Source organism: Myotis daubentonii, chromosome 1 (assembly GCF_963259705.1).
Source record: "Myotis daubentonii chromosome 1, mMyoDau2.1, whole genome shotgun sequence".
NCBI lineage: Eukaryota > Metazoa > Chordata > Mammalia > Chiroptera > Vespertilionidae > Myotis > Myotis daubentonii.
This window is the reverse complement of record NC_081840.1, coordinates 93,870,551-93,931,498: the sequence shown is the minus strand read 5'-3', so window position 1 is coordinate 93,931,498 and position 60,948 is coordinate 93,870,551. Positions and strand designations below refer to the sequence as shown.

The window sequence follows — 60,948 nt, the reverse complement described above, 5'->3', positions numbered from 1 at the left end:
CCTGCTGGGCCTAAGGACGGAAGAATTGATTTAAGTATCTGGTACATTAACTCGGTAAACATTCTCAGATATTCTGCTTCACAATCTCTACTTAAGAGAACTCAACTGTATTCACTAAACCATCCCAAACCCTATACTTGAAGCCCTGATATGTCCCTCTGGCTTCAATCACAAATCTAAAGGCACTTGCTGAAATCTCCAGAGCATCCCCACCACCTAAATGTATCATCTCTTCCCCTGTCCAAAACAAGGGGAAGAGATGATAGATTCCTTTAGACTTCTAGTCCATTTCTACAATTCCGCCAGTTTCTCCTGGGTATTGCCAACATGGCCACTGTCCTCTCCTTTTCCTGCCAAAAGTAACTTTCCTTTGGTCAGTTACTAAAGCAGACAGGTTTTCCTTCATAATGTTTCCTATTTGTCCCTTCCCTTCAACTCTTATAGCCTGGGACTATGGCAATTTTCTAATGTGCTTCTCTGCCTTCAGTTTCTGGTCCATTCAGTTCCTGAGTACCTACCTGTCTTTGTAGCTCAATCTCCCTCAGCAAAGTCTATAAAGTAGTAATGCCCTAGCCACTGCTGCGAAGTGGATAGTGCCTGGTCCCAGGCACTGCAGGGTCGCAGGTTTGATTCCTGGTCAAGGGCATGGTGACTGGGTTGCAGGTCCCATCCCTGCCCCAGTTGGGGTGCCTGTGGGAGGCAACCAATCTCTCTCTCTCTCTCTCTCTCTCTCTCTCTCTCTCTCTCCCTCCCTCCCTCCCTCTCTCTCTCCTTCCTCCCTCCATCCCTCCTCCTATCCTTCCACTCTCTAAAAAGCAATGGAAAAAAATATCCTCAGGTGAGGATTAACAAAAAAACAAAACAAAGAAAGTAGTAAGAATATTGTACGTGTATTTTCAAGGTTTTCTCAATCCTCACAATGCCCTATAAAATAGCTATTACTATCCACTTTGCAGGTGAGTAAGTTGAGGCTCTGAGAGGTTAAGTAATTTACCCAAGGTTGCACAGTTAGTATGTGGCAGTTACAAATCTAAGTCTTAATTAACTAGAGTCTAAGCACGTAGCCACTCTTTTCTCCTCCCCCACCTGCTCAAACACGGTCTTTTTATAAAAATGAAAATAAACTTGACCAGGAGTTCATCATCCCCATAATTCGTTTTACCTACTTATTTTAATGTTTCTCGCTCGTCTCCTTTGTTGCCTCCTCTTCCACAAGATTGGTACTCATTAGTAGTCGCCTTATGTTAATTACGCATACATCTTATCTACCAAATTAGACTGTAAATTCCTAGAATATGGATCACGTCTTTGCTCAACACTTTCTATACCTGAGGCAACAGAAAGAGCAAATGAGGCTCAGGATTGGATGACATAGGCCCGGAGAGGGTTAGGAACTGAGTTTTGACCTCATGTAAAAATACCATCTGAGAATACTTACACTCCGTGGCGCTGGAGGACACCAAAACACTTTATTTTACCTAAAGGTGCCCAGGACTTCACGGAAGTTCCCTTGCCCCCAACAAAGAGGACACAGGTCACGTGAACCAATCAGGCTGCTCTACGTACGAAGCGTTCCTCCACCTGACGCAGCCAATCAGCTCACCTCTAGCCGGCGTGCGTCTAACGTCAGAGACCGGGTGGGGTCTAGTTGGAATTTTGGCGGGCCTGGCTGCAGAAGGGGAAGGCACGGACCGGTGAGAAGCCCGGCCTGGGCGTGTGAGTGGCTCTCGAGCGGCGGGGTAGACGTCCCGCCACGCGCGTCTGTGGTAGAGGTGAGAGCTCCGGGAGCGAGAGCGCGGCGGCGGCGGCGGCGGCGGCGGCGGCCGCGGGAGGGCGCGACCGGGAGGTCCGGGGGTGAGCAGTGGCGGAGCACGTCGGAGATGCTGTTTACTTTCGTTAAGGGAGCAGTGTTTTCTTTCTTTAAAGTAACCTTTAGAACGCTTGCCAGGTGCCTGCCGTTTGGACTTCCCTTATTTGTTCATTTTTAAAAGTCACAATAATAAGTGTTTAGTATGTGCCGTGTACGGGGCTCCAAACACTCATTACTTACGCCCCGTGACGCCTGCAGTCCAAAGAGGATAAAGCAAATACACGGTAGTGCAGTACAGCCATGGGAAGGGTGAGTTGAGAGGGAGGCGGGAAGGCTTAGAAAAATGGGTGTTTCCGCGGCGGGGGAGAGCTTCCCGAAGGGCCCGCGGCCTGGTACGCGCTTGTGTTCACGAAGGCGAATGCCGGCCAGTCTTGCGGGAACATGTTTGCGGGGTGGGTAGAGCGGGCGGAGTGGACCCGCAGAAAAGAGGAAGTAGAAGTAGAGAGTACCCATTGCCTCGTTGGCTTTGTAACATTTTTGCTAAGGGCCATGGAAGGTCATTAAAGAATTTCTATTAAAGGAATACCACTATTGGATTTCTGTTTCTAAAAGATTTCTAAGGAAAGAAAAGGTTACTGTGGCTGTTGTACCAAAACTAGATTACAGAAGGCCAAAGAGACCAATACAGTAGTCGGGGCAAAAGATTGATAGTGGCTTGGACTAGGCTTTTGGCAGTAAAATGGGGGAGGAGTGGAAGTTTTGAGCAATATTGTGAGGATAAGAACCATAGCACTTGTCAGATGGCCCTAGATATGAGGGTGAGGAAAAGGCATGGGTTTGGGTGGAAAGGGTGGTCGGCTATAGAAATGAACAAGATAGTTTCCGCTTTCTAAACTCCGGAGGAGCTTACTACCCAGCAGATTCCCCAATAGACAGCACAGTAATACTGTTTACAGTTTGTTTCATCCATGTAATCTAGTATCATACTCCTCTGTACCTCACCTGAGTTTCTACAACCATAGTTCGCAAAAAACGAAAAAGGGAACTGCTTCCACACTAGGAGGAAGATGGTGTTGGCGGTAGGGGTGAGTGAGAATGGTCTAGGATTGCAGTCCCTAGGAATTGTAGGATTCTGGACTTTTTGGATGTGCAGTGTGTGCAAGAGAGAACCAAGGGTGACTTCTCTAATGATGGTTTCACAGAGCCAAGATCCTGCATTACTGCCATCTCCTGGGCACCTGGTCCTCCTTGGACGTTCACTGTCGCCAGTGTTCCCTAGACAACATGGATGGTAAGTCCTGGCAGTTCTCTCAATTTTCTTTTGTTTTTAGAAAATTATCCTTTGTGGATTTGTTGTTTATTCTACTTGCAAAATAGTGAAAATAGCTGCCCCACCCTCAGGTGTTTAAGTGGGTCACTTCAGTCACTGAATGTTACTTGTTTTAATCAGGTGGGATTTATTTATTTTAAAATATACTTTTATTGATTTCAGAGAGGAAGGGAGAGAGAGAGAGAGAGATACATCAATGATGAGAGAGAATCATTGATCTGCTGCCTCCTGCACGCCCCCTACTGGGGATTTAGGCCACAACCAGAGCATGTGCCCTTGACCAGAATCGAACCTGGTACCCTTCAGTCTGCAGGCGGATGCTCTATCCACTGAGCCAAACCAGCTAGGTCTAATCAGGTGGGATTTATTCTGGCATTACTGGTTGTCTTTCATAATAATGATGATAGCTGGCATGTACTTACAATGTGCCAAGTGCTGCTCTAAGATCCTTAATTATATTAACTAACATAATCCTCATAGCAACTGTGTTTTGGAAACAGAAAGACCAGTGTCAGAGCAGGGATTTGAACCCAGGCAGTCTCAGAGTTCACATTTAATATTGAAGTTTGTTGAGCCCAGGCTGGGTTGCTCAGTTGGTTAGAGTGTCAATCTCATACATTAAGGTTACAGGTTTGATTCCCTCCCCTTGCCCCGCCCCCCCCCCCCCCCCCCGCAGAGGCACATGCAAAAATCAATCAATGAATGCATAAATAAGTAGAACAACAAATTAATGTATTTTTCTTCTCTCCCTTTCTCTCCCTCCCTCGTTCTCCCCTCTCCCTCTCCCAATCTACCTCCTTCCCTCCTTCTCTTCCCCACTCTGTCTCTAAAAATCTATAAGTAAAAGAAATCTGTTGAAGTGGATTTAGTCTAGCTCTGTCTTAAATTATTATAGTCCTTTCTAGTTTTGTTCATTTTGCAGGAATGTGTGCATATATTTACTTAAGAAATGTTGTTCTAATTAACAGAGCTTAGCCAGGGAGCAGCACAAAACTGATTGTGCTGGCTGTGAAGAGAGGATCCTGTATAATAAAAGGCTAATATGCAAATTGTCCCCTCAACCGGGAGTGCGACCAAGGGACAGGGCCGGCCAGCCAACCACCCGAAGCCCCTCCCCCCGGCCAGCCCAGCCCAATCACCCCGATTGGGGCAGGCGGGCCAGACCCCACCCGTGTACGAATTCATGCACCAGGCCTCTAGTAACATAAAATGCATTCTTTTTCTAGTTGTATAATTGAGCTCACTGTCTGAAACTGTATTTTTTTAATCCAAGTTTATTATACATTGTCCTTTTTTAAAAAAAAAAAAGTACAATTCAGTGTTGTTGAAATTCATTACACTGTGATATTATGTGAAATTGATTGCACATTAGTATAATGATAGTTTCTTGTTTCCTAAAATCATCACAAATTACCTTTATGTAATACAGAGTGTAATTTTTTTGCTATGAGAAGGTTGGGAAAATAAGTGGTGAATGGGTATGTGTTCTCTAAGAAGTCATTGTAGCTAATAAAATCCCATTTGGTTGGCATGGCCTTACAATTTGATCCAGTATAAATTAAATCAAAATGTTTCCTGGTGCTAGAGTTTCCTGAACAACATTCCTGCTTACATTCTAGTAGAGATAACAAGATAACAAACAAGTAAGTAGAAAAATATCTGGTAGTTGATAGGATTGGAGACACTGGAATGAGTTTGTATGCTGAGAGAAATGCTCCAGAAAGTGGAAAAATTGGTGATGTCGGAGAGAGAGAGTTTTGAGGAAGCTGGGAGTAATGGGTTCAGGTTAATAAATGGAAGAACTGGCCATAAATAGGACTAGACACTTCATCCATTTTCATAGGAGGAAAAGCAGAGAATATATGTTCAGGTTTAGTAGTGAAAGATGATGGAATCTGATTGCTTCCTTTGTTTGTTTTTTTAAGTGTGAGACAAGATCAGCTAAGAGTAAAGATGGAGGATAGACATCAGAGGTTTGAGAAGTGGCTGAAGTGGTTAGAAAATAGTAAAGCAGTTATTAGGGAAATGTGGGGATTTTTAAGCACTACTGAATGCTTATTTGTTCTTGGCAGTATATATTTAAAGTTTAACCAATCAGTATGGTGATCTTTTTCTAGGAAAGTTCACCAGTTGGTGTGCAGGCATGGAAGTAGCAGTCTGTTGGGTTTAATCAAGGTCAACATTCATAAAATTTTAGAAATTGTATAAAGATTGAAGTTTAGAAAATATTCACAATGATATATATCCTATCTAATAAAAGAGAAACATGGTAATTAGTGTACAACCGCTACCCTTCCCATTGGCTAATCAGCGAGATATGCAAATTAACTGCCAGCCAAGATGGCTGCCGGCAGCTGGAAGCGAACATGAGTCTTGCTTGCTTCAGTGACGGAGGACTCCAACGTTCCCCGCCTGCCTTGCCGGCCTCTGAGCTTGCAGTTTGAAACATTGTAACAAATATAGAAGCTAAACAAAACCCCAGACACCTGCTTTCATCCGGCTGGGATCTCAGAGCTGGAGTTATACATTGTTTCGATTATAGAACCGAAACAAACCAGATACCTGCTTTCAGCAGCAGAGGCCTCAGAGCTGGAGCCAGAGCTAAAGCTGGCCCAGAATAAAAAAAAAAAGAGAGAGAAAAAAAGGAGCAGTTGGGAGCTTCAGTCACCCGCCAGCCTAAAAACAGCCCTCAGCCCCTCACCCAGACTGGCCAGGCACCCCAGTGGGGACCCCCACCCTGAAGGGTGTGTGACCAGCTGCAAACAGCCATCAGCCCCCACCCAGGTTGGCCAGGCATCCCAGTGGGGACCCCCACCCTGATCCATGACACCCTTCAGGGCAAACCAGCCAGCCCCACCCAAGCACCAGGCCTCTATCCTATATAGTTAAAGGGTAATATGCCTCCCAGCACCGGGATCAGCAGGGCCACGAGGCCTCCAGCACCGGGATCAGCGTGACAGGGGGCAGCGCCCAAACCCCCTGATCGACCTGCGGCTCTGTGTGTGACTGGGGGCGGGGCCACAACCTCCCCATCGGCCCTGCCCTGAGTGTGAGAGTGGTGGCGCCCCAACCCCCTGATTGGCCCTGCTCTGTGGGTGATAGAGGGCGGTGCCCCAAACCCCTGATCCGCCCTGCTCTGTGTGTGACGGGGCGGTGCCCCAACTCCCCTATCGGCCCTACTCTGTGAGTGACGGGGGAGCTCCCCAACCCTCAGATGGGCCCTGCTCTGTGCGTGACAGGGGGCAGCGCCCCAACCCCCTGATCGGCTCTGCTCTGTGTGTGACAGGGGGTGGCGCCGCAACCTCCCTATCGACCCTGCCTTGAGTGTGTTCAGTGGTTAGAGCATTGGCCCGGCACACCCCAGGTTAGATTCCCAGCCAAGACCACATATGGTGGTTGCAAGTTTGACCCCAGCAGGAGGCAACCAATCTATGGGTCTCTCTCACATCGATGTTTCTCTCTCTTTTCTCTCCCTTCCTCTCTCCATCCATCTCTCCTTTCCACTTTCTCTAAAAAGAAAAAAAAAAAATACCGTTGGGTGAGGATTAACAAAATAAAATAAAAAAGATGGAGGGGAAGTGGGAGGAATCCCAAGGGAAGTTAGAAAATGACAGCAACCAGAAGGGCTTCTTGATGAAAAAAAATCTGATGTCATATTGTGTGGTTTTGAAGAAAGGTTAATAGTTCCAGAGTGACAGTGATAAGCAAGAAGACATCAGGGCCCTTGAGTTGATTACCAAATATTTATTACACTAGAGGCCCAGTGCACAACATTCATGCACGGGGGCCGTCCCTAGGCTTGGCAGGTGATAGAAGCACGAGCATCTTGTGTCGAAGGGCAGGTCCCAGCTGACCTCTGGGCCCTGGGCAGCACCTGGGCCCCCAGGCCCCCGCGTGCGCTCTCTTCCACCTGAGTCACGGCGCTCAAGTCCCCACGCAGAGATGTGGTGAGTACGGCCAGACACCGGGGGCCGAGGCACAGCATGAGCCTCTAGGCCGCCCAGCAGTGCCGCATGGAAGCCTGGTGGGCAGCGCACTCTCTCCCAGCTGGCCTCGCAGACTGGCTCCTGCACAAACCCACAGGGAGCCCGACCGGCCCCTGTGGACCCGGCAGCTGTGGCCCTGCTCACCCGGAAGAGGCCATGCGGGTGCGGGGCGGGCTCCTCGCGGGTACCTGGTGTCTGGGCACAGGGGGTTCCCTGGCACGTGAGCCCTGGCGTCCCAGGGGAGGGTAGCAGGGGAGTGACAGTGAGCTCAGTGGACACCCCACATTCTCACTGCACCTCTGTCCCGTCACCCCTGCCCCCAGGTAGCTAGTGAGAGGTCACAGGCTCCCCCCCACCCCCCACCACCTGGGCACCACAGGAGGTTGGCTGCTGCCACCCACCCCCAGTTCCCCATCCCAGCTCTGGGCCCAGCCCCGATCAGGTGATCAGGGCCTGCCGGCCACTGGTCACCATCTGTGTGCAATTGGGCCACCTCTTACACTGCCTTCGCCTAGCGCTGCCCACTCACCTGCTCCACCATCCAGCCGTGGTACTGCTCTCATCAGGGCCCATCGGGGCCAGCAGTGCCTCCACTGCCGCCCACTGCCAACGCCCCATCGCCAACGCCCACCATGTTCCGCGCCACCCCCTGGTGGTCAGCGCATGTCATAGCGAGCAGTTGAACTCCCAGCTGAATTCTCGGTCAAGGGGACAATTTGCATATTGGGCTTTTATTAGATAGGATGCCTAGTGTGTGCTGGAGACTGTTCTAGCATTTGGAATATGAGGTGTGTGCAGTTAAACAAATTCCACTCAAGGGGCAGCTTGATTTCTAACAGCCACTGAGTTTCTAGAGAAACTTGCTGGTAGTAGATTCTGAGTCCCAGATAGCAGATCCCAGAGGTTTGTGAGTAAGAAGGCAGGAAGATGGGTCAACATAACATCAGGAAAACAGATGATTTTTGGTGGTGACTGAGGTAACCTGGGATAGTGGCATCATGGATTAGTCTGACTTCTCTCATGGAAGAAGGTGAGTTCAAGGCCAAGAGTATGGAGCCACAAGGTAACATATTTCACTCGTGACTCCCAGTGGTGTGGATCAAGGCCTCTTCTTGGGGGGCGCTCTCTACAGCAGCTAGGAGCAAGAGAGAGGCTCCCTTGCCAGGATGTGACCATCTCACCTGGAGCACAGGGAACCCGATTGCCTCTTCTCTCTTGCTGCACCCTGTACTCCTAGAGTCTGCGGACTAAGCATTCAAAACTAATTGTTTTACAACCTCTGACTTTAAGCTTCAGATCCTTTCATTAGATTCTAGGCCTTCAATTTGGCTGTTGGTTCTTTCCCATCCGGTATGGGAGTATAGAGCAGTAGAAAGGATACTGATTTCCTGATCTAGAGCTCCATCCTAGCCCAGGCTCCTGTGCTGACCTATTTCACCACAGGCCCCTGAGCAGGCCCCTGCCCTGTCTGGACTTCAGCTCCTGTCTTTCCAGTGAGGGAGTGAAATAGCCTTAATGTTTTTGCTTCAAATGCTTCTGATTTCTTAAAGGAATAATGCCTGAATAGGGAGGGAAATGAGCAAAGAAAATAGACAAATCAAAAAAAGAAGAAATCCACTGGCCAGTTACCATAAGCAAGAATTTACCTCAACTAGTAATCCTAGAAATGCAAATCAAAACAATAAGCTATCTGCCTTTTAAAATCATCCAGCAGATTGGCAAAATATCTTAGGTGATCTATCAGATTTAGTGAGGGGGTAGGGAGAAATGGTACTTGAGTACAATGCTAGTGAGAGTACAACCACTTGGAGAACGATTTGGCAGTATCAAGTAAATTTGGAAAATGTGCATTCCCAACAATCCAGGACTTTCACATTTGATATGTATTTCCAAGGAACTTTCACACATGTACAAGGTGTATGCATGATTATAGCATACTTTGTAGTGTGAAAATATTGGAAATAGCTCATATGTTCTTTATTGGAAAGTGAATTAGTAAAATGTGACACATTCTTATCGTAGACTACTGAACAGCAATTGAAAGGAATAAGTATATGTTTTGATTTGGATCAGTCTTACATGCAATCTTTCTGTAACCTGAAGGAAAACAGGATACAGGGTAATACATATAGTATGAAATAATTTATATAGATGTTTGTAAGACAACCAAATACTGTGTATTACTTACAAGTACCTATATATTTGTTAAAAGTTTGAAAAATTGACTAGAATGATATACCAAAATTATGATAGTGGTTGTAGTGGGGCCTGGAGGTAGTGATATGGAGTTGGGATAAGATTTGGCTTGAATTTTTGTTTTGTTTTGTTTCGTTTTAAGCCAGCCGTGGGCAAACTATGGCCCGCGGGCCGGATTGGCTGTTCTATCCGGCCCGCGGAGCCGAAAGAGCGAAGGGTTCTCTTGCTCTCCCCTCCGCTCCTTCACCAGCAGCAGTGTTAACATGTATTAGTTCACACAAACACTCCATCCATGCTTTTGTTCCGGCCCTCCGGTCCAGTTTAAGAACCCATTGTGGCCCTCGAGTCAAAAAGTTTGCCCACCCCTGTTTTAAGCTTTAAAAAATTTAATGTAAAGGCCAAAAGAAAACCTGACAAAATGTTAGTGGTGGCTAATTCTGGCTGATGGAATATGAGCATTTTTAAAGATAGATAGATAGATAGATAGATAGATAGATAGATAGATAGATAGATATATTGATTTCAGAGAGGAAGGGAGAGGGAAAAAGATAGAAACATCAGTGGGCGTCGAGCCTGCAATTTAAAGATGATAGATAGATAGATAGATAGATAGATAGATAGATAGATAGATAGATAGATATATTGATTTCAGAGAGGAAGGGAGAGGGAAAAAGATAGAAACATCAGTGGGCGTCGAGCCTGCAAACGCATCATGTGCCCTGACTGGGAATCAAACTGGCCTCCTGGTTCATAGGTCGACACTGAGCCACACTGGCTGAGCAGGATATGAGTACATTTTATGTAATTGTATGTACCTGTCTGTATTTTTAAAAAATTGCTCAAACAATTAAAAACTGGAGAAATAGCCTGCCAGTGTGGTTCAGTGGGTGAGCATCAACCTATGAACCAGGAAATCACAGCTCAGTTCCCGGTCAGTGCACATGCCCGGGTTGCGGGCTTGATCCCTGGTGGGGGACATGCAGGAGGCAGGCGATCAATGATTCTCATCATTGATGTTTCTATCTCTTCCTCTCCCTTCCTCTCTGAAATCAATAAAAAATATATTTTAAAAAGTATTTTTTTAAAAAACTAGGGGAATAGATATATCTAGGGCCTAAATATATGTTTAGTGTGTTTTTCAGTTAACTCCCTTGTGGGTGAAGTTGGTATGCAGGAAGTTGTCTCATTAGCTGATGTAGTGTAGGGAAAAAGATCTAGCCTAGTGATTGGCCCAGTGTGATTACTAAGCAGTTATTGGCCCCTTCTTCCTTAGCCCAGAGCCCTCCGAGAAGCACTTGGGAAGAGAGAAGGTGGAGATAAGACCAGTGATTATACCAGGAAAATTGATTAAATATATAGTCATTTTAATTGTGTTATGAATGTTGAATGTTTTAATTAACTATGCTTTCATTAGCAGTTCTTCTCAGGTAGGCTTATTTTCTCTCCTTTTTCTTCTTTTTCCCCTAGTAGGTGAAGATGAATTGTCCCTGCTGACTTCACTACTGGAAGAGAATGAGTCAGCCTTGGATTGTCATTCGGAAGAGAGACACCCTTCCATCCAGGATGATGGTAAACCTGATACATTTGATGAGCTCTTCGATGCTGATGGTGACGGTGAATCTTACACAGAGGAGGCTGATGATGGGGAAGTGGAAAAGACTCAAGACCAAAAGGAAAATTTGGCTACTCTCTTTGGAGATACGGAGGACTTATCAGATGAAGAAGTTCCTGCATTACAATCAACTAAAAACAGAGCCCTCCCTGCTCCTGCTCCCAATCAAGGGAAAACTAATCAAGAGTTACAAGGTGCCCTAACTACTTGCTTTCTCTAGACTAGAAGAAGACCACCAGTCTGACAGTTTTCATTAAGATAACTGTTGAGTCAAGAGTGGAGATAAATGATTTGTAAAAAAAAATTGTCTGAGTTAGTCTATCAAACATTTAAGGCCAGCATTTCAGCATACAAAGCAATAGCCAGCCAGCAACGTATATATGTATCAGGGACAGCCAACTATAGTTGGTCCTTCACAGGGTGACTCTAACGCTTTTCATGCTTATTACAAAAAAAATTACTTTGGAAGTTATATGCAAATGGAGCCAGACAAGACTATAAAAGCTATTGCACATTCTATTTGAATAGGAGACCATTTCTGAACAGAATCTTTGAGGAGTGTACTTTTCTTATTACTGGCATCTTCTCTTATATTTTTAAATTATAATAAAATTCTGTGGTTGGCAGTTTCTTCTGATACAGGACCAAGCATTTGTTGTATCATGATATTATGTGAAATTAATGTTTTGATTCCTAAAAACTTAACTATAGATAGGTATCTATGATATCTGTCAGTAGTACAAATTCATAACTGGCTTTGGTATTAGAGGCTTGATTACTGGAAATAAGTTTATTTCTCTAAAGGGACCCCTTCGAAGTGTAAAAGTTAATTGAGTTCTTAGTATGTGATTATATTGTGGGTCTTGAGGTTTGGGGGGAAGATGGGTGGACACCAAATATAATTCCAGCACTTTTGTCATGTATAATATTTCTTCTGGTTTGCTTCTTAAGTCAATATTTTTTCCCCTAGATGAGTTAAGGAAGTTGCAAGAGCAAATGAAGTCCTTACAAGAACAGCTAAAAATGGCGACAATTAAACAGCCTGCAAGTCCAGCTTGTCCACATAAATCTGGTAATCAGACTGTAATTCTAGTAATAGTATGCATTTCTCATATTAAGAAATTATAACATTTCTGCATCCAATCCTGGTAAAACTGCTCCTGAGCCCCTTTCTAAACTCATTACTAATTTCTTTTACTTTTAATCAAGCAGAGAAGTCTCCACGCGCCCCTCTTAGAGAGAAGAAAGTTCAGAGAATTCAGGAGTCAACATGCTTTTCGGCAGAGCTTGATGTCCCTACTCTACCAAAAACCAAGCGAGTGGCTCGGACACCGAAAGTTTCACCTGCAGGTGTAGTATTCAAGGCCTCCTGGCTTCTCACTACTCTGATTCTGTTGAAAATATATTTTGGCACTATCGTGTGTGTGTGTGTGTGTGTGTGTGTGTGTGTGTGTGTGTGTGTTTCGTCTGCCCCCTGAGAAAAGTTTCTTGAGAATGGGAACCATATACTCTATTATGTACTCTTTCTCTGCATCTCAAAATGCTTAGAAAATTTTTAGGTAGAGAGTAGGTATGTCCTAAACATTTCATGGGTTGAATTTTTTTTTTTTAACTCTGTTTTAAAAAAAACTACATAACACCAAGTCTTGTAGTTGACTTGAACTATAGTAAAAACTAACCACTGGATCTCATTCTAACAATCTAGAGATTCAATCTTTTGACTTGTCAGAATGAGGCACAGATTCTCTTATAAAGTAATCAGGTTTTATTTGAAGTTAGGTTGTATTAAATTAGAAGGTCCATTCTTTAGAAAAATTTTCTTTGCCAGTAGTCTGGAATAGTATTCAAATAAAAGCCTATTTCAGCACACACATATATACATACACAATAAAATGAAAGAGATTTATAAGCTCTTTGTATTGATTTTGTTGCACTGCCTCAGTTTGCCCAAAGTGATCATTCTTTTGAAGACAAAATGGTCTGTAGCTAACATAGCTGAGAGTAAGCAGTATTTTTTTGACCACGGGAGATTAAAAAGGCCCTTTTGAATAGCACTGATATATGGGACAATAGTAGAGAATAGTTGCAGCCTCTGAGTGTTCATATTTATTTGACAACAAATTTTTACTTTACATATCTATTTATGAGTAGTGTCCATCCCTTTAGGACCTTTGGCATTACTAAGGTATTTCATTAGGTAACTTCCAGAATTCAGTTTTGAGGGGTGGGACATGGTTTCTAGAGATCCTAAAGTTCAGGGTTGCCCTGGCCCCTAGTTTGGGAGCAGTGATCCAGAGGGTAAACAAAAATCTGGTTGAAGAGAAAGTGATATTTTATTAAGGAAAATACTCAAACTTTCTGACCTTCAGGAGCACTATCAAATACTTCTAAAATAGGAAAAATAATCATGTCAGTAGAATACCTTGATCCTCCCCAAATCCCCTTACCCCACAAATGAAATTGAATGGGTTAAAATGAAATGAAACAAACAAGAAAAGAAGCTAACTTTGGATTTTCTTCAGGTGGGATTTGATCTGTGCACAAATATCCACTAATTATGGAATTCTGAAGGAGAGCTCTTGCTCCCTCATAAAATCTACCACAGTGAATACTCAATAAATGTCTTTGCAGAAGAATGGTGTTTTGGGTTTGTTTGTTTGTTTGTTTGTTTTAAATATATATGTGTATATATATTTTTTTTTTCTTCTTTTTTTTTTCTTTTAATTTCAGAGAGGGAGAGAGATAGAAACATCAATGATGAAAGATAATAATTGTTTGGCTGCCTCCTGCACAATCCCTACCGGGGATCAAGTCCGCAACCTGGGCATGTGTCCTGACCAGGAATCAAACCGTGATCTCCTGGTTCATAGGTTGATTCTTAACCATTGGCCAGGCAAGGAACGGTGTTTTAAATTGGCACTATCTAATATAGCAGTCACTAGCCACATGCCACTATTTAAATTTAAGTTAGACATTCATTTCCTTAGAAACAATAGTCAGTTATAAGTAATCAGTGGCTGCCGTATTAGACAGCACCAGTATCAAACATTTTCATCATTACAGAGATTTGAGGGTAGTACAGAAAGGATCTTGTGGGCTTCCTTTGTTTTCTCAATATTTGATTATTGTATGGTGGATAAAAAAAGAACAATTCTCTTAAAAATGTAGTTATCAGTGTGGATTTCTTTTCACTTAATTTTTATGTTAATTTTCTAGAGCCCAAAAGCTCACCTTCAAAGATGATATGTGCACCCTCCCAACCACTCCGAATGACGCCTGGGAACAAACCTAGTTGGATGACTAGAGATAAGGGTGTGGAGGCCGCCAGAAGTTCTGGGGACATAGCTCAGCCAGTCTCTGTGGAAGCCTTCTCTGGCCTGAGGCTCAGGTCAGTAACTGACAGCTCCTCACTGATCACATGCCCCGCCAGATGCCTCGTCCTTCTGTCTGAGGGCTGAGCCTTTTAGAAATAGTATATTTGTACAGCAGATCCACATAACACCAATAACTCTGGAACTTGACAAAACTTGGCATTGAGCACTGGTTGTGATTCAGTACATTTGCATATGAAGTATTTAAGGAAGACGTTTGCTTGGATGGATAGATAGGTAAATAGATAGATGTGAAATTATATTTAATCAGAAACTGACAGAAAGAAACAGTGATAGAAACTGTTTTAAAATACATAAAGATACATACAGTTTAACCAGGATAATAGTATCTTGTAATTGATGTTAAGAAAAATAGCTGTGCTCCTTTTTTTTTAATAACCTTTAAGGTAAATTTATATTCTTTGCATCTGTTATGTGGAAAAACTAAGATACTCAATGAAAATAGGATTAAATCCCAGGATCAGTTCAGTGGAAAGTGTAGATTTTTAAAAATCCTCTGTGCTCTATGCCACTATTCCATTGCATCTCCATCATTACTTCTCTTAAAGCCCAGGGTGGAGCGGTAATCTTTACTCTGAGACCAGATTGCTCTTAGTTCAGTCCTGATTAGCCAAGTGCACCCCCTCTAGAACACTTAAACCTTGTCGATCTAAATTAAAACTACCAAGCTCTTGAATTGTATATTATTGAGCTGGGGAAAAACAAGCTGCCATTCTGCAGTATGGTACTGTATATAGAGTAATACAGTGGACGTGTATTGTGAAAACTCAGTATACTCCAAATCAATAAAAGTCAATGTTTTAATTATGGTTGAGAGAGAGGCTGAGGGATGGAATACAGTAAAGCTCCTTAAGTAGCTTTAGCTTCTTTTTCAAGGTAAACATGACCTTCTTGAGATGATACTGCCTGCCCCAGCAAGCTCCCAGGTGACACTCCTGGTGGATAATGAAAGATGCTGCTGATGCAAGTGTAATGCATGTGGGAATTGAATGGAGGTAGACAAAGTTGAAATTACTCAGCCAGAGCTTCTCAGTGGCCTACAAATTTAAGGGAGTGCAGAATTGTTTGAATCCCTGTAATTGTAATACGTAATTGTATTTGAATTGTAATTGTAATTGAACCTCAGAGCCTAAAAATACTCTGAAGAATAGTAATCTGATGGTAGCATATTAACGCACACAAATCAAGCAAAGAAAAGGATTTCTCCTGAATATTATTCATTATTCAGACTTAGCTCTAGACAGTGATGGCGAACCTTTTGAGCTCGGCCTGTCAGCATTTTGAAAAACCCGAACTTAACTCTGGTGCTGTGTCACATACAGAAATTTTTTGATATTTGCAACCATAGTAAAACAAAGACTTATATTTTTGATATTTATTTTGTATATTTAAATGCCATTTAAAGAAAAATCAACCAAAAAAATGAGTTCGCGTGTCACCTCTGACATGCATGTCACAGGTTCGCCATCACTGCTCTAGGACTTTCTATTCTAGAAGACTACTGAAAGAGACAAAGGCACATTTATTTGTGTTTTTTCTCTTGTCCTTGAATATATAATGTAATCAAACATGGAACAGATACTAATATTTACTAGAGAGACAATTTGCAAATTCACCAAGTTTTAGCCAGTCATTAGAAACAAGAATATATTAATTGAAGCTAGAGTTAACACTTTTATTAGAGGCCCGGTGCAGGGATATCAGACTACTGGTTTCGGCCCGATCCCCACAGGCTAGGCCGAGGGACCCCACCAGTGCACCGCGCCACTAGTATGTATATAAGATCTTTGGTTAATTTCTTCCCACCTCCCTCCTCCCTGCTTCCCTCTGAGATTCATCAGTCTGTTCCATGTTTCAATGCCTGTGCGTTAAGCGTCTGCCCCCTGGTGATCAGTGAGTGTCACAGCTATGGGTCAAAAGGCATATGTGTGTGTGTGTATATATATGGGGGGGGGGGGCGGCGGGGGAGGCAGACAGACTAGGAGCCCAGTGCACGAATTCGTGCACCTTGAGAGGAACTGTGGGCCGTGAGGCTGTGGTGGGCACAGGAGCAGGTCTCGGCCCATCCCCTGTGTCCCCCGCCCAGCCCCTCCCACCATGGCCCCAGGTTCCCTATCTGCTGGCAGCCCCGCTCCCGCTGTCACCACTCCCATGTGCTGACAGCGCCGGCCCCTGCTCGCACCCGCTGACAGCATGGAGCGATTGGGGCTGGCGCTAGCAGCAGGTGCAAGCAGGGCCAGCACTGGCAGTGGGTGCAAGTGGCAGCTCCAGAGCCATCAGTGGGTGCGAGTGCCAGGCTGGACCGCGGCACAAGGGAGCAAAGAATTTTCAGTAACCACAAGAGGCTCGCCCCAATGATAGCAACTGGTGCCCCTGCTCACCTGTTCACCATCCCACTGCGGCCGCCACCCACCATGTTCCGCACGCACCCCCTATAGTGGTCAGCGCACGTCATAGTGACCAGTTGTTCTGCTGTTTAGTCTGTTTGCACATTAGGGTTATAGATGGTCTACTAATTGCTGATTTCTTGATGCAGACGGCCTCGAGTGTCCTCCACAGAAATGAACAAGAAAATGACAGGTCGAAAACTGATCAGACTGTCTCAGCTCAAGGAAAAGATGGCAAGTGAAAAGCTAGAAGAAGTAGACTGGGTAACATTTGGGGTTATACTGAAGAAAGTCACTCCGCAGAGCTGTAACAGTGTGAGCCATTTTATTTATTTATTTATTAATAGTATTACATATGTCCCCCATTTTCCCCCTTTTTGCTCCCCTCCATCCTGCCTGCGTTGCGCTGCACTATTGTCTGTATCCTGGGTTTTGCATATATGCATACATGTTTTTTGGGTTAATCTTTTTTCATCTCCCTGACCCCCCTCCCCTCATACCTGTCATTCCATTCCATGCATCCATACCTCTGGACCTATTTTGTTTATCAGTTTATTTTATTCATTAGATTCCACATAAGTGAGATCATGTGGTATTTGTCTTTCTCTGACTGGCTTATTTCGCTTAGCATAACACTCTCCAGGTCCATCCATGCTGTTGCATAGGGTAAGAGACCCTTATTTTTACAGCTGCATAGTATTCCATTGTGTAAAGATGTCATAACGTTTTTATCTACTCATCTTTTGATGAGCACTTGGGCTATTTTCAGATCTTAGGTATTGTAAATAACACTGCTATGAACATAGGGGCACATATATCTTTCTAATTGGTATTTTGGGATTCTTAGGATATATTCCCAGAAGTGAGATCACTGGGTCAAATGGCAGTTCCATTTTTAATATTTTTAGAATACTCCACACTGTTTTCCAAGTGCCTGCATCAATCTGCATTCCCACCAGCAGTGCATAAGGGTTCCCTTTTCTCCACATCCTTTTCAGCACTTGTTTGTTGATTTACTAATGGTAGCAATTCTGGCAGGTGTGAGGTGATGTCTCATTATAGTTTTAATTTAATTAATCAGTGATAAGATTATCAAATTTATATCTGTGATATGCACATGAGTGTGTGTGTTTGAATGTTTGAGTGAGAGAGATTAGACAGGCAGTGCTGCTATCCCATTGACTATTTAGACCTGAGAATTAGAGACTCTAGTAACAACTTTGCTACTGGTTTTCCTTAACTTCATCTCTAAAATGAAAAGGGTAGTACTAAAATAAAGCCTGGAGAAAGGATTAATTTATAATGAACAGAAAATCTGATGATTATATATTTAGGGTGGATTATAGTTATGTATTTTTCCACAACAGAACACTTGGACTGTAAATGGAGGCAGTGTACCCCATTATTCAAAAATAATTAAAATTAAGAATAAATATTTGTTCCAGGGGAAAACATTTAGCATCTGGCGACTAAATGATCTTCGTGACCTGACACGGTATGTGTCATTGTTCTTGTTTGGAGAAGTTCACAAAGAACTCTGGAAGACTGAACAGGGTACCGTCATAGGGCTACTCAATGCTAACCCCATGAAGCCCAAGGATGGTTCAGAGGAGGTAAGAATCTGTTTCTGTGATTATTGGGGGAAATGCCTTTGCAACTTAGTCAAATTCTGTCAAAAAGATTTGTAGTGGTCTACTTTCAGATAATAAATCATGCTTTTAAAGTATTACCTCCGTTAATCTGGTTTTTTGCTTGCTTTTCATTTCTCGACCACCAGTATTCTGAATTTTCCACCTGCTCTAAATTGTTTTGTATCAACTTCTTTCATTATATCTTTTGAATTAGTTTCAAGGTTCCTGGAGTTTTTTGAACTCTTAGCTCAGGTCTCCTTAGCTCTCCTTCATAAATTTCCATGGTATATCAAGATGGCAAGGTCTTATAGTTTGATGGTTGAGAGGACTTTGCTCCATTGTATTACGACCAAAGGTGATCCTGAGTGGGGGGGTGAAAGGATTGAGAAAAGACAGACAAGAGAATGAAAGCTGGGTCTCGATGGGACGCTGCTCCCTGATGAGGAGACAGCGCCAGCGCCCACAAGCCGTGTCTTTATTTTATAGCAGATGCCACGAGGCAAAGTAGGGGTGTGATCAAGTTGTTTACAGCATTCTCGTGAATTTCAACCCCACTTAACTACATGCACCCAAACTCTATCACAAGGCATGTGGGGCCACGTGTTCGGACCATAGGTTCAAGCTTACAACCACAGCTGCTGGCTATAATTGTGCTGGGAGGGCCCTGCCCTCCAGCTGGGACTTGCACGTGGCAATGAGAGGACCCTGTCCTTTCATTAGTCCGAGGCTTGAACCTGGCCAAAACACTGTAGCTGCGCCCCACACCATTGACTAGTACAACCATAGTTGCAGCTTAGAATCATAGTGAATTTTTACCTTCATCATTAGAGTTTTGGTACTACCCACTGATTCTCTAGTACAGTGGTTCTCAACCTTCCTAATGCCACGACCCTTTAATACAGTTCCTCATGTTGTGGTGACCCCCAACCATAAGATTATTTTCGTTGCTACTTCATAACTATAGTTTTGCTACTGTTATGAATCGTAATGTAAATATCTGATGTGCAGAATGTAGTTTCATTGTTACAAATTGAACATAATTAAAGCATAGTGATTAATCACAAAAACAATATGTAATTATATATGTGTTTTCCGATGGTCTTAGGCGACCCCTGTGAAAGGGTCTTTCAACACCACCACCCCCCGCTCCCCCGCAAAGGAGTCACGACCCACAGGTTAAGAACCGCTGCTCTAGTAAATTGTAAATCTTAATATGGTGCGAATGGGACATATCATTTCTTCAACTGACCCAGCAAGAAGCTACATTTTAAACTTTGTTGTAGACAGATTATTATTATCAGGAATATTGAGAGACAACATTTTTTCATTCCTTATTTTCACCAGAGAATAGCAACAAATCTTCACCTATCGGTTCCAATGTGTTTGGCTACAAGTAACAGGAAAACTTCACTATAGTTTCTTTTTACAGTCAACAGTGGGGTTTGTTTTTCTCACATAATTTTTAAAAACCTAGACATAGGCACTGTAGTGATATCAGGACCAATGTCTGCTAGTCTCTCAGCCTTTTCCTCTTGGTCACAAGATGGCTTTGAAGCTCTTGCCATCATCTCTCCATTCAAGGCAGGAACTGAGCCAACCTCCTCTATCTGCTTTTATCAGTAAAGCCAAAGCTTCCCCAATACCTCTGTACCAATCCCAGCTTTAGTCTCATTGGTCAGAAAGAATATAGTTACATGACCATGGCTATATGTAAGGAGTGCTGGGAAAACTGGGAGTATGATCCATTACCTTATACTCAGCCTTTGCCAACCAAAATAAAATCAAGATTTTGATAGCAAAGACAGGAGAGAATGGATATTGGTAGAGAACTAAATATGTCTTCTACACCTCCCATTTCTAAAACTGTTTTATAGGGCACTGGCTTCAAATTCCTTGAGACTGACTTCTTAACTCACACCAACCATTCTTTTATCCATTCTAGCTGATAAAAGTTCATATTTTCATCTGCTTTTAACTCCCATTCCACTTCTTTTCTACAGGTGTGCTTATCTATTGATCATCCTCAAAAGATCTTAATTATGGGTGAAGCTCTTGACCTGGGAACCTGTAAAGCAAAGAAGAAGAATGGAGAACCATGTACACAGACTGTTAATTTGGTTGGTTTCAGCCTTGTTAGAATGTTTTCTGCTAAAGAGAGGAATAAATTATAGGTACTTTAGTGGTAACAACCACTTTGGAACTGAGTTTCCTACATAACAAAGCATCAAAGTGAGAAAATTGAATGTGTGGTTAATAATTGCCAATTTGAAAAGCTGAGAGTAGGGGAAGGATTTCACCTCTTAGGAAAGTGATCTTTTATTGCCAGCTGACTTGGAGGTATAAGAAACAGAATTTTAGTTCATCCTCAATTCTAAACTTACACCATTCTTTTATCCATTCTTTGTAGGGCCAGAGATCAAACTCTATGATGTAATACACTGCACACCTGAGTTTAGTCTATGTTTACTATACCTTCTCTTAGAGTTTAAAAAAAAATAGCTTCATTGAGATATAATTCACCTACCATACAATTCGCTTTTTTAAAGTGTACAATTTAATAATTTTTAATATATTCAGAGTTGTGCAACCTTCATCACTATGTAATTTTAGAACATTTTTCAATTACTCCCCTCCTCCCAAAAAAACACCCATACCCATTAGCAGCCACTCCCCATTCTCTTCACCCAGCCCCAGGTAAGCTCTGATCTAACCTCTATCTCTTTGAATTTGCCTGTTCTGGACATTTCATATAGTGCAGCAATTTTCAACCTTTTTCATCTCATGGCACACATAAACCAATTACTAAAATTCTGCGGCACACCAAAACATATATTTTTTCCCAATCTTAAAAAAAAGAAAGGTATAATTTTGATTAATTCACGCCTGTTTATAATTATGTTGGCTGTTTGTTTTTAATTTATTGGGTTGACTTTGGTTAATATAGGTTTTAGATGTACAGTCCTGTAATACATCATCTGTATATTGCACTGTGTGTTCACTACCCCAAGTCAAGTTTCCTTCCATCACCATTTATCCCACCAGTGCCCTCTTCTGCCTTTCCCAAGCCCCCCATTGCCTCTGGTAATCACCACACTATTGTCCATGTCCATGAGGGTTTTTTTCTTTTCTTTTTTGCTTAGTCCCTCCACCACCAACTCCAGCCTCCCAAATTCCTACCCCACCCTTCCCACAACAGCTGTCAGCCTGCTCTCCATCTAGTCCAGCGGTTCTCAACCTGTGGGTCGCGACCCCTTTGGGGGTCGAACGACTTTAAGACCATTGGAAAACACACATAATTACATATTGTTTTTGTGATTAATCACTATGCTTTAATTATGTTCAATTTGTAACAATGAAATTGGGGGTCACCACAACATGAGGAACTGTATTAAAGGGTCGCGGCATTAGGAAGGTTGAGAACCACTGTCATAGAGCTTTTTGAAAGGATTAAATGACAGATTTTGGTTTCATCTCGGTTTTTTTCCTCGTTCCTGCTTCACAGATGAACTAGTGAGCATTGTTACCATATTTAAGGGCTCACCCAGTAATATAATAGTATGCTGTTTCTCTTTGGTTCCTTTCACTGAAGGAACATTTGTCCAAGAGTCAACCAGAAAAAATAGAAAAATCTCACTAGAAGCTGATTTTGTCTTATTTTTTAAAATTAATTTTTATTGAGGTAAAAATCACATACAATCAACCATTTTAAATGTACACTTCAGTGTTATTTAGTATATTCACTGTTGTGCAACCACCAGCTCTCTAGTTTCAAAACCTTCCCCCTTACCTCCATCTCCTGGTGACCTCTAACCTGCTTCCTGTCTCTAGATTTGCCTGCTCTGGATATGTGACATATGAGGAAGCATACAATATGTTATGTGATCTTTTGTGTCTGACTTCTTTCATTTGGTGTTATTTTGATTGTAGAAAGAGTGCAAAGGGAGTGAACTATATCACTTTTTTTTTTAACCTAATTAGTGCTTTAGTTAGAATTTAAGAGAACTTCTTTCCCCTGTTCACTGCATGACTACACTTTGCAAATGGCTTTGGAGGTCAGTAGAGAGGGCTCTGCACACAGAATGGTGTCTCACAAAGCTGGGAGAAAGGGACCCTGTGGGTGTACATTGTTTTCTGGACTGTTACCCTAATCCTGAGGCAGCCTCTCTTCCTTTTTGCAGAAGGACTGCGAGTACTGTCAATATCACATCCAGGCCCAGTATAAGAAACTCAGTGCCAAGCGAGCTGACTTGCAGTCCACCTTCTCCGGAGGACGAATTCCGAAGAAGTTTGCCAGCAAAGGCATCAGTCTGAGAGAACGGCTGTGTCAGGATGGTTTTTACTATGGAGGGGTTTCTTCAGCATCATATGCAGCCTCAGTGTAAGACATTCTTGAGCTGCCTTTGAGACCAGGACCTTGCTTATCTGATAAGAATAAACCTAGTGGTTGTACATTTCTGTAATGGTCCTAGAAGAGTTGTGCAGGTTTTATCTTTAATACATGAGGGCCTCTTTTATTCCCAGGTAGAGAGAAAAGCCACAGAACAGGGAGAAATTGAGCCATGTCAGGATGGTCTTTAACAAAAAACCCATGCTTCCTGTTTGGGTTCTAATGTGAATAGTGGAACTTTGTCAGGGGCTCATTATTTGGTAGTTAAAAGACTGTTAATCATTGTGTTGACATCCTTTAAATCATTTCCCTTATTATGTATGATTAGAGTAAGGTTGCAGACCTCTTAAAATCCATATTTAATTCAGTGAATGAATATGCAGCTTCACAAAGGGGCAGGGAAGGCAGGCGTTGGTGGCCTCTTTTCTGGAGATCAGCCTCTCCAGAGTCCCTGAGTAGGTGATCGATGACCGTTCCCTTATTGTGAAAAGCACATCTGGGTACGTGATGTCTGTGGACTTGGCACAAGGGAGCTATGGTTGATTCAAGAACAAAGTGTAGATTTTGTCCCATGTCCAACAGAAATTAGGCAAGAGGACTTGCACTTCCTGCCTATTTTGTAATATCAAGCTCATTTTTATTTTTATTTTTTTTATTTTTATTTTTTCTTTTTTTTTTATTGCTTAAAGTATTACAAAGGGTATTACATATGTATCCGTTTTATCCCCCCGCCCTAGACAGTCCCCTAGCCTCCCCTATCACCCAGTGTCTTATGTCCATTGGTTATGCTTATATGCATCCATACAAGTCCTTTAGTTGATCTCTTACCCCCCTACCTCCTGCCCCCCAACCCTCCCCGGCCTTCCCGCTGCAGTTTGACAATCTGTTTGAGGCAGCTCTGCCTCTGTATCTATTATTGTTCAAAAGTTTATAATGGTCTCTATTGTCCATGAATGAGTGAGATCATGTGGTATTTTTCCTTTATTGACTGGCTTATTTCACTTAGCATAATGCTCTCCAGTTCCATCCATGACGTTGCAAATGGTAAGAGTTCCTTCCTTTTTACAGCAGCATAGTATTCCATCGTGTAGATGTACCACAGTTTTCTAATCCATTCATCTACTGATGGGCACTTAGGCTGTTTCCAGATCTTAGCTATGGTGAATTGTTCAAGCTCATTTTTAAATTAGAAATAGTTTCTGTGATTTTCTAAACTGCAAAAAGCAATAAACATTATTTTAAAATACATATGTATGTATATGTTAGCTCCTTGTTATAACTGCTTCTAGGTGGTTTATATTTTTCCATATGTATAAATTTTTAGTAATTTAAAATGAAATCTTACTGTAGCTAATAACTTTTTTAAACAAAATATTGTTTTATCAAATATTTGTGGCATTATTTTTAGTGGCTACATAGTATTCTTTTACATGACTCTGTAATAATTTACACAATTTCCTATGGTTAAACCTTAATGGTGTTTCTGATTTTTAATGTTATAAAGCTTTTATTAATATCCTGTTTTTTGAATAGTCAATTATTCTAAGATAAATTCCTACATTTCTTGACTAAAGTGTTGGCATATTTTTTATTTCTTTTGTCAAATTTTCCTTCCATATGGCCTCAAGCAAATGTGCATGTTGCTGTTTTTCACATCCGTGATACAATGCTTTCACCAGTTATGCTATAGGGTCATGATAGTAAGAGTCTAGTTATATGCTGTTTTGAGAAACTGTGCATACTTCTGTGCCTTCTTCACTTTATCAGAACACTGAAGTTCAATGATTTTCCTTTGGGGGTGACTTGTCATTACAGTGCAGCAGCTGGTGCTCCTAAAAAGAAGATTCAAACCACTCTGACTAATCTGGTCGTGAAGGGCACAGATTTGATCATTCAGGAAACTCAACAAAAACTCGGTAACTTTGTTTCTCAAAACTACATTTCTTTCTGTTGCTTAAATGTGTAGTCTTTAGGATTAAAAATGGTCACATTTTGTACTCTAAATTATGAGTATCCACTCCTCACTATCTTAGTAATATGGCCTAAGCTGAAGGAATCAAGTTTAGTTGGCAGCATCTTAAGAAAAAACAGCATGTTCATCTTGACTGTGTCTTAGCTTAGTATGCTTTTTAAAATTTCTTCATGTATCTGGGGTCTAACTCTTACTGTCCAGAATTAGAATCATTAGTATCAGGTTCCTAATCAAACCCATCTGTTTTCTTTTGTTAAAACAGATATAGATCAGAAAATGCTGCCTTCATCCTGTACTTGGGGCTTTATTCATTTATTTATTGATTGATTGATTTCAGAGAGGAAAGGAGAAGGAGAGAGAGATAGAAACATCAATGATGAGAGAGAATCATTGATCAGCTGCCTCCTGCACACCCCCCACTGGGGATCGAGCCCGCAACCCAGGCATGTGCCCTTGGCCAGAATCGAACCCGGGACCCTTCAGTCCACAGGCCAACACTCTATCCGCTGAGCCAAGCTGGCTAGGGCGGGGCTTTATTCATTTAACAGCAGTCAGGACCCAGTGTGGACCCTTATCCATAGTGCATATTCCAGAAATAGTGTATGATGTGACCCCACAGATATGAGTATTCTAATCATTACTCAAAATAAGTTATATTTGCCATCCCCTTGTCCTACTAGTCTGATTAGAGGTTAAGGATCCTTTTTTCTTTTGGTATTCCATCTAGTTCATTTACAAATGACGTAAGTTATGAATGCAGAGTTTAAAAGTAATGTCAGCCCTGGCCTGGCTGGTTTGGCTCAGTGGATTGAGCATCGGCCTGGGGACTGACGTCCCAGGTTCGATTCCGGTCAAGGGCACATGCCTGGGTTGCAGGCTCAATCCCTAGTAGGGGTATGCAGGAAGCAGCCGATCAGTGATTCTCATCGATGTTTCAATCTCTCCCTTCTCTGAAATCAATAAAAATATATTTAAAAAATAAAAGTAATGTCACATAACATCAAAGGGTTTAAATTTCAGATCCTCTAAAGTTGATGTTTGTATATTCCAGGAATAGCCCAGAAGAGCTTGTCTTGCTCTGAGGAATTCAGAGAATTGATGGACTTGCCCACATTTGGAGCCAGAAACTTGAAACAACATTTAGCCAAAGCCAAATCATCAGGTAGAGTCAGCTTGTACCTGCTTAGCATTCATATCTGAGTTCCCGCTGCCTCTCAGAATTCCCTCAATCTATGACTTGTGTTTTAGGGATCATGGGAAGCCCAAAACCTGCTTTCCAGTCTATCTCGGCATCAGCCCTCCTGAAGCAACAGAAGCAGCTTATGTTAGAGATGAGGAAGAGGAAATCAGAAGAAATGGAGAAACGGTAAGAGTAACATTTAATATCCCTGCTTGGATAACTCATCTCAGGAATCCTCAAAATATCTTCAGAGATTTCAAAAATGCACTTTACATTTTGGATGGTTGGATATCTTTTTAACTTTTAAAAGTGTTAAAATAATTTTGACATAACCTAAATAGATAGCATTTAAAGTTACATATTTCTGACTTATGTTAGTGAATCCTGAGACTGAGTGGTACAGGTTACAGTAATTAATATCACCATGGAAAAGAAAGGACCCTTATCTATAGTGCACATCTGAAAAGGGTTTGGGGAAAGGGGAAAGTATGTTTGGCTCCTGTTTCTTAGTTTGGCACAATTAGGTTTTTAATTACAGGCCACACAATGAGTAGTTTTTGTAGTTGTTGAGGTAAATGACAAAAATGAGGCACTGAAAATGAAGTCATTTTAGAGACAAAATCAAGTAGGAATGAATATGGAAGGTAAATTAATCAAAGATCCTTTTTTTTTTTTTTTACTTTAAATAAATTTTTATTTTTCAATTACAGTTGACACATATTAGTTTCAGTTATACAACCCAGTGATTAGACATTATATGACTTACTAAGTGATTATCCCAAAGATTTTTTAGCTCAAATTATCTGAATAGTAATAAGATAATAGTAATGGTAATAAGTACATACAGGTGCTTAACATGTACCTTGAGCACTGTGTTAAGTGTCTCAGCTGTTCCTTACAATAATGATGTGCAGAATGGATATCTATAGAGATATTCATCATGTGCCAATAGATGACATAAGTGTGTGTGTGTGTGTGTGTACATAAAAATATATGTAGAATTGTGGACCTTGTGGGAAATAAGAGAGCCCCTGTCAGTTTAAAGGCATTATAATTTGTAGTTTTTCAGAATTTGACTGAACAAGTTAAACATATCTTTGGGAAGGATGTAATGGGCAGTTTGCTGGCAAGAGTGGGTTTGTGGTAGTGACAAGAATAGTGGCCTGGGCCTTAACCTGGGTTTGGCTCAGTAGATAGAGCGTCGGCCTGTGGACTGAAGGGTCCCAGGTTCGATTCTGGTCAAGGGCTTGTACCCTGGTTGCGGGCACATCCCCAGTAGAGATATGCAGGAGGCAGCTGTGTCTCTCTCATTGATGTTTCTAACTCTCTATCCCTCTCCCTTCCTCTCTGTAAAAAAATCAATAAAATATATATATATTTTTAAATATATTTTATTGAGTTTTTACAGAGAGGAAAGGAGAGAGATAGAGAGTTAGAAACATCGATGAGAGAGAAACTTTGACCAGCTGCCTCCTGCACACTCCCCACTGGGGATGTGCCCGCAACCAAGGTACATGCCCTTGACTGGAATCGAACCTGGGACCTTTCAGTCCGCAGGCGGACGCTCTATCCACTGAGCCAAACCGGTTTCGGCAAAATATATTTTTTTAAAAAAAGAATATTGGCCTGGGATTACCTTGTACTAATCCTGAGCCTGTCTCTATGAGCAAATGGGTCTTGGGCCTCAATTTCTTCATATATACGGTGAGAGGTTTGTACTAGATGACTTCTGATTTTTGTTTTTAAATAGCTCTTAATACTGTATGTGAAGTAGTCACCATCAGAATTATATCTGTTGGCGACTTCCAAATTTATCACATGAGTTATCTCTTTCCAGTAGAGTAAACTAAAATACAGAGAGATTTGGTAAATTCCTAAAGATCTAGGTGAATTCTTAGACTAATCAGAGGGCTAGGAATATAGTCCATAGCTCACCTTCAGGGCTGTGTTCTATAGACCAGCGGTTGCCAACCTTTTGGACCTCATGGGCCACCAGTGGTCCGTGGACCACCGGTTGGCGACTGCTGCTATATACAGCACCCACTAGAAAGCTAATTGATAAAAATAGTGATCAGTGCCCTAACTGGTTTGGCTCAGTGGATAGAGCATCTGCCTGCGGACTGAGGGGTCCCGGGTTCAATTCCAGCCAAGGGCACATGCCTGGGTTGCGGACTCGATCCCCAGTGGGGGGGCATGCAGGAGGCAGCTGATCGATGATTCTCTCTCATCATTGATGTTTCTCTCTCCCCCTCTCCTTTCCTCTCTGAAATCAATAAAATATATATATTTTTTAAAAAATAGTGATCAGTTCTAAATTGGTAAAACAATTAGAGCTTTTTCAATGAAAAATCAGACAACTTAGGAGTGAAGAGTTAATGAAACTAGCATTCTTCTTAATAGCATGCTAATCTGAATTATTAACCAAGGAAGGGAAATTTTACTGACAACTACTCATCAGCTGGTGGCCTGCCTGCAGTCTCTCAGTCTGTTACTTTGTGCTTGCAAAGTGTGTGATTGCATATTTCTTTAAAGATTTTTACAAAGCTCAAATGAGGTCTCGAGCCCAGCTGTGCCATCGTCTTCTCGACAGCCCCCTCCTCGGTCTCCACCAACGGGGGCCGAGTTCCCCAGGCTGGAAGCAACCCCACCCACACCGGTGCCCAAGCTGGGGCGTGGCATCTCAGAAGGAGATGATGTTCTCTTTTTTGATGAGTCACCACCTCCAAAACCGAAACTGAGTGCTTTAGCAGAAGCCAAAAAGGTAACTGGTATTTGTTTTCTTCATTGTTTGAGTTTGCTTTTTTCATAGACATAGCTGGAGTTTCTCACTTTATATATCTATGATCAGGAATGACAGCCACGCAGTAGCTATTTATTGATCATGATTGTTAAAGTCAGTGAAATTTTAAATGATAATGATGTCAACATAATGCCATTAATTTAGTCCAAGAAAATTAGCCATTAACTCAATGCTTTTTTGTCAGGCTGAAGGAGATAGCCTAGAAGAAGATACTGTTTTATAACTGGAGACACTGGCATTAGAGAAAAAAATTCTTGAAATTATTGAGGCAAGATGGTAAAATAGTGGCTTGAAGAATCCTTTAAAAGAAATCTTACACATAATAACCGAGTTGCTCGGATTGAAGTGGAAGTGCTCAAAACCCCACTGCTCAGCATGTTCCACCACTCCCCTTCCTGAGTCACCCTGTCTTGAGTTGTCTTCTCTTTGCTGTAGTAGCAGCAATAACCACATGGAAGGCAAAGGCGAGCTGTAAGCCAAAGCTGTACCTACAGTAATAATAATAATTACATGTCTTCATCACTGTTACTGTCCCTGTGATAGATGTGCCAATGCTATTTTTTGTGTCCAAGTGTGTGTTTCACATGCATTATCTCATTTCATTTATACAACCCTCAAAGATAGGGAGGTGCTATTATCCCTGTTTTAGAAATGTAGAAACTGAGGCTGAACAATTATGTAACTAAGGTTACAATCCAGTAAGTGACAGAGCTGGAATTCTATCTTAATTCTGTCTGATTTTCCAAAATGTTCTTGTGGTTCCTCTAGGGGTCTAGAACCCTATAAACTAGCTGATGTTAAACTTACGATATTTAAATAAGCTGAGACTTCATTTACTAAGTTATAAGACCTGTTTCCCATACTTTTAAATTTTAATAATAGTAGTAATGTTAAATGAAATGAAGATATTTTGCCAATTTATATTTGAGAGCTGCCAGAATTCATTGGCTAATAACTGGAAAGGGATATGGAGCTACAAATGCCTATCTCATTGTTTAGATTTTTATCTCCCTCTCCTTCTCTTTTTTCTAGTTAGCTGCTATAACCAAATTAAGGGCAAAAGGCCAAATTCTTTCAAAAACAGACCCAAACAGCATTAAAAAGAAGAAAAACTACCCCGAGGATGTCCTGGAAGTGAAGGCACGTGTAGAAAAGAATACCACATTCTCTCCGCAAGGTACTGCAGATTTCAGAGTTCACAGTAAAAGAGAAGGAAGTGTTTAAGCCATAACCAGCATTTCTGATATCAAGTTATTATTTTACTTCAGTTTACCTCTAGGTAGAATACCTAAATAGAATTTCTACAACTGGAACTGTTTGTTTTTTATAATTGCATTAAACTGAAAGTATGCACTATTTGAAAACTTGAATAAAGGATTACTCATTGGATCTTTGCATGTATATATTAATATAAAGGTTTACTTTGAAAGAAGTAGAATTCCTTTGTTTAGAATTGCCCTATTTTTTTTTTATTTTTTTGTTAATCCTCACTCAAGGATATTTTTTCCATTGATTTTTAGACAGAGTGGAGGAGAGGAATGGAGAGAGAGAGAGAGAGAGAGAGAGGGAGAGAGAGAGAGAGAGAGAGAGAGGAAGAGAAGAGAGAGAAACATCGATTGGTTGCCTCCTGTACTCGATCAAGCTGCAACCAAGCTATGTGCCCTTGACCAGAATCAAACCCGAGACAACTTCAGTCTGTAGGCTGATGCTCTAGTCACTCAGGCAAATCGACTAGGGCTGCCCTATTTTTATTTTAAAAACTGAAGTTGGCAATGTCATTTTAACATCAGTTTGTAAGTAGGATACTTGTTATCTCTTTTCATAGTCAGTGTACCTGTTTTAAGGTGAAAGATATTTTAATTCAGTGGTCAAATTTGCTGCCTCCCATATTCTAGTTTCTGCATCTCAGCTCACTTCTTAAGAGCCTTCCTTTGCTGGTAGCTAGGACTGGTGGGCAGAGACAGAGAGAGTGAAGGAAACTGAGTGGATAAGGCCCACTGTTTTATGACAGTAGGTGGGATATACCGGCCGATGCTTTTTCTTTCTCCTCTAGCTGAGGATGAATTGGAGCCTGCCAGGAAAAAAAGGAGAGAACAGCTTGCCTATCTGGAATCTGAAGAATTTCAGAAAATTCTAAAAGCAAAATCGAAGCACACAGGGATCCTAAAGGAGGTAAGAGCTCAAAAGATTAAAGATGGTAGAACTGCCATTCAGACTCGCATTGCTTTGTTATGGGACTAAGAATTTGTTTCTTTTTCCTCAACCAGGATGTAGCTGCATGTCAGTTTGTGAACTTAACATTTTTTAAAAAATGGATCACCAGTATCTACATGCCTTGCAATGTGAAAGGGATTTTTCCATTCAAATATTTTTATATTGGCATTTCAAGTGCTCTAAATCAGCAGCTATCAACCCAACACTCCCAGTGCCCCTTTTTAACAATAAGTATTTTGTATTGTTCCCTTATTATCCTGAAATAACATTTATGATGATGTTATCACTTAACTAGTTGAATTTTATTGAAATATTAATATCTTAAATGTAATGTAAAAAAGAAAAAGGGAAATATTTATATTAAAAATATGTATTTTATTATGTAAGTACATGGACACAACACCCTAGAAGAAATATTGAAGTATGAAGTAGAGTATTAGATTTATAAGTGTTGTAAATATTTGAGACAGATTTTAAGGAAGACTCATAGAGATGTGTTTTCTTAGTAACTTAAATTCCATGGGCCTGTTTCTTTCAAAATGGGATTTTTTTTTTTTTTATTAAAGTATTACAAAGGGTATTACATATGTGTCCATTTTTTCCCCCCACCCTAGACAGTCCCCTAGCCTCCCCTATCCCCCGGTGTCTTATGTCTATTGGTTATGCTTATATGCATGCATACAAGTCCTTCGGTTGATCTCTTACCCCCCTACCTCCTGCACCCCCACCCTCCCCGGCCTTCCCGCTGCAGTTTGACAATCGGTTTGAGGCAGCTCTGCCTCTGTATCTATTATTGTTCAAAAGTTTATAATGGTCTCTATTATCCATGAATGAGTGAGATCATGTGGTATTTTTCCTTCATTGACTGGCTTATTTCACTTAGCATAATGCTCTCCAGTTCCATCCATGCTGTTGCAAATGGTAAGAGTTCCTTCCTTTATAGAGCAGCATAGTATTCCATCGTGTAGATGTACCACAGTTTTCTAATCCATTCATCTACTGATGGGCACTTAGGCTGTTTCCAGATCTTAGCTATGGTGAATTGTGCTGCTATGAACATAGGGGTGCATATATCCTTTCTGATTGGTGTTTCCGGTTTCTTGGGATATATTCCTAGAAGTGGGATCACAGGGTCAAATGGGAGTTCCATTTTCAGTTTTTTGAGGAAACTCCATACTGTCTTCCATAGTGGCTGCACCAGTCTGCATTCCCACCAGCAGTGCACAAGTGTTCCTTTTTCTCCACATCCTCTCCAGCACTTGTCGTTTGTTGATTTGTTGATGATAGCCAATCTGACAGGTGTGAGATGGTACCTCATTGTTGTTTTGATTTGCATCTCTCGGATGATTAGTGACTTTGAGCATGTTTTCATATGTCTCTTGGCTTTCTGAATGTCCTCTTTTGAAAGGTGTCTATTTAGGTCCTTTGCCCATTTTTTGATTGGATTGTTTATCTTCCTTTTGTTAAGTTGTATGAGTTCCCTATAAATTTTGGAGATTAGGCCCTTATCAGATATGTCATTGGCAAATACGTTTTCCCACACAGTGGGTTTTCTCGTTGTTTTGTTGATGTGCAGAAGCTTTTTATTTTGATGTAGTCCCATTTGTTCATTTTCTCTTTCGTTTCAAGTGCCCTAGAAGTTGTATCAGTGAAGAAATTGCTTCGGCATATGTCTGAGATTTTGTTGCCTTTGGATTCTTCTAGAATTTTTATGGTTTCCTGTCGTACATTTAAGTCCTTTATCCATTTTGAGTTTATTTTTGTGTATGGTGTAAGTTGGTGGTCTAGTTTCATTTTCTTGCATATATCTGTCCAATTTTCCCAACACCATTTATTGAAGAGACTATCTTGGCTCCATTGTATGTTCTTGCCTCCTTTGTCAAATATTAATTGAGCATATTGGTTCGGGCCGATTTCTGGGCTCTCTATTCTATTCCATTGATCTGTATGCCTATTCTTGTGCCAGTACCAGGCAGTTTTGAGAACAGTGGCTTTGTAATACATCTTGATATCTGGTATTGAGATCCCACCTACTTTGTTCTTTTTCAGGATTGCTGCAGCTATTCGGGGTCTTTTTTTATTCCAGATGAATTTTTGGAGAGTTCGTTCTAGATCTCTGAAGTATGCTGTTGGTATTTTAATGGGAAGTGCGTTGAATTTATAGATTGCTTTGGGTAGTATGGACATTTTAATGATGTTGATTCTACCAATCCATGAACACGGTATGTTCTTCCATCTGTTTATGTCTTCCTCTATATCTTTTTTCAACGTCCTGTAGTTTTCTGAGTAGAGGTCTTTTACCTCTTTAGTTAAGTTTATTCCTAGGTAGCTTAATTTTTTTGGTGCGATGGTAAACGGGATTGTTTTTATAATCTCTCTTTCTGAAAGTTCACTATTGGTGTATAGAAATGCCTCAGATTTCTTGGGGTTAATTTTGTATCCTGCTACATTGCCAAATTCATGTATTAAGTCTAGTAGCTTTTTGATGGAGTCTCTAGGGTTTTGTATGTATAATATCATGTCGTCTGCAAATAAGGACAGTTTTACTTCCTCTTTTCCAATTTGGATGCCTTTTATTTCTTCTTCTTGCCTAATTGCAATGGCTAACACTTCCAGTACTATGTTGAACAGGAGTGGTGAGAGGGGGCATCCCTGTCTTGTTCCTGTTCTTAGGGGAAATGGTGTTAGTTTTTGTCCGTTGAGTATGATGCTGGCTGTGGGCCTGTCATATATGGCTTTTATTATGTTGAGGTATGATCCTTCTACTCCCACCTTGCTGAGAGTTTTTATCAAAAATGGGTGTTGAATTTTGTCAAATGCTTTCTCTGCATCAATTGATATGACCATGTGGTTTTTTTCTTTCAGTTTGTTTATGTGATGTATCACGTTTATTGATTTGCGGATATTGTACCATCCTTGCATCCCTGGGATAAATCCAACTTGGTCATGGTGTATGATCTTTCTGATGTACTGCTGGATCCGATTTGCTAAGATTTTGTTGAGGATTTTGGCATCTATGTTCATGAGGGATATTGGCCTGTAATTCTCTTTCATTGTGTTGTCTTTACCTGGTTTTGGTATTAGGGTGATGCTGGCTTCATAGAATGAGCTTGGAAGTGTTCCTTCCTCTTGAATTTTTTGTAGTAGTCTGAGGAGGATAGGTTTTAGGTCTTCCTTGAATGTTTGGTAAAACTCCCCTGTGAAGCCGTCTGGTCCGGGGCTTTTGTTTGATGGAAGCTTTTTGATAACTGCTTCAATTTCTTCCATAGTTATTGGCCTGTTGAGATTTTTAGATTCTTCCTGATTGAGTTTTGGAATGTTGTATTTTTCTAGGAATTTGTCCATTTCCTCCAGGTTGTCTAGTTTGTTGGAGTAGAGCTGTCCATAGTATTTTTTAACAATCATTTGTATTTCTGTGGGGTCTGTTGTTATTTCGCCTCTATCGTTTCTGATTTTATTTATTTGGGTCCTCTCTCTTTGCTTCTTGGTGAATCTGGCTAGAGGTTTGTCAATCTTGTTTATCCTTTCAAAGAACCAGCTCTTTGTTTCATTGATTTTCTGTATTGTTTTTTTGGTCTCTATGTCATTTATTTCTGCTCTAATCTTTATTATCTCCTTCCTTCTGCTCACTCTGGGGTTTTCTTGTTGCTCTCTTTCTAAATCTTTGAGTTGTAGAGTTAGGTGATTTACTACCATTTTTTCTTGTTTTTTGAGATAGGCCTGTAGCGCTATAAACTTCCCTCTCAGGACTGCTTTCATTGTGTCCCATAGGTTTTGGATTGTTGTGTTTTCATTATCATTAGTTTCCAGGATGTTTTTAATTTCTTCTTTGATCTCATTGGTAACCCAGTCAATGTTTAATAGCATGCTATTCAGCTTCCAGGTGTTTGAGTATTTTGGGTTGTTTTTATTGTAGTTTATTTCTAGTATTATGCCATCGTGGTCTGCGAAGATGCTTTTTATGATTTCAATCTTCTTGAATTTGGGGATACTTTGCTTGTGACCCAATATGTGGTCTATTTTTGAAAAAAAACTAAAATGGTGAATAATCCTGGGAAACTTTTGAAAACACCAATGTGCAGTTGTCCCTCCATGTACATAAGAGTTGCCTAAATGCACTCTTAGAATATTCAGTGTATATTAAAACCATGCACACATATTGTAGGGTTTGATATAAAGCAGTTAGGTTCAATGGTGATAATCGGATTTTCATCCACATGTCCCAAAGAACATTCAGGAAAGCCCTTTGTTGTATGGGGGACTGTTCTGTGCATTGCAGATGGCGTAGCAGCCTTGGCCCCTGCTGATAGCAAGGGTAGCAATTATTGAGATAACAAAAAAGTGTTCCCACAGATTTTCTTTTTTTATATATTTTATTGATTTTTACAGAGAGAAAGGGAGAGGGATAGAGAGTTAGGAACATCAATGAGAGAGAAACATCAATCAGCTGCCTCCTGCAAGCCCCCTATTGGGGATCAAGCCAGCAACCAAGATCCATGCCCTTGACCGGAATCGAACCCGAAACCTTCCTTCAGTCCCAAGGCCGATCGATGCTCTCTATCCACTGAGACAAACCGATTTAAGGCCCACAGATTTTCAAATGTCCTCTTGGGGGCACTAATCACCCCCATTTAGTGCCACTACTCTAAATAATCTGCTATTCTTTTGATTAGCAAATGACTAACAAGAAGGTTATATATCATATCTTTTTTTCTGGATTTGAAATTAGGAAAGATGCTCAAATGACTGTAGAGCTGAACTTCTTTCCTGTTGTGGCCACCAAAGACCCTGGGACTTTATGTCTTAGCTGCACTAACTCCAGACCTGTGACCACATTCTACTGTAACTATCTCACTGCTGCCCTAACCGGTTTGGCTCAGTGGATAGAGCATCGGTCTGCGGACTGAAGGGTCCCAGTTTGATTCCAGTCAAGGACCATGTACCTTGGTAATGGGCACATCCCCAGGGGGTATGCAGGAGGCAGCTGATCAATGTTTCTCTCTCATCGATGTTTCTAACTCTCTTCCTCTCTGTAAAAAAATCAATAAAATATATGTATTTTTAAAAAATATCTCATTGCCCCCATATCTCCTCCCTGTTGTTCCAAACAGGCAGGATTGCTCCTAACAAGTACTTGGTCTGGAGAAGAGTATAGAATAGGGTGGGCTGTCATTGCTGGGGAGGCATTGAGTACCTTCCATAGCTGGAGTCTGTATTGGGATAGTAGGACTAGTTCCTTTCTGGTGCACACTTGACATGGTAACACTGTTAGTAATGGTAGTATTTTAAGTTTGTATTTAGTGTTTTAAAAATCACATGCTCTTGTACCCTTTTTTTGCATGTCAAGAACTTGTGTCTACTTATAATCATCTCTTGGTTTGCATTTACCAAGCTATTATCAAGTGGTCCTCATTGACAGGAAGTTTGTTCCATTCTATTATTGAACTGTTGTCTGAGTATATGTTGGATTTGGTAAAGGTCTCCTGTATGCCTTGCCATTTCAGGCCGAGGCTGAGCTGCAAGAACTCTATTTTGAGCCACTGGTGAAAAAAGAACAAATGGAAGAAAAGATGAGAAACATCAAAGAAGTGAAATGTCGAGTGGTGACATGCAAGACGGTGAGTGCAGGAGTACGGTCTGACTGTGGGCCCGATGTTGTGCTGCTGTGACTCAGCGGAACATGGTGATCTATGGGATGTGGGGCCATATCTTATGACCAGAATCTTGCTTAAGCCATTTATTTACACTGGAAACAAAACTGTTACGATAGCCCAGGAGCTGGCTTTATGCCCACTGTCCAGTGAGCTCTGATAAGGGGGCGCATTTGTAGTGACGTTTTCTTCTCATTTGACCTCAGCTCCCAGTTTTGCAGACGAGCCTTTAACGTCTCTTCTCCTTTGCCCATTGAACCCAAGTTATTACGTGTTTCTCAAGTTTCTCATACATCCTCAGATCACAGCTCCTGGGACCTTGGTTGAACAACTTGATCTGGGATATCATGATATGACCAATTACTGTTGTCTCTTTCTACTCAGGGCTTAACTTACTAAATTGAATCCCAAGGTAGTGTGAATTGTATTATTGTCTATGTTTGCAGAATTTTTATCCTAAGTCTGTGAGAAAATAATAAATTCCCTATTTCTCAGCATTAATTTAAAAATGACTCCCCACCCCATCCTGGCCAGGTGGCTTAGTGGGTTAGAGTGTTGTTCCCATAAGCCAAGGTTGCAGGGTCAGTCCCCAATCAGGGCACATATAAGAATCAACCAATGAATGCATGAATAGGTGGAACAACAAGTCAATGTTTCTTTCTCTTTCTCTAAAAAAAAAAAAAAAAAATCAAATTTTTAATAAACTGGCTCCCAAAAAAGCTCTTGTTGAGCACTATATTATATCATTACCAGTCATTTTCTCCCTGCCTGCTAGTCAGCCTTATTTGCATGTAAGAGGAGGAAGAGGCTTAGCTTACCAAAAACAATTTTTTATTATCTTTATTCTTTCTAAAGCCTTAGATGTTCCTTCACATTTAGGAAGTGGCCCTGAAACAGCCACAACTAAAAGGGCTTCCTTAAGAAAGTTCAGACCTTGGAAAATAAGTGAAGGTTTTACCTCAGATGACAGCTTTTACTCTGACAAAGTGGCAAACCTAAGGACATAGCTGATTTATTAGTTTCCTGTTTCTGCTCTTAACAAATGCCCACTGATGTGGTAGCTTAAAACAGATTTATTGCCCAGCCAACGTGGCTCAGTGTTTGAGCATCAACTTATGAACCAGGAGGTCATGGTTCGATTCCTGGTCAGGGCACATGCCTGGGTTTCGGGCTTGATCCCTAGTGTGGGGTATGCAGGAGGCAGCCCATCAATGATTCTCTCTCATCATCAATGTTTCTCTCTCCCTCTCCCTTCCTCTCTGAAATCAATAAAAATATATTTAAAAAACAAACACACAAATTTATTACCTTACAGTTCTGTAGGTCAGACGTCTGTGTAGGTTTAACAGGGCTAAAGTCCAGGGCTGTATTCCTTTCTGGAGACTCTAGGGGAGAAACCATTTCCTTGCCTTTCCTGGCTTTGAGATCCCACCCATATTCCTTGGTTTGTGACCTCTTCCTTCCTCTTCAAAGCCATCCATGGCAGGTTGGACCCTCTCATGGCATCACTCAAACCTCCTTTCCTTTGTCTCACTTCCACTTTTGAGAACCTCTTGTGATTCCTTTGGGCCCACCTACATAATCCAGGATAACCTCCCTATCTTAAAGTCACCTGGTAGGTGTGTACATCTTTGTGTGGGGTGAGCATTATTCTGCCTACGACAGCGGGCATATCACTCTGCTCTGCACTTTTTTTTTTTCTTTTTTATCTTAGAGAAACATCAATGGGTTGCCTCCCATACACAGCCCAATCAGGGATCGAACCTGCAACCTAGGTATGTGGATATGTGCCCTGACTAGGAATCAATCCTGCAACCTTCACAAGACCCCACTCCAACCATCTGAGCCAGGGCTGCTCTGCACTTGTTGAGGTTGTCAAAAGTCTGGAATTATTTATCTAGACTCAGTGTAATTAGCAGAAATTAACATTGTACTATCCCAGCATCTTTTTTGAGCTTCAGCCACCATTTCTTATTCTCTTCCGTCCTGTTGAGAATCAAAATTAAGTGAATTATTTAATATCTGTCTTGGTTTTGCTACTTAAAAAAATTGGAGTAGTAAGCTTATATCCTTTCAGAGGCCTTGTAAGAGAAAGTGACCAAGCTGCTGACCCACTTCCTCAGTGGGCTCCGTGCCTCAGTGTCCCATAACCGGGGACTGCAGTGAGCCCAGGACAGCCCAGCCCAGGCTATTGAGAGGCGTCCAGTATTTTTCTTCCCCGACCTTCCTGTTGTCTCAATGTCACAAGATTATTGTGTGCTTAGTACCTGACTAAATCACAGGGCTCATGGCAACTGAAAGATAAGGTGGTCACTCCACTAACAAGTACCTGGATCATGACAGGAGGACAGATTGCTGTCGTAGCTCACAGGTTTCTCCTACAAAGCTCTTGACCGCGTGTGTTGGTTTTATGCAGTGTGCCTATACCCACTTCAAGCCTTTGGAGACCTGCATCAGCGAGCAGCATGACTACCATTGGCACGACGGCATAAAAAGGTTTTTCAAGTGTCCCTGTGGAAACAGATGCATCTCCCTTGACAGGCTTCCCAAAAAGCATTGCAGGTATGAGGACTGCCTGGAGTGTCTTGGCCCATCTGGACTTCTCGAACCCTTTTTTCAATTCTTACGTGATGCTGTCCCATTGTAACACTGGACAATCCTTTGTGAGAGTCAAGCCTTATTTCCGTGCCTTCTTACAGCTCCTCAGAGAAGGGATCCTGCCCTCTTCACTGCTTTATCCCCAATACACATTGCCTGACCTCTCGTACAGCGGTCGCCAACTGGTGGTCCGTTAGGTCCGAAAGGTTAGCAACCGCTGCTCTAGTAGGTCCTCAGAAACATTTGTTGAATCAATCAATGAAGTATGGATAAGGTGGGTTGGGGAATATGTGTATTTGCTGAGGGCTAGGAGATGGGATTATTTCCCTCTACTCTTAAGGAGGTTTCTTTTTATTTTTCGGGGGACTTCAGATATAGAGACAGCTATTATTGTGTTGGGTGTTATTCACATAGAACACACCGTAAATACACCCTCTGGAGTTCAGGGTGGCTGATCACACGCAGCTTGTAGTACACCATCACTGGTCCATTTGGTGCTCACCCTATGTATCTACCATCACATGTGCTGCATAATCGAATGTTAGTCATGACATGGTATCTGTCATAATGCCATGGCCACCATGTCTTCCCGTGTTTGTGGTGATGCTGGTGTATAAACAGACCTATGTTGCCAGTCATTTCCCTCTAAGTAGTCCTGCTCTAGCAGTCTAAAGTGTAGTTAAATATATTTCCTAATGTCCCTAATGATTGCCTTTTGGACTCAAGGGTTAGTAATGTTTAATTTCTAAATATGTAGGATTGATTTTCATTATTATTAATTTCTAACTTTATTACATGGTTCTTAAAAGACATAATCTTTGTATGATATTAATCCTTTGGAATTTGAGGCAATTTTAGGATCACCTTTAGTCTTCCCAAGAATATCTCACCAGAATATTCACACTACCTTTTTGTTTCTTGTTTGGTTTTTGTTCTTATTTCCTGAAACCCATGCTTTACTACTTCAGGTTATCCCAGGTCTGATTTGGGAGGAAGGGGACTTGAACTGAACTTCATACTAATTCATCATCTTGTCAGGAGCTGATTTGTGAATTGTTCATTCTAGATCATTGTTTTAAGTAGCTAGGTATATATTACTCAACTTCTCCAAAATATTGTGACAACAGCTTTTGTAAAACATTTGAGTACAGAGAAATTCTGTTCATTAAGGATAAGCAGTTAAGTACAGCTCACAGATGGAAGCACAAGATGCCTTTTTGGCTTCCAGGTGACGCTGTTATTTTTGTAAGAGTAGCTGCTTTCTCTGGTCTTTTTCTCTTGTCAATTCTAGATCTAGAGCAGAAGTGGGTAGATACTTTCTGTAAAAGGCCAGATAGTAAATATATTACGCTTTGCAAAGAGGCCACATGGTCTGTTTCACAACTACTCAGCTTTGCTATTGTGGCTCTGTTCAAATCAAACTTTATTTACAAAAACAAGTACAGGCTGGATTTGGCCCATGGTTTGAATTTTTTTGCTGACCCCTGACTAGAACTGTCATTTTCTTTCTTTTTTTCTTTCTTTTTTTTTTTTAGTAATACTAGTATCATCTAACTTTGTTTTGTATTGGTCTCAGCCTATCAATAACCAATGGTATGGCTGGACCAGCCCTAGTAGTTCTTACTATGATTGTAAGCTGCCCTTCAGCAATAACTATTAGGGAACTCTGAAAAGATACAGGTTTATTACTTATCAGACCTAAATATTACACAGCACACCTGGAGCCACACAGCAAGGTCCCTGTGGAAAGCCTGGAGACAGAGCACACTGGTCTGGGGTCCTGCTTTTATTGGGGTTAAGGGTGGGGCCTGGGGTTTCCAAGGCTCACTATTGATGGGTTTAAAACGTAAGAGGAGGAATTTAAAGCACAGGAAAAGAAAACAAGTAGCCCAAATGGTCATTTTTTAAATTAAGAGATCTCTAAACCAAAGGAATCTCAATGTGGGGAGGCCGGCAGCTGGGCTGGCAATGTGTTTGTTGAGTTAGCCATCTTTAAAGTGGATGCCGCTTTGAAATAGCAATCAAAGCTTCAGTCAGGCACTTGTATTACAAAAAGAAAAGAAAAGGCAAATGCCACGGCTTCCACTACAAAACTAGATAGAGAAGAAGAATGAGGCAGATAAGGCAGTCCCCTATGCCCCAGACCCGAGTGTAAGACATTTCTATGTTTTCTCTGTATTTCTTTTCTGTTCCTCTCTTTCTTCCCCAGAGTAAATTCTACAGAAGATAAACTTTCCTCATAGTAGCCACATCCCTTCTCAGGGTTGGGACTCATCCGCCAAGTTAAAAAAGGAGAACAAGCATCTTTAGGCCCCTTGAGCAATAAGAGAGTGACCCTGTTTGGGTTATGAAAAAGGAGGAAAGATTATTCAGACCAGAAAAAGATCAATCATTTTATTAGTATTATTATCATTATTATTAATTATTTTATTTTTTTAAATATATTTTATTGACTTTTTTACAGAGAGGAAAGGAAAGGGATAGAGAGTTAGAAACATCGATGAGAGAGAAACATCGATCAGCTGCCTCTGCACAACCCCTACTGGGGATGTGCCCGCAACCAAGGTACATGCCTTGACTGGAATCGAACCTGGGACCCTTTAGTCCGCAGGCTGACGCTCTATCCACTGAGCCAAACCGGTTAGGGCAAGTATTATTGATTTCAGAGAGGAAGGGAGAGGGAGAGAGAGAGAGAAACATCAATGATGAGAGAGAATCATTGATGGGCTGCCTCCTGCACACCCTACACGGGATCGAGCCTGCAACTCAGGCACATGCCCTGACCAGGAATCAAACCATGACCTCCTGGTTCATAGGTCGATGCTCAACCACTGAGCCATGCTGACTGGTCAAGATTAATTCTTTTTTATCCCAATCTTTTAGTTACAGAAAAAGAGACAGGAGTCGGGTAAGCCTTAGGCTAGCTTCCTAAATCCCAGTGTCATCTTAGTGACTGTCAGTAGGAACCACGGTTGCATTCATCACCTACCATGTGCACAAGTCTGCCATTCTATCATTAGAAATTCCATTTCTGATGTATCTGGCTTATTACAGAGTTGAAGACCATTTCTGAAATGATTTGAGTGTGTATTTTCAGTAGCATTTGACCATAGCCTGTAATATGAGTGTCACCTTGATCAGCTTCTGCCTGATCTGTATGTGTGTGGGTCCATATCTGACTGCTGAGTAAATCTCCTCTTCTATTTCAGTAACTGTGGTCTCTTCAAATGGGAGCGGGACAGAATGCTAAAGGTAGGTATGGCATTTATAAGATGACTGATTTTAGTGACCCATGCAAATAATGTTGACCCATTTCTTATGAAACTACTTTTATTTTTCTAGGAAAAGACAGGTCCAAAAATAGGAGGAGAAACTCTGTTACCAAGAGGAGAAGAACATGCCAAATTCCTAAATAGCCTTAAATAGCCCTGACTTCTGACAGATACCCACAACCTACATTGCTTCTTGTGGTTTTGGGAAAGCAAGGATTGGTTCTGTGTGTCCCAGGTTCCTGATTGACACAGTCAAAACAAGTGCTGGTTAAGCCTACAAGCTTTGCCTACATACTCCCCTTCATTGTGTTGATTAAACACCAAATTTAACATTAACCTATAATTGGAAAATCAAGTTATCTTTTTCTTCTGTGTTCTTAGTACCGATGGCCACATTCATACAAATTTTTGCCCCAAAACTGTAAGGTAAATTGAGATTCTGTGTTTCTTTATCTCTTGGGTTATAGAGTGTGCAGTATCACTTCTTTATCGCAATAAAGTTCTGGTTTTTATATGGACACAGAGGCAAAAGAATTAACTTAGCTTACCCCAGACAAGTCGCTTAAATTCTGGGCTTCAGTTTCCTTACCTGTAAAAGGAGGAAAGTTGGACTGACTGATCTTGAAATGTGTCTTTTAGCACTCATATTCTATAAATATATAACTTTTTTTCATCTAGATAATTATGATCCTTGCCCTTGATTTAGCGATATAGTTTTGATATACTGATATTATAAGCCAGGTTCCTTCTTTCTGTTACATTACCTCTGTTTTGGTTTTTTTGTTGGTTTGTTTTAATTTATTAAGTCACCGAACCACTGGCATTTCAAGTCCTGTCTGTATGGCTCTCTGCCCATACCATATTGTGGAGCTTTGAATGCAAATACCTAAAAATCTCATTTAAAAAAGCCATTTAAAGAAGCTGAAACCTTTAACCAAAATGAATGCAACATTTGAGAAGCTATGAAGCATAACTGAAAAACAGAAGCATCCCATAAATGGAGTTTGGGATTTGCACATGTACTTTATTATATTCATCAAAAATTATAGTTCAAGCTCTGGCAAATTATCATCAGAAAATCCCATTTAGGGGAGTCCTCTGCCTGTGCAACCTGGCTTTCCAAATACCATTTGACCCAAATGAATGCTAATATCACTTAAAGATCAGGTAAATTGGTAGGATTATTGTATTGGGATTTGAGCTCTCGCTCGAAGTAGATTAGGCTTCCCCAAGATGGTGTTATGGTAGGAACATTACAATTATGGGAGGTGATTGTGGAAGATGGTTGATTTAGGTATATAAGAGTCAAATAAAATTCATCAAACTGTGTGTGGGTAAAAGGTGCTATGTCTGCCTTTGTGCTTCCCCCTAAGATCATACTCTAATAACTATGTTTTTAGGAGTACTTTATTTCCAGGAGGTACTGGGTTTTCAGTTTTAACTAACAATAAAGTGCTTAATTCTTAATTAGAACTAAAACCACTTGAAACTGGTATTTTTAATGGCTTGCTTGGAGATGATTTGTCCCATGAACTTAGAACAGAGCTCTGTTCTTGTAATGGTCACAATTGAGCAGCTGCGTAGACCTTGAACTCCAGGTTGCTTGTTGAGAAATTCCCTTCCTATGTGAGAACATGTTCTTGTTTGAAACAAGGGCACCCAAGTCCATATTCACTTGAATCTTGTATGTGAGTAGTGTGATATTCTTATAAAGATTGATGGTGAGCTGAATCTGACGGCTTCCTTTTTTAAAGTTTGATTTTAAGTTTTAAAATATAAATATGATTGAAAAATATAATAATGACGCCCTAGCCAGTTTGGCTCAGTGGATAGAGTATCAGCCTGCGGACTGAAGGGTCCCGGGTTCAATTCTGGTGAAGGGCACATGCCCAGGTTGAGGGCTCAATCCCCAGTAGGGGGCGTGCAGGAGGCAGCCTATCAATGATTCTCATCATTGATGTTTCTCTCTCTCTCTTCCTCTAATTGAATGACTAAGTTACAGTAGATCTTGGGGAGTTTTCATTTGAGGTGGTTGTGTGTGTGCATGCGCCCGCTTAAAATATTCAGGAACTTGAAGTGGTACATGCGCTGCCAGGGCGACTTGTTTGGATTGAAAATAGGATTAATCAGTGAGATCAATCTTTTAATCCTGCCCTCTTTATCAACATGTAATAAATGCTTTCATATAAAACCAAAGTGTGTGTTTAATTTTTCTTACCTTGTCATTGCCAGTGTAGGGCTTATTGTATAATCATGGGCCATCAAAACAGGTTCAGTACACAGAACAAAACTGGCTGTGTCCTACATGGAGAAATGTGGAGAAAGTGATCTTCACAATAGATTATTTTTCTTTTTTTCTTCTTTTTTCTTTTTGCCTTTTTCTGTTTGGAGGAAATAAGTGACTTTTAAAGAAAATCATCTTTCTTTTGAGTTTTGTCAAAATAAATGAAACACATTTTCTCTTCTGAATCACAAAAGGAAAACAAGTAATTTAGGAAATGATACAGAATAGTAATGATAGGTGTGGAATCTGCCCCAAAGAGAACTGAAAACAAAAGTCTTGACTTTTAAAAATTTTCAGGTTTTCAACTTTTAAAATCATTACACATTGGCTAATGCGTACAGCAAAGTTTGCAGTTCCTAAATTGGACTTTTGTGTAGAAATAGATGATGATACAAGTAAAGCTTGATGTTTATAACATTAAATTTCCGATAACATTAATTTTTTAAAATGAGAGTAAGTCTGTCACAGCAGCCATCTATAAGTAATTCAGACATCTCTGATCTCATGTGGAGATTTGGAAACAACACAGCTCTCAAGAAGGATGGGTGGCTCAAAAAATGAAATTCTATATTTGCCATTATTGAGGAAAGAAGATAATACACCTAAAGAAAATAATACACAAAAGAGGAAGAAATCAGCCCATTCAAGTTGACAGCAGTTTGAAAAACCTGTGGTACACTAGATAGCACTTTTCAGCACTGCTTGGGGGCCATTTGAAACAGCAAAAGCTCAAAAATGTGAGGAATGTCACAAAAAGGATATTTGTTTAAGGTAGCTGAACAAGAATGATGCTTTGTTTGACCTCAGCTGGGATCGTGTGTTAGGCAAGTCAAAATTTTTGTTGCTCTGCACCTGTACGTGTCCATCAGTGACCACAAAAGTACCATAAGTACTGATTCTGGAGTTACAAATAAAAGTTAGCAATTAGGTAAGACCACAGATAATTAGGAGTGTCCCCATTTTGCAGATTAGGAAATTGGTTAAGTGATTTGAAAATTATGGGTTGAAACTAAGATTGGAACCAAGTCTATAGTAATATTGCACAAGCAAAGACTTCTGTGTTGCTACTTTTTTTAAAAAAATTAATAAATCTTTATTGTTCAGATTATTACAGATGTTCCTCTTTTTTCCCCCCATAACTCCCCTCCACCTGGGTCCCACCCCACCCCATGCCCTTACCTCCCACCACTGTCCTCATCCATAGGTGTAAGATTTTTGTCCAATCTCTTCCCGTACCCGCCACACTCCCTTCCCCCCAAGAATTGTCAGTTCACTCCCTTTCTATGCCCCTGCTTCTATTATATTCCAGTTTATTCTGACTTAATTTTTAGGTTCACTTGTTGATAGGTATTTATTTGTTGTCACTTTATTGTTCATAGATTTTATCTTTACCTTTTTCTTCTTCTTCCTCTTAAAGAATATCCTTCAGCATTTCATATAATCCTGGTTTGGTGGTGATGAACTCCTTTAGCTTTTTCTTATCTGTGAAGCTCTTTATCTGACCTTCAATTCTACATGATAGCTTTGCTGGGTAGAGTAATCTTGGTTGTAGGTTCTTGCTATTCATCACTTTGAATATTTCTTGCCACTCCCTTCTGGCCTGAATGGTTTCTGTTGAGAGATCAGCTGACAGTCGTATGGGTACTCCCTTGTAGGTAACTGACTGTTTTTCTCTTGCTGCTTTTAAGATTCTCTCTTTATCTTTAGCTCTTGGCATTTTAATTATGATGTGTCTTGGTGTGATCCTGTTTGGATTCCTCTTGTTTGGGGTTCTCTGCGCTTCCTGGACTTGTAAGTCTATTTCTTTCAAAAGGTAGGGGAAGTTTTCTGTCATGATTTCTTCTAATAGGCTTTCAGTATCTTGTTCTCTATCTTCTTCTGGCACCCCGATAATTCAGATGTTGGTACGCTTGAAGTTGTCCCAGAGGCTCCTTACACTATCTTCATATTTTTGGATCTTTTTTTCATTTTGCCTTTCTGGTTGGGTGTTTTTTGCTTCTTCATATTTCAGATCTTTGACTTGATTCTTGGGATCCTCTAGTCTGCTGTTGGATGTCTGTATATTACTTTTAATTTCAGTCAGTGTATGTTTAATTTCTGACTGGTCCTTTTCCATTTTTTGGCATTCTCATTAAGATCCTTGAAGGTCTCACTAAGTTCCTCAGAGGTTCGTAGAAGATTCTTGAGTAACCTTATAACTGTGGTTTTGAACTCTATGTCCTCCATTAGTTTGCTTTCCTCCATTTCTTTCATTTGTGACATGTTTCTTTGTCTTCACATTTTTGGCTGACTGCGAGGACCCACTGTGTCTACAGTGGAAGAACTGCTGTGCTGGAGACACTGTTATGGGGTAGGACTTGCTTCAGTGGGGCTTTGGTGCTCACTGAGTCTGCCTCTTGAGTGTGTCCCTTATGGATGTGAGGAGTTGAAATCTGGTATCTGACCAGGGGTACCCTGGCTCCTGGCTCTCCAAGTCAACCGCTGTGTGAGTCCACCCAGCAGGAGCTACAGCAATATCAGCAGATTTCTCCTTTTGTTTGGAATTTGGAAGTTTTGGAGCTCTCTAACCCAGCTGCAGTTAGATTAGGCTGCAAAAGCTGAGGTGATTCCTTTGCACCTCTGAGCACAGCTTGGAAGGGGATGTAAATTGAGTGGGGCGGGTTCTCAGAGAATCACCAGGGCAGAGCGACTGTCTGTCATCAGCATGTCTGCAACTCCTTATGTCTCTGCGACTCCACGTCTCTGCAGTTCCCCGCCCCCACAGCAACAATGATCCCTGCAAGCAGCTCTGCGAAAAAGCCCCCCCTCACTTTCCAAACCGCTGCAAGATAGTCCAGTTTCTCCCCGTAGGAGTCTGGGACCTCAGAATCTCGCCTTAAATGAGCTCAGTGTGTTGGAGAGCTTGTAGCCCTTTCCGATCGAAAAAAACCGCACACCAAGGTGCAGCCGCCTCGCGCGCCTTCGTACCTCTGTTCTTGGTGCCTCTGCGCCTCCTACCCGGTCTCAATGCGCTTCTTTCCTTCTAATTGTAGAACTTCCACTCGGCCAGCTTTCCCATGGTTCTGGATGATAGCTGTTTTGTCTTATAGTTGTAATTTCAGTGTTGTTGTGGGAGGCAGCACTCACAGGTTTATACCTTATGCTGCCATCTTGGTTCTCTGTTGCTACTTTTTAAAATTAATTAAGGTCTGAATTTCAAACAGTAAAAGGCATGCATCTTAATTGTACAGTTCACTAAATTTTGACAAATAGGTACATCATATAACCATTGCCATAAGCAAGATAGAAGATATTTCCATCACCCCAGAAGGTTGCCTCATGCCACTTCCCAGTCCACACTCCATGTCCCTAGCCATCACTGGTCTGTTGTCATTATAATTTAGATCTGTCTTTTCTGGAGTTTCATATAAATTGAAATCATATCTGGCTTTTTTCACTTAGTAATGTATTTTTTAAATTGATTTCACAGAGAGGGATAGAAACAACAATGATGAAAAAGAATCATTGATCAACTGCCTCCTGCATGCCTCCTACTGTTGTCGAGCCTGCAATCTGGGCATGTGCCCTGACCGGGAATCGAACCATGACCTGGTTCATAACGATGCTCAACCACTGAACCACACTAGCCAGACTAGCATAGTATTTTTGAAGTTCTTGAATATATCAGCAATTCGTTCTTTATTGTTGAGTATTTCACTGTGGATATGCCCCCAATAAATGTGTTTGGGTTGGATTGTTTCCACTATGCGGCTGATATGAGTAAAGCTGCTACCAATGTTAGGTCTTTCTGTGACTATGTGTTTTCATTTCTCATGAAAATAGGAGTGGGATTTCTGAGTCAGCTGCTAAGTGTGTGTTTAGATTTGTAAGAAACTGGTAAACTATATTCCAAAGTAATTGTCCCATTTTACATACCCACTGGTAATGTATGAGAGTTCCATTTCTCCACATCCTCACCAGTATTTGATAGGCATTTTAATTTTAACCATCCTGATAGGTGCATGGTAACATGAAATTGTAGTTTAATTTGCATTATTAGAGTGTGAAAATTAGTGAGAACTTGTCTAAATATTTTTCACCTTTGTTTTACACATTAAATAAGTGTTTTTGTCAGGCACTTCCCCTCAAACATTACCATTCTTGTAGGAGGCTTTTTATCTGAGAAAGCTTTTTGAAAACTGCTTAAATATAAATTATACAGATTTTTTAATGGTAGAAAATTTGTTTAATAGTAAAGTAGGCATTATTGGTCAAAAATGAATTTTGAAGTTTAAAAAATAAAAATGGAAAAAGTATAGCTAGATACCTAGATGTGCACAGATCACTGAAGAATACTCAAGACTCGGGAATGACTGTTTCCTTTGGGAGACAGGGGAAGGACACTTCCTTTTCATCCTTTACATTGTTTAAACTTTGTATACATTCAAAATATTTTTAATTTAAAATATCAAAATAATGTGAAAAGTGGGCAAACCTTTAAAAAGTGTTAGAACAGTCCTAGCTAGTTTTGCTCAGTTGATAGAGCATCCTTTGGCCTGCGGACTGAAGGGTCCCAGATTTGATTCCAGTCAAGGGCATGTTCCCCGGGTTGCGGGCTCGATCCCCAGTACGGGGCGTGCAGAAGGCAGCCAAAGAACATGATAAGATCACAGAGTGTAGCAGAATTACTCTGTGAACAAGATCCTCTATATTTAACCAATTTGCTTTGGAACAAATCCCTTAAAACAGGGGTCCTCAAACTACGGCCTGCGGGCCACATGCAAATACAAATATTGTATTTGTTCCCGTTTTGTTTTTTTTACTTCAAAATAAGATATGTGCAGTGTGCATAGGAATTTTTTCATAGTTTTTTTTTTTTTTAACTATAGTCCGGCCCTCCAACGGTCTGAGGGACAGTGAACTGGCCCCCTGTTTAAAAAGTTTGAGGACCCCTGCCTTAAGAACTTTCAAATTATGAAAACCTTACCAAAGAATTAGAACATTAGTTGGTTGAAAATGAATTAGAAATGAAATAACCCAACCAAATGAAACTGATAAAAAGTAACAAATTTTTTAAATTTTAAAAATCATTCAGGGTCATGAAAATTGCCACATCCCCAAAAAATCTAAATAAAGGCACATGATGCAATCAGTTGCAGTATCTTCCCTGGAGTACACATACTCAAAAAAAAAAAAAAGGCAGTGAATAAAAAATGAGTTTTCACCAGTCCATCCTTTGCAGACTTTGTTTTCAGCCACTTAACCTGAAACCACTAAAGAACTAGGGGGTAGAATGTCCCAAAGACCACACTTTTGACAAGGCCAGTCTCTAAAAATACAGATCTCTCCATTACTAACTTCCCATTGAATGTGGCTGCCCGGATTCCAGGTCCTGTTACCTTTGGCATGCTTCCCCCTGCCCAGGAAATGACTGTGATTGGCTTTAATGAAGGAATTCTGGGTGGAATTTGAAAACCCTGAAGTATAATAGGGTCCTTGTTAAAGACAGGGGTAGAATGAGGTAATAGAATTCTTATTTCTGCGAGAAATAAGGGGGCCCATTTGTGCCATCTAGTTGTTTATCTAGAGCCAGCACTCCAAGTGTGGACATTAAAGAGGCAAGGACAGGCTGTTTTGTTCTTTTAAATTGGCCCCACACCCAGACTATTCTTGGGTTTTGACATCCGTGTGCCCTCCTCCCCCCGTGTTTCTTCCTGTGGACAGGGCAGGCCTTTTGAGACACTGGCTGTGGCAACTGGACTGAGAATGCTTTAGCCATCATCCGCCTGCTCACTGGCCTTGCCAGAGGGCATGTGGATGTGTCAGCGTTACCTACAACAGACCAGACTGTGGCTCCTGTTTCCTGGCGGGGGGAGAGAGCAATGCTTTGCCTTGCCTCTATTGCCCAATGAGTGTGTGAAAACAGACACCCACTCCTAAGTTGGGGTTACCAACCTATAGTGCCGACCATATATAAAGGTGATTTGGAAAATGCATAATCGCTTTATTACCAGAATGTTTTTAAACATTTTAACAATCTTTAAAAATTACTTTAAAATACATGCACTTGTTGCAAAGTATCCTGATCTAATAAATAGCCCCACCTCAGAGGAAAGTTGCCCTATAGTGTGCGGGAAGCTCGACCTCAAAAGCAGGCTGGACTAGCAGGCCATGGAGCAGCGGTTCTCAACCTGTGGGTTGCGACCCCTTTGGTGGTAGAACGACCCTTTCACAGGGGTCGCCTAAGACCATCCTGCATATCAGATATTTACATTACGATTCATAACAGTAGCAACATTGCAGTTATGAAGTAGCAACGAAAATAATTTTATGGTTGGGTCACAACATGAGGAACTGTATTTAAAGGGCAAGAAGGTTGAGAACCACTGCAGCATGGAGGAAGAGGGCCCAGGAGTGGGGACAGGGAGAGGTCAAGAGTGGATCCTAGCCGAAACCGGTTTGGCTCAGTGGATAGAGCGTCGGCCTGCGGACTGAAGGGTCCCAGGTTCGATTCCGGTCAAGGGCATGTACCTGGGTTGCGGGCACATCCCCAGTGGGGGATGTGCAGGAGGCGGCTGATCTCTCTCATCGATGTTTCTGACTCTCTATCTCTCTCCCTTCCTCTCTGTAAAAAATCAATAAAATATATTTAAAAAAAAAAAAGAGTGGATCCTATTTTCCACCCAGGGTCTTCTTTATTCTCCCTATGGCTGGGACTCTGCAGAGGTGCCTATGCACGTTATTCTGCGTTCTTAGTGTGGAATTTATCTTAGTGTGGAATTCCTGGAGGGAATGGAGAGCAAGGATAGAAGTGGGAGAGGTGCTGAGTCTGGGGCAGGAAGGCAGAGTGGTTGGGAGAGAAGGAAGGGGCCGCTGCTAGCACTGAATTGTGACCCCCTCCCCCAAATATTTGCTGGAGTCCTAACCTTTGGAACCTGTGAATGTGACCTCCTTTGGAAATAGGGTCCTTGCAGATGTAATCAGATTAAGATGAGGTTAGTAGGATGGACTCAATTCAATATGACTGATAAGAAGAGGAGAAACACAGAAAGAGAGAAGGTGATGTGAAGACATGGGGAGAAAAGAAAGCCACGTGACAATGGAGGGATGCTGCCATGAGCCAGGGAAGCCTGGGTTGCCAGGAGCTGGAGGAGGCTAGGAAGGACCCTTTTCTAGAGCCTTGGGAGGGAGTATGGCTCTGTCAACACCTGGATTTCAGATTTCTAGCCTCCAGAACTGAGAGAATAAATGTGTATCATTTTAAGCCACCCAGCTTATGGTACTTTGATATGGCAGCCCTAACAAACTAAGAAAGGCACTATGAAGAAAAAGCAGATGATGCCAAAACTCAATTCTATCTGTTTTCTACTTTGGGTTACAACTGGCCTTGCTGTAACCCTGGCTTCTGATTGGTGCAATTAAAAAAAAAAACAAAAAAAAAAAAAAAACACAGTTGGACCTTAACACTCTTTTCAGAGAAGCCTGGGCTCAGACAGTGGTTTTACAAAAACAATTGTTTTTGCATTTTTCTTCATGTGACTGCTGAGACATGCTGAGGAAATGGAAGGACAGAACAGGACTGATAGCTGTGTCCTTAACCCCTCTTCCAAGAAAAAGCCGCAGAATGTATCAGTCACTCAGCCTGCCCTTATCTCGGCCAATGGGAAAGCGAGGGAAACTAGCCCAAGGCCAAAAGTATGCTAGCCACCCCCCCTGTCTTTGTGTAACCAGACCCTAGCTGCACCCTGCCCCCACCCCCGACCCCAAGCCCTATAAATTCTTTGTTCTCTTGGGACTCGGGGCTCTCTCTTGCATCCAGTAATGGAGGCGGGGGGGGGGGGAACCAAGCGAGCTTGTATAAAAGACTCTCTGCTTTTGCATTGGATTTGGTGCTCCCTGGTGGATCTTTGGGGGGTCTTGAAATCTGGGCATAACATTTGGGGGCTCATGCGGGACCCCCAAGACTCACAAGGGACCCCGATTCGGAGAGTCTGACTGACCGCGGTAAGTGTCTGTGTGTTATCTATTCTGTTCTGTGTGTTCTGTCCTGTGTGAGCTCACTTCTGAAATCTGTAATGCCTGTAAATGGTCTAAGGTGGACGCACTGAGGGGGCCACGGGCAGGAGGAGTCGGGAGATGCCCCGATCCTCCATCTGGAGGGGTGCAGAAACCCCTCAATCTGAGACGAGGCAGGTCGCTCCCGCTGGTTTGGCATAAATCCTTCGTCTAGTTGCTTCCATGGAGTTGGAAGGCTGTATTTTTGGGCCCTTTTAGTTTTCTGTGTTTGTATGTTTTTTTGTGGACTTACTGGACGGACGTTATGGGATGGACTCAGACTGCACCTTTGGGTATTGTGATTGATCATTTCAAGGAGATTGGGGGAGGCTTTAGAGCTCCCTCAGGAGTTGGGAAATTGTTATTGTTTAAACTCTGAATGAATGTCTGGTGAAAGTGTGCGAGTGTGGAGGGAGGGGGACTGCCCTCCCCCCTCCTTCGTGTGGCGGTCGGGCGGCTGTCTGAGTGAGGGTCTGTGAAAACAGGTCACCCCCTCCCCAAGTAAATGCGTCTGGGATTTCTGTGCACGTGTAGGGAGAAAAGCTGGCTTAAAACTAATGTGCGCACCATACGATTTTGGATAGAGTTTTAAGCTGGAATCTCCTTTCAAATGTGCAGGATGGATCACAAGACTAATCATTCACCCAGGGGAAAAAGATGCTAGCTAAATTCTAGCAGCAGGATTGGCATTTCCATAATAAAGAACAGTTTTTCCAAAGGGGGGGGAAAAAACACAAAAAAAACTGGTCCTTTGTTAATTAAGAAAGCTTTTCTTAATGGAGGAAGGGCTAGCCTCCCTTCCCCCAACAGAACAAGCAGGTAGGCTCATCCTTGGGAGAAAGAATGTAACTAATTTGCATTTTAATGGTTACTTGTTTCCAGTCAAAGGCAGCCCAAGGCTTTGGGAATTTGCTAAAGTGAACAAATGCTAAAATGTCTTGCATTTTTGAAGTTTAGTCTTAAAAATCTTACTGATTAAGAAATGCTGAATATTTAACTTTCCAGCTAAAAGTTTAAGGTTTGGATTGAATTGGAAAAAATTATCCTATCTAATAAAAGAGAAACATGGTAATTGGCGTACGACCGATACCCTTTTCATTGGCTAATCAGCGAGTTATGCAAATTAACTGTCAGCCAAGATGGCGGCTGGCAGCCAGGCAGCTTGAAACTAACATGAGGCTTGGTTGCCTCAGTGACGGAGGAAACCAACGTTCCCCGCCTGCCGCTGCCTCTGAGCTGGCAGTTTAAGAAACTCTGTAACAAATACGCCCAACTTCAGCCAGCAGATGCGCAACATTGTAAGCAAAGGCCAGAAACCTACTTTCAGCCGGAGGCCTAAGAGCTGGAGCCAAGCCTCAAGCTAAAGCTGGCCCAGAATTAAAAAAAAAAAAAAAAAAAAAAAAGGAAAAAAGGAGCGTTTGGGAGTTCAGTCACCCCCAGCCTGAAAACAGCCCTCAGCCCCTCACCCAGACTGGCCAGGCACCCCAGTGGGGACCCCGACCCTGATCCAGAACACCCTTCAGGGCAAACCAGCCGGCCCCACCTGTGCACCAGGCCTCTACCCTATATAGTAAAAGGGTAATATGCCTCCCAGCACCAGGATCAGCGGAGCCGTGAGGCCTCCCGGCACTGGAATCAGCATGACAGGGGGCAGCACCCAAACCCCCTGATCGCCCTGCGGCTCTGTGTGTGACAGGGGGCGGGGCCACAACCTCCCTATCCACCCTGCTCTGTGCCTGATAGGGGGGAGCTCCCCCCCCCCCCACGGGCCCCGCTCTGTGTGTGACGGGGTAGAGCCATAACCTCCCCATCAGCCCTGCCCTGAGTGTGAGAGTGGCGGCGCCCCAACCCCCTGATCCGCCCTGCTCTGTGGGTGATAGAGGGCAGCACCCCAACCCCCTGATGGGCCCTGCTCTGTGCGTGACAGGGTACAGAGCCCCAACCCCCCTGATGGGCCCTGCTCTGTGTGTGACAGGGGGTTGCTCCACAACCTCCCCATCGACCCTGCCTTGAGTGTGACAGGGGGCGGCGCCCCAACTCCCCAATCAGCCCTGCTCTGAGCCCGACCAGGGGCTGCACCTAGGGATTGGGCCTGCCCTCTGCCACCCGGGAGCAGGCCTAAGCCAGCAGGTCGTTATCTTCCGAGGGGTCCCAGACTGCTAGAGGGCACAGGCCAGGCTGAGGGACCCCCCCTCCCCCCCCGAGTGCACAAATTTTTGTGCACCGGGCCTCTAGTGTAATTATAATAACTAAATGCCTTTGCTTATTGGTCTGATTGAAAAGGGAGGATTGATTTTGTGACCGCAACTGAAGATTTTTGATGCAAGGACCAGTTTAAATTTAATTGATATTCTTTAAAATGATTATAAAAGATATAAACAGTTAATACCACATGACTTGCCTCTCCCCTGGGGTCCACCATATTTAAACAGCAAAGGCCCCTCCCTCTGATTTATTCAGGGGTAGAGCTTTAAGGTGGAGTTTTGCTGCAGAAATGTGGATGGGGCAGGAAGAGTGCTTGCCTCGGGGATTTATTTTTAAGCCAATCTCTTAAATCTAGAAAACCCTGCTTTCCTTAAACTAAGGACAATTAAAGGTTATATCAAAGTCTTTAAAAGGAACTGATAGCAGTAATCCAATTTCTAAAGTACAATTATTTCAGGTAGAAACTGTGGTTTCATACTGATCTTAAAGGGCTCCAGTTAACTTGCCAACTCAGTGTTCGGGAGACCCAGGATATGCCTAAGTTTAACCTAGGTTCTAAATAATGTGTTTACCCAAAGCTGTGGTTTAAATTGCATGCCGTCTCTGCTTCTGTAAATTGATCTGTCTTTATTGCTTAAATATGTATCTTTGTTGTTTAAAATTGTTTAACTAGTGAAATTTCTGTGTCTCTTAAAAAATTTTTTGAATGTATTGCTAATCACCTAAAAATTAAGGCTAAAAGTTCTAGCTACCTGAAAAGCATGGCCTTGATGTAATAAAAGAAAAAAGAAATGTTAAATGGATGGTAGACCAGTGAGCTGGGACTGGTCACTAATGGTGGATTGTGAAAAGGGCTGGACGTGGCCTAACTTCTTCCTTGGTACCCCTGAAACGTCAGAGGGTACTTCTGGCCTTGGTTTTCCAATGTGTTTAATCTGTCGATTTTGTTGTTTCACCGAAATCCTCTTGAAGGACATTGAATAGTTCTTTCCTTCCTCTTTAACTTTTAGAGGATTGTATGAATGGATTACTGATGTAGATTATCAAGAATCTCTAAGGGACTTGTCCTGTATCTGGAGGAATGGCTTCTAGAAAAAAGAAGCATTCCTAGGCAGTTTTCTACTGCCTCTATTCAGGAACTTGTTCTGTATCTCGACACAACTGAAACTGATTTGTTGATATTTTGTGGTATAAATGTAGCATGCACCTCAAAGTTCTTAATGGGGAATGTATCTAGTTATCATGTCTATTTAGTCTTGATTTCCTTGTTCAATATGAGTACCGTTTCTATCTGGGTGAGACATAGGTCAAGAATCCCATCCTGGGACATGGGAAAGGGAGGCCTCCACATCTGTTCCTGTCAGGCCCCCATCAGGGGACTTGGGCTATATTCCTGTTATCTGCTCAAAATCCCAAGACTGTAAAGGTACTTGTTCACTGAAAGGGTGTAAGTGTAAATATTTATTTGATATTTGTATGGCTACTTGGGTATAATTATTTGTTCATGTAAGTGTGGAAGTCTGTGGGGAAAAAAAGGCACACGCTTGATTTCTTTAAAGCTGAGTGCTCTGACCGAAAGCAAAGCGCCCCAAGTGGCTTTCCCCAAGAGTGCTTGCTCTGTCAGAGGTGGAATTGGCCAGCCTAACGAGTAAACATCTCTGTCTGTTTGTTTGCTGGAAACTTTGATTTGCTGTGTGATATTCTGTGCTGGGTTGGGATTTTGGAATTCTGCGGTAGATTTAAAAGGTATTTGTGGCTTTTCTAGTCTGATTGGGACATTTAAGGGTGGGGCTCACAGTTCCTCAGGGCAGAGATTTCATGGACCCTTCCCCCTGCCTGTGCTGAATTAAATAATACAGGCCAGTGTCATTGGCTTGCTGATTAAAGGAAGACAATGGGCCTTAGAATCTGTAAAGGTGGGCGGGAATGAAGCTGGTCAAATGTACTGAAAGGGTTTGGTACCTGTTGCTGCTAGCAAAGGAGGGGCTGATACACCCTTCTGGCGCACTCCCTTGAAAGAGGCCTGGTTGCTGCTCTGCCAAAGGGAACTGGTAGAAAGGCAAGAAATCAGAGCACTGTAACTAATAAACAGGGTTACCTAGAAGCCATCAGGACTTTGAAGTTCTCCAAGAGAGGAGGAACCTAACTCGGAGACTGGCGAGGACTGGGTGGCTCTCCTATCATGTTTGGCAGGCCACCCCCTATAAAACCCTTTTCTTTAACTATCCCTTTCCTTGAGAGGGCACACAAGGACATTTGGCCACGCCTCCACGCTATCTATGAGACCAGCCCAACCCAAACTCCTCATCAACACAGACAAGGAGATTGGGTCTACGTCAGAAGGCACCGCCGGGAGACCCTAGAGCCATGTTGGAAGGGTCCCTACACTGTGGTGCTGACAACCCCCACTGCTCTCAAGGTAGACAGCGTCGCCACCTGGGTCCATCACACTCACGTCCGGTCAGCGGACCCATCCATGACCCGGAAAGACTTCATCACCAAATGGAGCATCGATCGAGATCAACGCAACCCGCTCAAGCTCAAGCTGCAGCGTGCTCGACCTGCCTGATGCTGGTGACATGACTCGCGATCACTCCTGTCACCAGGAGCCCCCACAATACTGTGTAATACACTTAGATAATGCCTGCATCTTCGTGGACATGGCTCCAAAGAGACAAGGACAATTTATAGGATCACATGTTTAGTAGCAAAAGATTTGGCTGCCTGAAGCGGCCATGATGCCAATATTATGTTTCATTGTATTGATATGTTATATTAACCTTTGATTCTTTTGCAGGTTTGAATGTGTGCTGGCTGTCCTGGAAGGGGACTGTGGGGTGACCCCCAAAAGTAAAGGGTGTCTAGCTGCCAAGAGGGCAGGTGCCCAACTGGGCAGGGAAGGGTGCCCATCAGGTTTTGGTCTCTGTTGAGAGACAGCTAACAGTTGGCAGCCTGTAATACTGTCTTGCAGGCCTGAGTCACCATGCCCATGTCAGGGGTAATTAGAATAAAAGGTCTGAGGCATGTTTATGCATAGAAAGAAGGTTTTATGCCAACAGTTACTGTTTTGTTTTAAATCCATGAAAAGGAATTAGCAAGGAAAGTCAGAAAATTTTAGAGTAGATCAGTATGTTTTTCTCCTTATGTAATTCCTCCGAAATCTGGCAATGCTAAATAAGTCATGGCAATACATTTCTTTGCATAGATCCAATAAGACTGGTTCCTAATAGTGGTTTTATTAACAGAAAACTTTGACTGGAGTATCATGTTTTAAAAAGCCCTGTCTGAGCTCTAAAGACTTGAAGCCAATAAAAATGCCACGAAGAAAGCCTGGTATCCTGCTTGAGAGCCCTGAAGATGGCTGGCGCTGGAGCGTCAGGCCCATGCCCTACCATCACTGGCGGTTGGTAAGAGTAGAAGGGGAGCAGTAAAGCTGCCTCTGCATCCCTGCGGAACCCCCACACACTCTGGGCCGCAACAAGTAGGAGGGCTACTGAGATGGGCCTTAAAGCCTGGAGCGTGGGCTCAGGTGGAGTTGCTACAGGTAAGAGATTCACCTAACTCAGCAGATACTGCAGGCAGGCCTGATGGCAGCTGGATGGCTTGGCTTCCTGGCCCTACGGGGCACATTAAGGTTCAACCATGAAATTCCAGCAAAGGTAGTCAGTTACCATTCTTGTTGTGTTTTTGCAAACATCAGGACAGTAGATAAATTAATCTTGATTTGGCTTTTTAATAGCCATGAAGGAATTTTAAGAAGAAAAATCCTATTTCAATAGAAGTTGTTAAAGCTAAAATGGTTTCTTTCCCTTCCACCAGACCATTTGTTAAGCTTATAGGGATAGTTCAGTTGATAATTCTGTGTACCCAGTACGGGCCTCTAGCAACGGTGGAATAGAAATGCAGTCCATCTCATGATTGAGCCGGAAGTTCCAAGACAAGGGGGGAATGAAAGGACAGAACAGGACTGATAGCTGTGTCCTTAACCCCTCTTCCAAGAAAAAGCCGCAGAATGTATCAGTTACTCAGCCTGCCCTTATCTCGGCCAATGGGAAAGCGAGGGAAACTAGCCCAAGGCCAAAAGTATGCTAGCCACCCCCCCTGTCTTTGTGTAACCAGACCCTAGCTGCACCCTGCCCCCACCCCCAACCCCAAGCCCTATAAATTCTTTGTTCTCTTGGGACTCGGGGCTCTCTCTTGCATCCAGTAATGGAGGCGGGGGGGGGGGGGGAACCAAGCGAGCTTGTATAAAAGACTCTCTGCTCTTGCATTGGATTTGGTGCTCCTTGGTGGGTCTTTGGGGGGTCTTGAAATCTGGGCATAACAGAAATAGTGAATAGAACTCCTGAGTTCAAGCTTTCAAACACCCAAGTCAGTGTGAGTAACTGTCACTCAGGGGTGGTAGGTTAACACCCCTCAGTTTGGGATTTGAGAAGATAATTCATGCCTGGCCAGAGGGCTCAGTTGGTTGAGCGTCATCCACCGAAGGGTTGCCGGTTCAATTCCCAGTCAGGGCACGTGCTTGGGTCTTAGGTTCAATCCTTGGTTGGGCGTGTACAGAAGACAACCAATTGATATTTCTCTCTCACGCCATTGTTTCTCTCTCCCTTCCTATCTCTAAGCATGAGGATTAAAAAAAAAAAAGAGAGAGAGAAGGTAATTTATTGTTGACTCAGCATTTTTATTTGTAAGCTGTAAGCAAATGTGTAATCTCTCTTTACTGTGATTCTTTTTATTGTTCTGTGGAATGGGACGCCTACTTTGGGAACAATGGCTAAGCAAGGGGCAACTGTAGGTTTGGTGCTAGGCTGCCCCACAGGCATTCGCTCACCTCAGAATTCATTTGCAAAGAAGCGAAAGCCAGGGCATTTTAATCCATGGGAACGAAAGGCCTTCTGTGTTTACCACAGCAGGCCCCAAACTGAGACCCTTTGAAGGGGCCTTTTTGTGTGGGAGAGAGTTGCTCGACACCTGGGGTAGAACACCTGGGTGAGTATGTGCATTTCAAGCTCCATCTTCTAGATTCATCAGGATGAGGTCAGATGTGGTGGCGGTTATAGAGATATGATGGGTACAGGCCATCATAATGCCACTGGCGCCACTGCTCAATAGCCTCCCGGTTTCTCTCTTCTTGTTCTGGGAGGAGAGATGAAATCATGTTAGGATAGAGAGGACTCTGACCTGAAGGCAGCCACCAAGCTCTCTTGGAGCTGTCAACCCAAACCTCCCACCCGTAGTGCCATGAACCAACACCTGGTGACACTGGTGACAGACATCAAAGGTTAGAGCTGGCAGGACCTGCCTGGCTTTGGCTTTGAAGGTGGAAGCCCACGTGTGCTGCCACTATGCCTTAGAAGTGGGAGCTCCGCACTGTTTGTTCTAGAGCAGCGGTTCTCAACCTGTGGGTCGCGACCCCTTTGGCGGTCGAACGACCCTTTCACAGGGGTCGCCTAAGACCATCCTGCATATCAGATATTTACATTACAATTCATAACAGTAGCAACATTGCAGTTATGAAGTAGCAACGAAAATAATTTTATGGTTGGGTCACAACATGAGGAACTGTATTTAAAGGGCCAGAAGGTTGAGAACCACTGTCCTAGAGCTTCGGAGGCAGACCTGTTACTGCTGCTTGTGACGCTGGCAGTTTTGAGTAGAGTTGCAACCAGGAGCCAAGGCAGAGCTGAGTGAGGCGCTAAACTTTCCCCAAACCAGGACCAGAGGCCTGAGTAGGTTGATAGAGAGGCCTTTTGGGTAGATTTTCAGATCCTCAGGAAGGCTGCTCTTTTCCAGAAACGCCCCCTCCAGACCACTGCCTACAGTTCCTCCTTTGGAAATCGGAGTCCTCCTGGTTGCCCAAGGGAATGCGTCAGCACTTGCTTTAATGAAGCAAGAACCTCAGGGAGAGGAGGAACATCCAACTGCTCTCCTCTATTCTGAGAACCGGTGATTTTGTCAGATGAAGATAGCTAACTGGAACCAGAGTCCTGGGAGAGCTGTGGGTGTG

At 42.2% G+C, this 60,948-nt stretch overlaps 2 protein-coding genes across 8 annotated transcripts in view; one reads left to right on the top strand and one right to left on the bottom strand.

Moving 5' to 3' along the window:
* The first annotated feature begins 1,621 nt into the window (after positions 1–1,621).
* MCM10 (minichromosome maintenance 10 replication initiation factor) lies at positions 1,622–42,936 on the top strand. 6 transcript variants are annotated; one of them, XM_059711221.1, is made up of 20 exons: positions 1,622–1,772; positions 3,013–3,101; positions 10,790–11,128; positions 11,905–12,006; positions 12,219–12,284; positions 14,151–14,322; positions 16,863–17,028; positions 18,159–18,326; positions 20,345–20,461; positions 22,523–22,722; positions 24,547–24,647; positions 25,755–25,865; positions 25,952–26,069; positions 28,416–28,644; positions 29,716–29,860; positions 30,737–30,855; positions 36,402–36,515; positions 38,965–39,110; positions 42,356–42,398; positions 42,489–42,936. In XM_059711221.1, the coding sequence occupies exons 2-20, from the start codon at positions 3,095–3,097 to the stop codon at positions 42,570–42,572; spliced, it is 2,547 nt and encodes an 848-aa protein (XP_059567204.1). In that variant the 5' UTR covers positions 1,622–1,772; positions 3,013–3,094; the 3' UTR covers positions 42,573–42,936. The 6 variants fall into 6 exon arrangements, with proteins under 6 accessions (XP_059567204.1, XP_059567199.1, XP_059567192.1 ...); XM_059711216.1 differs by having other exon boundaries at positions 12,147–12,284; XM_059711209.1 differs by having other exon boundaries at positions 12,144–12,284.
* Positions 42,937–59,638: 16,702 nt separating this feature from the next.
* The window catches only part of UCMA (upper zone of growth plate and cartilage matrix associated), an 8,631-nt gene continuing 7,321 nt past the window's right edge, over positions 59,639–60,948 (bottom strand). For both annotated transcript variants that reach the window (XM_059680898.1, XM_059680903.1), the window contains one exon: positions 59,639–60,077. In XM_059680898.1, the coding sequence (XP_059536881.1) occupies positions 59,980–60,077 (98 nt within the window). In that variant the 3' untranslated portion in view covers positions 59,639–59,979. The remainder of the gene's footprint in view (positions 60,078–60,948) is intronic.

Excerpts from the sequence above, each read along its gene's own strand:
- MCM10 (XM_059711209.1), top strand. Across the intron at positions 24,648-25,754 it reads GGAAACTCAACAAAAACTCG|GAATAGCCCAGAAGAGCTTG; the intron begins GTAACTTTGTTT and ends TGTATATTCCAG. Across the intron at positions 36,516-38,964 it reads GAGTGGTGACATGCAAGACG|TGTGCCTATACCCACTTCAA; the intron begins GTGAGTGCAGGA and ends GGTTTTATGCAG.